The following is a 70,389-nucleotide window of genomic DNA, read 5'->3' on the forward strand; positions in this document are numbered from 1 at the left end:
ACAGCCGGGCTGGACAGGTGGTTCAGTGGTTAGAGCACTGACAGCTCTTCCAGAGGTCCTGAGTTCAGTTCCCAGCAACCACATGGTGGCTCACAACCATCTGTAATGGGATCTGATGCCCTCTTCTGGTGTGTCTGAAGACAGGTACAGTATACTTATATAAATAAATAAATCTTTAAAAAAAAAAAAAAGAGCAACCACCGTCTCACACCTGAGACCCAACAACCCAGCAGTTGCCCAAGGCTGGTACCTCGGCGATTTCATCTGCTCCAAACATGCTGGGGGCTCCTGGAGAGCTGCTGGTCAGTCCACACTGGAAGCCCAGACCCTGCCTCTGATGTCAGTCAGCACAGCGGTGAGGGAGAGGCCGTGAGAGCTTTGAGAGTTTCACTTAATTCTTAAATTTACTCTCTTGCTCTCCCTCTCCCTCCTTCCCCTTAGCACTACTGTCTGCGTTGGGTACATTCGTGTGCACACACTCTTCCTTGTGGAATCACCCATGCCATACAAACTTTACCCCTCACACTGATCCTCCTGGACTCTGCCTGTGAGCCTCGCCTTTACCGTGGGGATGACGGGAGCCCGGCGGTGCCCGTGGCAGCATCTGCATGTTCTCCAGTGTCACCAGTTACTTGTGAGGGAAGAGAAGAAACCCATTCACTCATGTGAAGTAAGGCACAGACAGCAGCCTGTCTACTTTATTCAAATAATTAATCTCTTTTCTCTGTGAAACTGAGTAGGACTAAAGAGAGGAGAGCCCATATATTAAACTCTTAAATAGATCCTTTGAGTTCAGTGTCCAGTCAAGGAGAGGCACGGGTCACAGGTCTTGTCCCATGAGATGAGGTCACCAAGGAGCCTGTCCATTAGGGACGATAGCAAATTCAATTCTTTTAAAAAGTTCTCAAGGAGAAAAAAAAAATAGAAAATCCCCAAGTTTCTGTAGCCGAAGTAGTCTCTCCCTCCTCCGTGTGGCCCTGGAGCAGAGGTGCCGAGCTTGCTCCTGCCGAGATATCTGAATGCTCCATCCTGGCAGGTCCCGGTGACTGAGAGCCATGTGCTTGGGTGGGTCCAGCTTCCATGTGCAGGTTGAGGACTCAGGTTTCTGAGCCTTGCAAAGACTGAGAAGGGGGAGGTGGTGTCAGCGAGGATGACCCTGGAATAGAACGTTTCTGTTTGTTTTCATTTTTGAGACAGGGTCTCACTGCATAACATCCTAGAACTCCATATATAGACCTGCTGTCCTAGAACTCGGAGATCCAGCCCACCCTGCCTCCTGAGTGATGGGAATTGAGGTTGGCGTGACCACGTGGGACCTGGTTTATTTGTAGTGTCTGTGCACATGTGGGTGCCGTGGCTACTGAGTGAGTTGAAGGCCCCACCTTCCCATCTCACAGTCAAAGAGGGCAAGGGACAGCTCCTTGGTACATCTCTTGCCTGTATGTGCCAGACCTAAGGGTCACTAACATAAAGCCTTGGCTTCAACAGCCCCCACCCTCCAAATGACGTGTCCGATACGATGAGTTTCAGAGAAAGGAGGGAATGATACAACCACCCCAGGCTAGTGCACTCCAGGCTGGATGGAGAACCACGTATGCGGCATTTTATCTAGACGGCCAATCAGGTTGGCACTGGCTGTAGACTGATCTGGGATCCTAACAGACACAGGAGGTGGGAGAAGCAGCAGTCAGGGGGTGGGATTCTCTTCTGCAGTCTTTTCTCTTGAGTGAAGTCATCAGCACAGCCACTGAGGGAGTCCTGACAGTCACAGAGAATGCACATCCCAGCTTAAAATCCCTCCCCCTACTCTCAGTGAGATAGGCACTTAAAGTCATTCTGACAGAGCCAAGCCTGCAAACAGGACTGGAGGAGGCCAGCCTCCCGCTCTGGGGCACAGAAGACCTCGGGCTCTCTGTAGGGGTGGAGCTGTGTCTGTCTGCCTCCTGTGTGCAAGGCAGCATCTAGCCCTGACACCTCATGCATGCGTGGAGGAACACAGCGATGACTGCTGTGAGAGCAACTGGTTGCCGTGAACAAGGCTGAGGCTGTGTGAGGTATCGGTGTGGCTTGGGGTCTCTTTCCATAGTCCTCCATCTCCTTCCCAGCTCGAGAAGTTGCCTTTTGCTTTGGACTAGCACTGATCCCTACTAACCCCCTCCCCTAGCCCCAATCCAGAGCCCAGAGTAAGTCTCTATTCTATAAATAGCTCCCTAGCCAGTCACCATGGAAACAGGACGGGGCTGGGGCTGTCCACCTTAGTGGACGTTGGAGAGGTTTAAAGGACGGGCACTTCAGCCAGGGCTGGCAGCCTCAGTGGCGCAGTGGGAGAGCTCACCTGGGGATCACGAACTTCCGAGGTGTGGGGAGGTGCTGTTCTGGTTCACCTGTAGGGGGACAGAAGATGGAAGACTTCAAGTCCAAGTGGTAGGTGAGGGGTTTGCTCTTCCCTTGTAGGAGGCACACAAGGACACACTGTGCTCAGGACAGACTGAGGCTGTGTCCCTTGGATCTCCTAGGTGACTGGCCATATTTGTTTGTATCCACCGGTTCCACACTCCCAGGCCTCCACCAGCGCCAGCCCAGACCTTAAAGCTGTGATCTACGAGAACAGCTCTGGTGTTCACTTTTTGGTTTTGTTTGTTTGTTAGCCCCACACTGGACATCTAGAGCTCATGGAAAGGAAGCACCTGAGGCGGTTTGGCTTGGCACATCAGAAAACACAATGTGGTCATCCACAAGGGTCAGCAGACTCCAGAGCCCAAGGACAAGGGCAGAAAGCTCAAGAAAAGGACTGCTGAGATTGACTGTGGCTGGAAGAGTCACTCAGAGACACCCCGACCAAGTCCTACATAGGCTTATGACAGAGAAGTGTCATCTTCTGCCCCACCCATCATCCATCCATCCACTCACCCATCCATCCATCCACCCACCCATCCACCTATCCATCCATCCACCTATCCATCCATCCACCCACCCATCCACCTATCCATCCATCCACCCACCCATCCACCCATCCATCATTCACCCATCCACCCACCCACCCACCCACCCACCCATCCATCCATCCACCCATCCACCCATCATTCACCCATCCATCCATCCACCCACCCATCCACCCATCCATCCATCATCCACCCATCCATCCATCCATCCATCCATCATTCACCCATCCACCCATCCATCCACCCATTCATCATTCACCCATCCATCCATCCATCCATCCATCCATCCATCCATCCATCTACCATCCACCCATCATTCCATCCACCCATCCACCCATCCATCTATCATCCATCCACCCATCCATCACCCATCCATCCATCCATCTATCTATCCACCCACCCACCCACGCAGGGCAACGTGGAGCAGCTATGGACCGACTCTGAGCTGGGGCCCAGCCAGGGAAACAGGAATCAGAACCCCACTCCGGCTTTCTAACCTGGAAGTATCCTTTCAGATTGGCTGGCGTTTTATAGTCTCCTTTCAAGACCTAGGAAAGAACATAAGTGTTACTGTGGGAGAAATGGCAGAGAGTGAGATCCACGTCATCACTGACATATCTGTCCTCTACCCACCTGTCAGGTACACACTTCTCAACCACACCCCTCCTTTCAACTGTGCATCCTATCAACCCACCTGTCTACCTCATTCCATCTATCCATCACAAATCCATGTTTGTCCTCTATCATCCGTCTATCCATCCATCCATCCATCCATCTTCCTTCAGCCACACTCACCAAGTGCCTCTTATTCTCTGCCCACGGACAGTGTTAATCAGGTGACTGGAGTTCTGTCCCGACAGGGGCACAGCTGACTTGCAGGTAACAGTGCACATAAACCACCACAGGCATGTGAAGCTATGGGAGGTGCCAGGAAGGCAGTGAGGCAGAGGGATGTGGTTGGGAGTGACCCTGGGTTGCTGCACCCACACCCAAAGGACAAGTCAAACCAGCCGGCTTAAACAGAGAAGAGAAAGCACTCAGGAAGACGGTAGAATTGAAGCCTCAAGTGTGTGGACAGCTCCTCGACTGTGGCCGAGGTCTCACAGTCACAGTAACCAACCACAACCGTTCCCTCGGATGTGTCCCTTTGCAACAGGCACTGAACACCACAGAGATCAAGACAGGGCCCTTGCCAAGGTCAGAAACCCAAGGAAACATTTCTGGCTCTCTGGGGGAATATTAGGCAATGTTCAAACTGATCTGACTGATCAGGCAGCAGCATCCACTAGAATGGATCTATACAATAGAACCCGAGTTTCCTAGGGTCTTTAGATCTGCCCCATGGCATGCACACACAACTGCACACACACATACACTCAGAAAAAGGAGAGAACCTCGGTGTGCCCTCCTGCTGTTGTGGCTCCTTCTGGATGCCCAGCGCTGGATTTCTGTTACTCTAAGGGCTCTGCTTTTAAGTCTACACTATTGTTACTTGGGATGGAACCCAGAGCCTCATGCATGCTGGGTAAGGACTCCACCGCCACACCACACCCAGCTCTTTTTATTTTTAATTGACATAAGCCAACTACTCAAACCACTCAAGATGCTGGGTGACACCAAGCAGACTTGAGCATAGCTAATGAGCTGTTCTTACAAAATGCCTGTGTCAAAGCTACCGACTTTCCTGAACCACTGTCACCAGAGAGAACAGTGATTTCGACAGCTCCCAGTCCAAGAAATCAACGTGATAACTTAGGGGACAACAGTGTGGTCCATTCTTTCTTTATGTATGTTTGCTCTTAAGACTCAAAAGGGGACACACACACACATCCATAGGTCAGAAAGGAAAGGATAAACAGGACTACACGTGAACACAGTAGCCAGGAAAACAGGAAATGCAGTAAGACCTGAGACACAAACAGATGTGCTCCGAGAAGGACAGGGTGAGAGGGCACCTGTGGGCCTTGCTTCTGTTTGGCCCAAGCCAAAGTAGAAAACCTGCATCTGTCCAGTATTTCCATCAGGAGCCTGGAGGCCCCACTGGGCCGAGGTCTATGCTCACTCCCATGTACATACACTCACCCGATGAGTGTTGTTGATGACAATGGGGTCAGGGTTCCCATAGTTGGGCGGATTTGCATACGGGTCGTAGCCAAGCCGGGCCAGCATGGGGGCAATCTGGGCCATATCCCTCACCACGTCTTTAGGGATGTGGCCAGTCCACTTGGAGAGAGCTTCCAAGTTCACGGGTTTGATGACCTGGTCTGTGGACCGCTCGATCCTGGGGAGAGAGGGCAGTCTTGTCAGGTTGGGGGATGCTCCCTGCTCAGAGGCCATGGGGCAGCAGGAGGGCTGGGCATCCCCGGTCCCTGGGCAGCCCTTCCCCATTAGCTGTGAGCGCGCAGTCAGGGCGCGGTGCCTCATGAAAGCTGCACATATGAAGAAGCAGAGCTGTGGTCAGGAGCCATGTGCTCTAGTGATGCAGTCCAGCTCCCTTCACATGTGCATGCATGTGCATGCATGCGTGTGCACATGCTTGTGTGCATTCCTGTGCGAGTGTATGAGTGCCCATGTGTGTATGTGCACACATGTCTGTTTGTATTTGTAAGGCCTCCAGGTGTATGTGGTTGCCAGAGATGCTGAACACGTTACAGCCACTGAGCCACCCCATCAGCTCCTCTTTTATTCATGGTTTCTTTTTCGGTGTGTTTACTTATTTATCATGGGTGTGTGCATATGATGTGTAAGGGTGTGTGGAGGTGAGAGGCCAACCTTGTGGAGTCTCTTCTCTCCTTCCACTTTTATGTAGGTTCTGGGTATCAAATGAAGTTTCTGGGCTCGCATGGCAAGTCCCTTTTCTTGCTGAGCCATATTGCCAGCCTTGCCTGTGCTTCCTTAAAATTAGCTTGTCCTATCTACAACTAACATGAGCAGTTGGCCTTAAAGAAAGAAAGAAAAAAAAAAAAAACCAATGCTAGTGTTGAGGCCGAGGGTCCCAGGACACCAGCTTCCTGTGGGTGCCTGGCCTTCTGTGTGCAGCCCACAATCCCCATGTACTGTCTGCGCATTCCAATAGCACAAGACAATTACAGGGGAGCAGAGACCCAATTCCCAACTCTTTCCCCATCACACAGAAGGATGCTGACGCTCAGAGAGGCACAGACACTTGCCTAAGGTAGCACAGCTCAGGAAGGGCAGACTCGACCTGCCGCCTGGGGCCTGGGAGGAGCTGTGGGGCCCCACTCACTTGGACAAGGAGACGCCCCCAGGCTTGCCAATGAGGTCCTCGTGGTGCAGGACTGTGTCACTCCAGGCGATGCCCAGGAAGTCCAGGATGCGTTTGAGTGAGCGCCGGGGGTGCAGCACCAACTGCTCATAGTACACGGGCAGGCACTTGTCCCTGCCCACCTCCATGCACTGTGCGTACATCACCTCGATGGCCTTATTCCACTTGGTGAGGCAGTCTCGGTAGCTGCTGAGGTCAAAGCCCGCGATGGTGACCTTGCGCGTGATCATGGAGTGCACAGACGCCCGGCCGTCACGCACCATTAGCAGGAATTTGGAGTTGGGGAACAGGCGTGCCAGGTAGACAGACGACTTGAGTGTGAAGGGGTCCTTGTTACACAGCACGCGTGCCGGCTCGCCATGCTTGGCGATGACCTCCAGGATAAAGGCCTGCATGGCCGCGTCCAGCACCTCATCTGTCACACCTGCCTCGTCCAGCCGCAGCTTCTCGCGGCCAGACTTGGTCCAGGCCTGCCGCATGGCCAGCACTCGAGGGATGATGCGCGTCTCCTCCCCACAGCGCACCTCCGGGTGCGCATCCAACATGGCGCGCATGAGGGTGGTGCCGCTGCGCGGGACACCGCCCACGAAGATGAGCGGCATGGCCTTGCCGTAGCGGTACTCCACGTGGTCGGCGCCGAGCATCACCAGTTCCTCCTGCTCCGGCCGCATCCTGCGTGGGCTCCGCACGTCCTCGAGCACCGCCCGGCACTCCAGTACTTGCTGCCCAAGCTGCACAGCGAGCACCAGGGCCAGAGCACAGCCCGCGGCCAGCAGCACCTTTCGCACCGACAGGCGCATGCCCAGCCAGGGTCGCAGGCCCAGCCAGGGGGCCCGCCTCATGGACGGGTCAGCAGGCCCACTTGGTTTGCATCTGTGAAGAGAGGGACGGCATTAGCAGGCCCATCGGGACTCAAACAGGATGCTGGGACTGGGTGCAAGCTCAGTGTCAAGTAGGTCAAAGTACAGGGGAACATGGTGGCCTCAGAGCTTCAGGTGGACAGCAAGACTCAACCCTCTCACCACCATGGCTGTGGGGCCTTGGTCAGCTGGAGTTCCATGTCAGTGGTTGAGCTGGCTATCAGGTAACAGGGGACAGCGATGGTGGTTGTTATTAAAATGTGAGAAATGCCAGCAGAGGCCTGTAAAGAAGCGACTTGGGAAGCCAAGGCAGGAGTACAAGTTCAAGTCTGCATGTATTTTTAAAAAAAAATGTAGGGCTGGGTGTAGAGAACCGTGGACTGTGCCTGGCCCCGCTGTCTTGAGAGGCATGTGTCACAGGTTTTTCAGGTTCAAAGAACAATGTGCTTTCTGGGTCCTGAGAGACCCACACACGCCCACAGGCTGTGCAGCATTCAGGCCATCCTGGTGTCTGTGACAGCACTTCTGCTCCCAGACATTACAGACATTAATCTATGTGCCCTGCACAGCTTACAGCATTGTATCCCAGCAACTACAACTGTATTGGTTCTGGCAATTTCCAATATATTGTTTCTGACAGGGGCATACAAAGCCGAATGGCTCTCAGTAAAATTGTCACTGCGTTAGTCTGCCTTAGATGGTCCCTCCAACCCAAGCTAAGTTTAATTTCTCACCAGCCCTATCAGGTAACATGGTCTGGTATGGAAGTACAGGCATTCACAGCTGGGGATGTAGCTCACTGGGTAGAGGGCCTGCCCAGCACGAGCAAAGCCCTGGGTTTGACCCCCAGGACCACACAAACCAGGCATGGTGGCTAATGGCGTTGAGACATCTGGCATGTGGGAGAAAAGGCAAGAAAGATCAGGAGGAGTTTGAGACCAACCTGAAATACAGGAGGTCCTGTCTTGGAAAGAGTGACCGAGCAAGCAAGCAAGAGAGAGAGCAGCATAGGAACAGCCCACAGGCCTGACTGGTCCCTGCAGCATAGACAGGGGCTGTGTTCTCAGCTCCCTGCATGAGCTTTGCTCATTATCGTCCAGTTAGAAATGATGGAATGAGTGTCCGTACGACCAGCACCAGGTAAGAGGGAGTGAGGCTAGGAGAGATGCCCAGTTACCCAACAAGAAAGGCTGCCTGCCCCCGCACCCCACAGCGGGGGCTCTGTCCTCCCCTCCACCTGCACTTGGGACTTGCTCATCAAGTTGGCACTGAAGTCCACGCATCAAGCCCTGGAGACAGGCAGCAGGCCAGCAGCCTCCACAGCACAGGTTCTTGTGAAGAAGTGGGGAACTCACGGGGACAGGCTCAGTGTGAAGTGGGGAACTCACGGGGACACGGTCAGTGTGAAGTGGGGAACTCACGGGGACAGGCTCAGTGTGAAGTGGGGAACTCACAGGGACACGGTCAGTGTGAAGTGGGGAACTCACGGGGACAGGCTCAGTGTGAAGTGTGGAACTCACGGGGACAGGCTCAGTGTGAAGTGGGGAACTCACGGGGACACGGTCAGTGTGAAGTGGGGAACTCACAGGGACACGGTCAGTGTGAAGTGTGGAACTCACAGGGACAGGCTCAGTGTGAAGTGGGGACAGGCTCAGTGTGGTAACTAGCTGGCTGCTGCTGGAAGGACCCAGAGGGGAGGAAATGTCCCAGCTGGGAATTAGTGCAGCAGGACTGGACCACAGCTGGGTGCTGGGAAGGATGCTCCCAGCCAGGAGTTGAGTAGAGAGAGGTCTCCTGTCCTGCAGGGATGGGAATAGGCTCCATTACTGAAGGCTGGGGACCAGGCGACTGGGGACTGCTTGGACCAGGAGAGGTAACACACCTCCCCTCCCAAGGCCTTGCTGACCAGAGGGTAGAAACTCAGTGCTTTTTCCGACAGGGAACTCCTGTGAAAAGAGGAACCCGCTATCTCAGCCCTGCCCAGGTCGCTAGAGGACAATGCAGACAATGGGGGATGTTGTGTGTTCTCTGCCTTGAACCCAGGGTCTCTGAGCCCCCAGTCCCCTGCCTTCCCCTTGGCCTCTTGCTGGAATCAGCTGGGTGGGTCCAGATTTACCCACGGCTATCACTTCCAACTCTGCCAGCACTGTGGGCTCACACTGGGGGGTGACAGGTCCTGAGAGGAGCAGTAAAAGCTGCAATGGAGCCCCAAGCTGAGGTCTGAACTGTGGAGAGCTCACAGGCAGCAGGCAGGGAAGGGAGTTCCCGAAGGACCAGGACAACCCTAGGGGAAAGAACCCAGTATGACCAGGGGCTGTGAGTGTCTCAGAACACGCGAGGGTCTGGCGAGGTGAGAAGAGACATGACATCCATTTTACTGTGAGGCTTGACAGGTTCAGAGCTTGCCACCCATGGGACACAGCAAGTGAGAAATGGACGCCCCTGGAGGAAGCAGTCTGGAGCCTGGAGGCCACCGTCAGGGCCTGGTGGACAGCAACTCTGGGCACATCAAGCTTCCATCCCTGCCAGTCAATCTGGGACAGTGCACTGGGCTTACTGGGCTGCATGGCTGGGAAGTGCCTGCTAAGGAGGATAACTCTTCCCCAGGGCCAGCTGAGCGTCACAGTGGGGCCTCTCCCAGAAAAGAAACTGCTCGCCCACTTCCGCTAATGCTGGGGCTGCTCTCTGCTTCATTTTGGGTCCGTGATGGGCAAAACCAACTTCAAGGGATGTTTAGGGGACCAAGCAGGCTGCCCGGGACACAGCCGCTCAGATATCGAAAGACGCCTTCAAGTGCTTCATGAAGTTCGCCCCCTGGACCTGAGATCCGAACTCCACCAGTCCTCATGACTGCTGTGCCAGCCCTGGAAGCCACCACAGCTGGAATTAGAGCCACTGCCCTTCGGGGTGGAAAGGTGCTGTGTGGCAGGGGTGCTTTAACTGTAGACTGATTGCAGTGCACGTGTGCATGCACACGAATGTGCACACACGTGTGAGTACACATGCATGTGTACGTTCACACGTGTGCGCACCTAAGGTTGGTGACAAACAGTGACCCTTGAAGGGAGAGGTGACCGAATGGCCAGCTTGTCCACCACTAAGTCACTCATGTGTTTCAGGATCTAAAATCTGGCAAACATCCTGCCTGCGTTTTGTGATTTTATAGTTCTGTGTTCAGAGTTGCACAGACAGGGTCAAAGCCACGCTTTTCCAGAAGAAAACAACCTTTCTTGGGCAGGGGGGAGGAGCCAGAGGGCAGCTTGAGGAGCCACTGCTGTCCTGGCAGTGAAGTCAGCAGGAACACACTCCGCAGAACTGGGTTCAAATCTCACCTCTGCAACTTGCTGGCTCACAATGTAGACAGACATTTTCCTCCAGCCAAGGGGAGCAGGGATAATGGTCATCATTTCCAACAACGTGAAGACTGGACAGTGCCCACAGGAGGCACTCAGCAAGCTCTGCCCAGGCTGCCCCAGAACCCATAGCCTACCTGCAGTGTCCTGTGTTTCCGGTGTTTATCAGGCTTTGAGGCTCCTGAATTTCAACTAGACAGCTGTGCAGAAAGTTCACCCGCCCACCTGCCCACCCGCCTGCCTAATGCTGGAGACAGGGAACAAGAAGGCATTAAGGGGCTGTGTCAGGACAACAGGGTCTCCGTGTAGACTCACCTCCCCTGGGCACCCTCATGGCCAAGCACCGGTCCTCGACCCTGGTCTCCACGGCTTCCTGCCCTTACGGTCCTGCAGAACAATGGAGATGCTGTGTCAGGGCAGGCTGAGGCAGAGGCGCTTTCAGGGGAGAGATTTTTGCTACCATGGGGAGTCTCTGTCAGCCTCTCCTCTCTTCTCAGCCCTGGGCATCAGGGAAAGAAAACAATATACCAGCATACCTGTCACTGCCCAGGATATGCCAGGCATTGTCACCCAGGCAGGGCACTGTGCAGCTCCAAGAGTTCATGCACCAGGTATGGCACTCCCTGGAGTCCGATAATACCTGGCTTCCACTGCTGACCACCCACCCAGTGCTGTCCTAAGTGCACACACCAAGCAGAGAGACCTTTTCTAAGCAGCTAACCCAAGAACCAACTGAATCTGTTTCCCATTTTGGCCTGTGAACATTTAGAACTCAGCTCCAAACACCATGCTTCGGGTACGGGCTATGTCCCCACAGCCCGGGAGGGGCCTGGGGAGGCAGGCTTCACAGACAAACATGCATCATCTAACACTGTACGTCCCTCCTTGGTCCTGTCTCAGATGCTGCACAGTACAGAACGTGGCTCTAGAGATGGAAGAGTCCCTGACCTTCAAGACCAGAGTCTCAGCTACCCAGTCTGAAAACAGGGGTGGCTGGGAGGCTTTGGTCAGACAGGAGGACCTGGAGCGTGACTGGCATTTGTGTCACAGCAGGAAGGAGTAAGGTGTGGCTGCCTGTATCTCAGTCCTCCCTCTCCAGAGAACCCACGCTCCCCTCACCTTCATCATTTAGCTTGTCTGTTGGAGTCTTTTCTTGAAACCCAGCCCTAATACAGTAACGCTCAGCTGGAGAAGGGGTCTCACCTCACTCCCACCCCACAAGACACCGGGGCTCAGGACTCCTGGGCAGTTGCTGACTTCCTCTGGATAGAAACTAAGCAATCCAGAGAGGGCACTGGAAGCTTCCAGAGAAGATGGAGGCAACCTGGCTGCCCCCAGGAGGCCCCTGAAGTGCTAAGTGTTCCCAGGTCTGCCACCCCCACAGCAGGCACTAATCACTCTCCACTGAGACATGCGGACCAACCGGTGGCCCTTCCACTCCAGAGCAGGCACCTGGTGCACTGCCACAGGGGAGAAGAGGTTTTAATTCAGCCAAACTGAGTAGAGTGAAAATTCACTTTGATTTGCTCATGTGTCAAAGACTCAGAAACCACTAGAGACAATGGGGATCCACACTGGAGAGCGCTGACCCAGACAGTACCCTGTGCCCCTGAAGTGAGTACTGTGTGCACACCCTGACCCAGACAGTACCCTGTGCCCCTGAAGTGAGTACTGTGTGCACACCCTGACCCAGACAGTACCCTGTGCCCCTGGAGTGAGGGCTGTGTGCACACCCTGACCCAGACAGTACCCTGTGCCCCTGGAGTGAGGGCTGTGTGCACACCCTGACCCAGACAGTACCCTGTGCCCCTGGAGTGAGGGCTGTGTGCACTGAGCTCCTGTGTGCACACCCTGACCCAGACAGTACCCTGTGCCCCTGGAGTGAGGGCTGTGTGCACTGAGCTCCTGTGTGCACACCCTGACCCAGACAGTACCCTGTGCCCCTGGAGTGAGGGCTGTGTGCACACCCTGACTCAGACAGTACCCTGTGCCCCTGGAGTGAGGGCTGTGTGCACTGAGCTCCTGTGGATGCTGTGTATGGAGGGAACACTGCCTCTATGTTGACTTGTGTAGACTTCATGTTTGCTTTACATGTACAGAAACATGGAAGAGCTAACTGTTCCCATTGTGTTTACACGGCACTAGGTGCAAATCAATCCGAGGTGATTTTCAGTACACAGAGGTGGGCCAGCAAGGAGGCTCAGCAGGTAAAGGTGCTTGCTACACAAGCCTGACTTGATTCCCCGGACCCACAGAGATGTGGAGAGAACTGACCCCGCAGACTGGTTCTCTGACCTCCACACTCACACCACGGCCCTGTCTGCCTCATCACCGTGATAAAATGACAGAGTGTGTGTACAGGTATGAAACCTTTCATGTCAGCGGAGGAGGAGCACATGTGTGCTCTGCTTCCCTCCCAGGGAGAGAGAGAACTCTGCAGGAGTAGCAGCCAACACACCACAAACCCCAAAGCAGCAGCCACAAGAGCAGTCACAGACTGTCAGTCTCTGCTCACACAGGGCAGTGAGATGCAGGGGTGGGGTCCACAGGTCAGCACTAAGCCGGCCTATCCACATCCCCTTTGCCCATCCTCCCATCAGACCCTGTGCTTGCACAGTCTGGGCTGGCTAGGTCTGTGAGGAGGCAGGGCCAGCGTAAGGCCAAGGGCAGAATCACTAAGGCAAACCACTGGTACCCACAACAGGAGGAAAAGGTTAAGAAACATTCGGATGCTCCCCAGAGTCCTGGCAGTCTGGGGCATTTTCTCCTCAAACAGCTTCTGACCCCGTAGCTCACACTATTTCCCTGGGATGAGGCATCGAGTGATTGTCAGGTTTTCCACGTGTGTGCCAGGCACAGAAATGGTGCACACTGTCTGCATCCAGACCCAGCTTTGGCCTACCACTGCCTAACCTCCCCGAACTCCTCCGAGAAACAGGGCTGCAGAGCCTCTGGGTGTCATCACACTCAACTTAAAAGGCAGTGGGGACTCCTGGAGCCTGGGAAGGGACTGTGAGGGGATCTGTGCAGGGTTATCTGCCCAAAGCAAGGGCTTCCTCCAGGTGCCATAAGGTAGGTTTGTCCCACTTAGTGGAAGAGGCTGTGGCTCTGCAAGTGACGTGAGGGGCCGAGACCACACACACAGCTAAGGAGATGGAAAAGTCGGTTTCCAAACTCAGCTTTGTCCCCATGTCATGCAGCAAAGGCAGAGGGATCTGAGGGAACCGGTCACATCAGAGCTTCTGCCCCAAACAGACCTTGTTTACTCGCACCTACTGTGCGCCTGCACCACTCACACTAGTAGGATTCAGTGGGAGCAGAAGACAAAGGAGGAGCATCGGGTCATCCTCAGCTACACAATGAGCTCAAGGCCAGCCTGGGCTACACAAGAGACACAGTGCTAGTGCCAAGTACAGAGAGAAACAGCCAGTTTGAGGAACAGACGCCCACAGTGGACAGAAGGAAGTGACATTTTGGCTCAAACCCGTCTATCTGTACTTTCTAAACCCTAACCCTACGGTCAAGAGATCAAGAGGCTCCAAAGAAAAAGGAGGCAGGGGCAGAGGGGGCTGGGCAGAGGAGGCTGGCAGTATGCAAGGCTGCACGTATGAGGTGGGCCAGGGCCCCTGTGCACAAACCCAGACTCGCTGTGCAGCCCTGCCCCCAGGGAAGCAGCTCTCAAAGTACCCTCTGCCAGACCACAATGCCGTCTCATCCTGCACCATCCTACTCTCCATGAGGCTAGGAGGGGGGACCCTAGGTATCAGAGACCCCCGACTCTGTGCACTGGGGAGCCAGCATTGAGGGGATACAAAACGGCTTAGCTCACAGCTGCTGGGGAACCTGGGGACCATGCATGGGGAGGGCAGAGCCACTGTCCCCTCCATCGTCACTTTTCTGTGTGTGACTCTCCTTCTATGAATCAACTGCCTACAGGGGTGAGGCGCGTGATGTCACACAGTGGAAGCCAGGAGGAAACCCCCTACCCGTCTCTTCAGAGCCCAGAGTCTTGTCCCGACCTGATCTGCAATTTTTACCTAGAGTGATGGAGGTGGGACCCCAATGGCACCCTTTCCTCCGCTTCAGAGGCCCACACTGGGAAGTGGGGAGCAGTGAGTCTTTTACTCTCAGGGCTTCCCCAATCCAAGGCTTGGTCCTGGGCTGGTCTGGACCAGTTCTGTGACGAACACTGACACCTGAGACAAGGCGTCACATGGACCAGGAGGCTTCTGACTAGGCTGCCATGCAGTCTTCACTCAACACATGTCAGCGTTTAGTCTGGGACAGACCACTGCCACGGCACCCCATGTAGGGTCAACAGTGACTTCCCGTCCCTCACGCCCCGCCCCCAACTTCTGTGTGTAGCCTTAAGTTTACAAGCTGCTTCACTAAAGGCCTCTTAAGGTCAGACGCATTCTGAGAACCCAGCATCTGTCTGAGCACAGAACTTAATGTCGGTGCCACGTGTGACCATAGGTAGCTGTGTGCCCACCCCGTGGGTAGTACACATCACCACGTGGCCAGGCCTCATGGCTTGGTGTGCAGGCACCCAGGACTAAATGCCAACAGGACAGTGCAATGTAGGGCAAATCCACAAGGCAAGACTTCAGGACCCTATGGCAAGACCAGGGTGTCTGGTTCTCAGAAAGCCCAGTGGGAGGACTCAGGTGACCAGCTTTAGACAGGAGGAGAAAACTGCAGAATTCTAGGACATGATATTAGGTCTTGCATAACACTCAGACACACATGAGCACTGTCTGCTGTCAACAGCCCAGCAAGAGACCCAAAGCACTTGGAGGTTAGTTTGCTGGGTTTACTCTGTTGTCTTTGACACGGGGACTTGTGGTTCCCTTGAGTTCCAGATTTCCCCTCACCAGGATCTAGGTCAGAACTGTTTTGTCCAGTGGGTCTATCATTTTTACATACATTCTGGCTCTAACTTGGGCCTCACAGACAGAACTAGTATCACTTTTCACTAAGGCACCGGCAGGTCGCAGGTGTGTCTGAAGCTGGAGGTTCTCAAAGCCTTTGCACTGCTCAATGCAGGACTTAAGGGACAGTCTGCCCAGGGCCGGGCTCAGCTCCTATCAGCTCAGCCTGGGCCTGTGGCAATGCCTCCTCACTCTGGGCTTCTGTGCTGAGAGGCCCCATGGCCTCCGTCCAGGACAGCACAAACAGGAAAGGGCCAGGACGACCTTGCAGGAGCCCAGCTTCCTGCAACCACATGACCTCCTACACAGGATCCCGGACCACTGCAGGAAGCTGGGGGTGGAGGCTGGGCACTGGTGTGGAGTCCTGTACACCTGGCCATGACCCATCCCTGCTGACTGCAAGCAACGTGGGACATACACACACATACACATGTGCACATGCACACACACACACACACACACACACACACTTCCTCTCTGGGACACACGGCTCAGAACAGCTTCCTCGAGGTCACCCTTGTGCTAACTCCATCCACTTTTAGAACATGCTGACAAAGAAGGCACTCACAAGGTTCCTCTCTGCAACCCAGCCTGGCCCCTAATTTTAGCAATCCTCCTGCCTCAGCTTCCCAAGTGCTGACATTGTAACGTGTGCTTATGTGTGAGTCCTTACATATCCTATTTCTTCCCTGGAAAGTGAACTCAAACAGCAATATGCATCCCCAAGGGCCCGCCCTCAAACAGCGGAACAAACACAGTGGTGGTCACAGGGGTCAGCAGGCATGGTGACAGCTCCTCACATCCCTCCTGTGCCTATGGTAAGTGAGCATGTATATACTCGTGTGCACACACACTGTGCAGGGCACTGCAGAAATCATCACAAGGCATTTTATTGCCTTCAGGGAGAGGGAGTTGAGACGGTGTCTCATTCTAACCCAGGCTGACCCAGAACTCATGATGATGCCCCCTGCCTCAGTTTCCCAAGTATGGGATGACAGGTATGTAACACAGGACCTGGGTCATTTAGCCATGCCTCACTGAAGTCAACAATAAAGTGTGCAGAATCATGACAAGCTGCCTCTGCCTGAGTCCATCAAGGGGTGTCAGGTAGGTGGTGCAAGCCTGTGATCCCAGCACTCCCAGGGTCGAGGCAGGAGGATCAAAAATTGGAGGTCAGCCTGTGCTACACCGTAGTTTCTAAGTCCAGCGTGGATGACATAAAAAACCCTGCCTAAAACATGAGAGAAAAAGCTACATGACTGTCAGATGCCACGTGGTCAACATGAGGCTCTTCTGTGTCTGCCACAACACATCCTGTGTGAAGCCATGCGTGTGTGGCTGACTCAGAAGACGCCGTGTGACCCAGGGTTTGCCTTTTAGCAGGTGCTGCCTCCCAGCCCACCCTCTGAAATGCCACTTCAGTCACACACCCAGCACTCAGTGTGTGCTTCCTGTGGGCTGGCCATGGGGAATGTGACATCGGGTCTTAGGATGGTGGCAGCTTGTGTCCCAAGTTGGGCAGGCAGTTTTCTGTGACTGGCTAGTTCCTAGTGGTGGGACTCTGAGCCAGAGGGTCACATCTGGGGAGTGTTATCTGAAGGTGGCAGCTGCCTTGAGGGTGGTGCAGAGGGCAGGCTGTGGCAAGGAGGCCACCGTGAGCATCACACTGGAACATGAACTGCCCACAGGTGTCCAGACAGCGGAGCAGCAGCCCAGGCAGACGGGAGAAGACACCACACACAGGGCAGCCTAGAAGCTACACCTGATACAAGGACAGATGCACCACACAGCAAAGCAGCGGCCAGCAGCACAGGAGCCTCCTGGACAGCCCTGTGCACAGGCAGCCTCTGTAAGAGGACAGGAGAGCTGGCCCCCAGGCAGGAGCGGAGCCTGGCACTAAAACTGTGCAATCCCCACAGCTAAGGTCATGGTAGGCACCAGGAAGATGCACACACACTGACACATGGACTTCTTTTCTGTCGGAATGCACTTGCGGCTCCTGACTGAGAAGCCTGTGCTGGAGCTGGGCATGGGTAGGTATCCTTGATCTCAGCACGCTGGAGGCTGAGGCAGGAGGATCCTGCATTGGAAGCCAGCCCTCTCTGCATCTCCTCTACTCACCCTTCAAGAGTGAAATGACCTCAGAGTTGAGTCTGACCACAGGCTCTGCACCAGCATCAATGGAGTAGGAAGACAGGCAGAGGATAGAACAGTCTCGGGCAGGGATGGGGAGGAGTCGCAATGGGAGGGGGCTGCTCTGTTGCAGATCCCAGGAGCATCACTTGGCCTCTGTGAGCCTCAGTTTCTACCCCCTGCAAAATGGGTGCAGCAGTTCTCACCCATAGGGCTGAGTGGAGAATACTGGAGCAAGGCATCTGAGTCACCGCCACCGCCACACACAGGGCATGTGGCTCGCCATGGTGTTCGTAGGACACACACATGCAATACGGTTTCAGGGCACGGCATCACGGTGTTAGTAAGACCCAGTTTGATATGCTCATGGGCTGCTACTGAAGCTTCAAGAAGCCATAGCTTCAGCGTCAGCACCTGGGAGACAGAGGCAGGCAGTTCTGAGCTCCAGGCAGCCTGGTTCACACGGGGAGCTCCCCCGAGCTCTGTGAGGATGACATTTCATAGCCAATCACAGATGAGGGCCAGGAGGCTCAGAGAGGCTGAATTCCTCCACCAGAGTCAGCACTAAAGCAAGGCCCAGCCTGGGCCAGGCTCAGAGACTGCTCACTCCACTGGACCTGGGGGCACAGGTATGAACACCACCCTCAGGAACAGACAGGCTTGCCCTGAGGTGACTGCAGTCCAGCCACCGGCAAAAGTTCTGAATCTGTGGCCTTCAGTCTAGCGATGGGCAGAACAACATCCCGCAGCCCACAGTGAGGAAGAGTGGGCGCAAACCCCAGTGTACTGCTCACAGACCAGGCCACTCTCTCCTCCGCACTTCCCCCATGAGACATCCGAAGGGAGGGTGAGTTCTCCACAGCCGGCACCTGCTGAAACCTGGGGCCTAAACTGGAACCTCAGCTAACATCTACCTATTTCTACAGAGGTGGGGCTGAACCAGAGGCCTGCTGAGTGGGGTTCGTCACTGAGCCCACCCCAGTCTATGAGCCACATCTGAAAGGCACAGAGGGGCTGGCCCTGTGTCTGCAGAGTTGAGAACTCAGGCCAGAGGCTAGGAAGTGAAGATAGCACACCTCTGCTTGCTGGAGCCTTAGTCACTCAGTACCCCAGGGAGGGCTAGGCAGGTCCCTGTCTCCTTCCTCTCTGTGACTCAGAGTTGAGTGGGTGAGATTGCGTGAAACTTATTGTCCCCTTCAGATAACAGAACCACTTCATTGGAGGGAGTGCAGTGGCTGTTGGCTGCACCCTAAACACCCCAAGGAATAGCGCCCTTCATGCTACAAGCGTCCCCCAGCACACCAGGAGCAGATTCAGGTCACCCTCTGACTTGGGAGCACCCAGGTCGGGGATCTGCATCTGCCAGGAAACTGGACTGGGCTTCTCCTAGAGGCTGCACTCCTGGGAGGCGCTGCTCCCACCAGCATGCCCACCCTTGCTTGCCCATGGGGCTTGTCTGTTTTGGCCACTCTTCAGACTGCACTCTCAGCTTGCTCCTTTCCCACAAGGCCCCGGGGGCTGTGGTTCAAGAGGCCTGGGGGTTCGGGGCACAGGGAAAGCCTCTCGACAGGCTGGTATCACATGTAACTCTGCTGCAGTCCCACCGGGGGAGGGGAGGGCAGTTAGTAGAAGCAGCCTCAGTTTCCCCATCTGTACCCTGAGGCTGCCTGCCTCGGAGGCTTATCTGATGACTAACGTGTGGCAGGACCTGGTAGCCACCAACCTGCCATCACATTCAACTAGGGATGAGTTAAGTACCATACATGGACGGTACGTGTGCTGCTGCAGCTCAAGAGCTTGGCGTTCTCTGCAGGAGGCCTGCTCTCCACAGGCTTGTGTCTGCTCTCCTAACCCTCCCACTATCCTACAGAGCAGCAGCTCGTGGATGTGCTGGGGATGGTAGTGTTCACCAAGCAGGCACCAGGACCTGGGTTCGATCCCCAACACTGCATAAGGCAGGTCAAAGGTGCACACGTATGAACTGCAGCTCGTCTCAGGAGACACAAGCGAGAGGAGCCAAAGCCTGGCGTTACCCTCGGCTACACAGCGAGCTGGAGTCCAGGCTGTGTCACCAGAGATCCTGCATTATTTACATAAACAGATAGACTCCTGGGAAAGTCAAACCCATGACTTCTAGATTTGCTTCCTAGCTTTTGGATCCTGAAATACACAAGCAATGGGTAGAAAGGGTGCTCAGGGCATGCTCAAGAGAGCAGCCAAGTGCATCCCCACCATCTACACTGGGCACACAGTAGGTACTCTGGATGCTATCACTGTCCTCCCACCATCCGTGATGGGCACGCAGTAGGTACTCTGGATGCTATCACTGTCCTCCCACCATCCACACTGGGCACGCAGTAGGTACTCTGGTTGCTATCACTGTCCTCCCACCATCCGAGATGGGCACGCAGTAGGTACTCTGGATGCTATCACTGTCCTCCCACCATCCACACTGGGCACGCAGTAGGTACTCTGGATGCTATCACTGTCCTCCCACCATCTGTGATGGGCACGCAGTAGGTACTCTGGATGCTATCACTGTCCTCCCACCATCCGTGATGGGCACGCAGTAGGTACTCTGGATGCTATCACTGTCCTCCCACCATCCACACTGGGCACACAGTAGGTACTCTGGATGCTATCACTGTCCTCCCATCATCCGTGATGGGCACGCAGTAGGTACTCTGGATGCTATCACTGTCCTCCCACCATCCGTGATGGGCACGCAGTAGGTACTCTGGATGCTATCACTGTCCTCCCACCATCCACACTGGGCACACAGTAGGTACTCTGGATGCTATCACTGTCCTCTCACCATCCGTGATGGGCATGCAGTAGGTACTCTGGATGCTATCACTGTCCTCCCACCATCCACACTGGGCACACAGTAGGTACTCTGGATGCTATCACTGTCCTCCCACCATCCACACTGGGCACGCAGTAGGTACTCTGGATGCTATCACTGTCCTCCCACCATCCGTGATGGGCACGCAGTAGGTACTCTGGATGCTATCAATCACTGCTCTCCTCACTAATGTTATCACTATTATTATTCATGTGGGTCAAACATTCCTAATGTCAAAATCCAGAACTTTGAAACCTTCTGGGTTTTCATTATGGGACAAGGTCCTCTAAGTAGCCCATGATGGCCTTGTTAGACTCAGCCCTGTATACACAAAGGGGCCCAAGTATCTTGGATGCTTCTACTCTCTGCAGAAGGCCCAATGCCAACCTAGCAGACATATGAGGGCAAATTTAGGCTCGAGTACTGGGGAGACACAGTGAGTCAGGTGGGGTGAAGCAACATGGGGCACCTGCCTGCCAAGGTCCTTCTTGGACCCCCAGGACTGCTGGGTAGGAAGTATAGCACAGCTCCCACAGGCAACACCCCAGCACCTGCTGCATGCCCCGTTCCTGGGTGCCAAGCAGTGAGGCTGGACACCCATGAGAGAATTGTTCTCCCTCTCTGAGCGCCGTCTACACAAAAGGATCTTCAATGCTTCAAACCATGGAGGCTGACGGAACACTCTCAGCACTAAAACAGTGGCTCCCCTGACTGGCGCTCCCGCCATCGACCTGAACCCTGGGTCTAGCAGCACCCACAGGGTGTGTACCTTCGCAGAGTGTTGGTCTGGAGGCCTGTCCTGCAATACTCTTTATTGTAAAGCAAACTCAGCAGCAAGGTCACAAGAATCCCTATGCATGCTGAGAGTAGGACCCAGGTGTGGTAGCACGTGTCTGAAATCTCCCCTCTTTTCAAAGACATACGGGGAGCTGTGAGGCACCCCACGCTGGCTCTTCCCATCTGGAACTAGTGACCGGGCTGCTCTCCTGCCAGCCACCACACGTTTGTACCTCTGGATGCTGTCATCACACCCTAAGGGGTGATTTTCCCTCTTCAGACAGATGACAGTGTCTGAGGACAGCTCTTGTCACAACCGGGGTTCAGGAGGAGGAGGAAGTCATGGAGCTCTCAAACGTCCTCTACCAATGAGCCCCAACCCCAAGAAATCACTTGGAGCCAAACAGTGACCGAAGAGGTTCAGGCTTCAAACTGTTTACAGGCAACAGAAAAGCAAGGTCTTGCTGTACTGCTTGTCAACCCCACGGTCTGGTGCACACCACTAGGACACCTGCTGCAGGCCAGGTCCTGCTCCGAGAGCAAGCTGCCTGTGAGAAGTAGCACACGTGGAGGGGACAGGACACGGACCCACAGTGCTTCTCAACTGTTCCCACGTCCTTGCAGGGACACACCATTCACTGGGTCAAGGCCATCCTGGAGGACACTGAAGCGCCCTCTGTCTTTGTTGCACAACCCACCCATTACAAGGACGTTTTCCTGTGCCTGTGTGGCAGGTGCCCCAGGGAGTTGCTGGACAGAAGCAAAGGCTGGGGTACCGGGGGCCTCACTGAGAGGACCTGGAGCTATGCCCCACATATCTGCACAACAGAAGCCCTGCTGGCTCCACACAGAGGATCACCTGCTACTGCACAGATGCTGAAGGCACCTGGCTGTCCCACCATAGCCCGTCTGTTAGCACCAACCTTGGACTGCCTGGCTCTGACATCTTCACCAAGCTGGCAAGTCCCCCCATTTGCCAGATGTGGCAATTTAGGGTGAAAGAAGCTGTCTGAACAAGCCGCTGGGGGCCAGTTACCTCCAAGTCCCCTGTTATCTACGGCTTCTGATCTAGCCCCAGAAGGTCCCCTAGGCAGCCTGCTGGCCTGAGGTTACTCTGGCTTTTAGAGTTTCTAAGAACATGAAATCATGGAAACTCAGCAAATGACAGGGTGTTCCTGAGGGAGGGGACAGCCTCTGGGCCGGGCATCTGGGTGGCAGTGGCCAGAATGCCCTGTGTCCGTCTGATCATACCCGGTCATGCAGGACGGGGAACCAGCTGGGCACAGAGCAAGTCTGCCTCCCCTGCTCCATAACTGACACAGGATGGTGTGTGGGTGACACAGGATGGTTGGGGGGCAGGGGAGGAAAGACACAGGTGGCACCGCCTGGGATCCCAGCTAGGCTTTACTGCACGGTACAGCCTCAGTTTCCTCTAGTGGAGGATGGACACTCAGGGCCAGTGTGGCAATACCTCACTACTTAAAACAGCTGGACAACATCGAGTGAGCTCTGCTACACCTCAGCTCAACAGACGGGGAAACTGAGGCTCTCAGAGGCGAATGCAGAGAATACAGGGGTGAGGTAGGGCTTCAGCCCATAAAGCCAGCATTCCAGCTCAGCTTTCTGCCCATGTAGCTGTGAGACCCTGGGCAAGCTGCAGCACCTCTCTGTGCTGCAATAACCCTAGAAGCAACATGGGATAGAACCCAGAGGTCAGAGCAGAGGACAGAGAACACCTTCACCGAAGCGCAAAGGATCTCAATGTTCCTGAGGAGTACGCACAATGGGGTGAAGTCAGGATAAGCTTGCCACCTGTGTGAGGTCACACAACAGACGAATCCTGGAAAATGCGGCTAGGCTGGGAGGGAGGGAGGTGGAGAGGGTGAGTATGGGGTTGGGGGTATCAGACCCCACACAGCCATGCTGTCTGCACCTTTCCAGAGCATTCCACCGTCTTTCTGTGATTCAACAGTGCCATGCAGAAACATGTAAGGCACACACTAAACTCCCAGCTTTCTGGGACACTAAAGACATAAGTTTTACCTAAGATATACAAAACACATCATTAACAACCAACAGTCTCTATTGAACTGGTTCTCTCTCTCTCTCCTCTCTCTCTCTCTCTCTCTCTCTCTCTCTCTCTCTCTCTCTCTCTCTCTCCCTCCCCTCCCTCTCTCCCCCCCCTTCCTTCCATTAAGATGAGGTAACCATAGCCCTGGTAGGTCTGTGACTCAGCCTCCTCCTCGGCCTCCTGAATGCTGGCATTATAGGTGCCTGGCACCATACTTGGCTGGGGTCGACTTTTCCAATTTAAGTACAAAAGTCTTTGCATCTGGGGCCCACCTTGCACCGCCAGCCTTAACAATGAGACTGACTTCAGGCAAAACGCCTGAGTTTGTGCTCGGAGGTCGGAAGACTTACAGTTGAGGACCACCTGATGCCTCAAAGGTTCCACAAACACCAAGCTCTCTGAGAGGGACATAGTGGGCTCACTCATAGCCTTGTGATCCTCCTGCCTCAGTCTCTGGAGCATCCGGAAATACTGCCTTGCCCCTCTAGGCTTGGCACATCAATGACTCGAAAGCTCGAAACTCCCATTTCCTCCTCTTACTGATCAGGTGATGCCCAGTACGAAGGGAATCGTGACACATCATACAAGTGATATATGTCCAGGACATACAGTCAGTGAAATCGGCCAGGCAGAGGAGACCTGACAGACAGGCTGAGGCGGCAAAGGTTGTCAAAACTGGCAGCTGATCAAGACACCCAGGACTTAGTATTTCCCATCAGGGAAATGGGCTAAGGGTACCGCGGGATCTCTGTGTCTGAGGACAATGACAACACCAGCAACAGCAAGTGTAGACAAACACGAACGAAGCTCTCTGGCTCCATGGTGTGCGGGTGACTGACGCCTGCTCATCTGGCTGTGCTACCCATGGGACTGGCACTGACTCACACTCCATAAACCAGCTGCAGGCCACCGGCCTGTGGGAAATCTGCAGTATTACAGACCCACACACTGGTGTGACCCCCCACGCCACCCAGAGCTGTCCCTGGTAAAGGATGCGGCCACCAGAACTGGATCAAGCCAGTCCCCAAAAGGTGCACTACAGAGTGCTCCCAGCAGGCTCTGCTGGGAACCTGGGTGCCTGTCTCCTGGGTGCCTGTCTCCTGGGTGCCTGTCTCCTATGGGAGGAACAAACACAGATCAATAAACACGGCTCAATCGGCCACAAGGAATACACCAGATGGTCACATGATTAGACCAGACCATGGCAGTGGGCTTTACACAACAGAAAACCAACACAAGCAAGTCAGAAATTCAAGGTGCCCTAAGTGCCCAGGGGTCACAGGCAGCCTTCTAGCCACCACGGAGGGACACAAGGCTCTGGTTCTCTCTCAGTATTCAAGCCCCTTTGCCCACTGAGCCATCTCACTGCCTTCCTAGGAGTTTCCTGATCATTCTTCTGTATCTGCGTCCTGTGGGGAACATGGAGGTCCTTAAGCCAGCTCTGTGAGGGGAGGAGAGACCCCCCAACACATCTCTGCGTCCTCCCCTCACAGAGCTGGTTTAAGAACTCCATGTTGCCTGTCTGGGCCTCTGAACCTTTCTAGATGGTCTCACCCCACACCCTGTCAGAGCCCACAATCCTCCAAACCCAGAAAAAGTGCCTCCATTACAGCCAATCCATAATCCTTTACCCACCAACAGGGCCTGGGCTCCGAGCTCCTCCATTCCTATCCCAGTTGCTATGTGGGAGCAAACTGGAATCCAGGCACAACACCCCACCCAAGTACCTACTTCCTGTGTTCCCGCCTGTTCCTTAGATCCCACCCTCTTCCCTCCACTAGCCCTTCACTGACTCTGAAGTTCCCGCCGCAGATCCACTCACTACCAAAGACCTGACCTCCAGCCCGACTGAGCAATCAACCCTCTGCCAGGCAGAGGGCACCATGCACTCTCTCCTGAGCACAGTCCTCAGAGGTTCTCAGGCTGGTAAGGGCAAGACCTCCTAGAGGCAGCAGCCACAGAGGCAGGGGGAAGCCAACCCAGGAGACAGGGCAACAAGGTAACAACAGGGAGCCTGGAGGTCAGGCTCCTGGATCCAACAGTGCCTGAAGCCATGCAATTTCCGGGGTTATCTGGAGCTAACGCTGTCTCTGCTGAGTCCCAGTTGTCTACGTGCAACCCAGTTATCTCCCCCGAAGTTTCATGAAGCTTCACCTTCAAGGAGCCCACGTTAAGCTGATCCCCAACACCAGCTCTTACTTTCCTGACAAATGCCCTGGCCCTGTCTTCCTGAGTCTCCTGGGCTAAGGGCTGGATAAGGCCTCTGGCCCCTCCCTCTCCATTTCTGCACTTGATACAGATCGAAGCATGCCCCCAGAGGCTCATCCATGTGTTTGAGGTCACGTCACTGACTCGCAGGCCCTTACACACCAGGGAATTAGGGAAAGGAGATTTGTGAGGAAACTTCCTGTTTGCTTTCATGTCCCTGGGCCTCTGTCTTCCCATCTGTGAAACGGGAGATCTTCACCTTACCACAGGGCAAAAGCCTCGCACACAGCAGTTGTCCCAGCATATCCTCAGTATGGACATCCACCTTCCCCAAGCCCAGAGCGGCAGAAAAGGCCTGGCCAGTGGTACCCCCGAGGGGCTTCACTGTGGGTGGACACAATTCCTTGGGGCATTCGGGAACTTCTGGGGACGTGGCTGTGTCCTGGCTGAGACAGGCAAGCCAGCAGCAAAGCTGCAGAGCTGTGACTGGGGAAAGCATTACCCAAGAGGGGATTCCATGAAGGGAGAGGGGGGAGAGGGAGGGAGGGGGAGAGGGAGGGAGGGGGGAGAGGGAGGGAGGGAGAGAGGGGGGGAGGGGGGAGAGGAGGGAGGGAGGGAGGGGGGAGAGGGAGGGAGGGGGGAGAGAGAGAGAGCTCTCGCAGAGCACCCAGATACAGCTATGCCTGAAAATGGGTTGTACTTTCCTTTTCCCACCGTGCACTATGCCCCCCCTTTCACCTCATGATTCTGCATCAGGATCCCTCTAATCACAGCATGATTCCGGCAACAGACACATAACAGACCTCCTGACCTCAGCATTCACACCCATACGTACCGAAGCCAGACGTGATCTTTAGACAAGGAGGCTTGCACATGACTAAGCCACCTCTATTTCCCGTCTTCTGTGGAGGCTGCAGGTGAGGGCTGGGGTCGGCTCATCTCTCTTAGGAGGTGCCCCTGCACTCTACACAGGAAGCGAACTCTGGAGTGTATTTACAGGAAGCTCCCGGGTTACTTGCTACATTTTACCTTGACCATCCCCAACTAACTTCTCCTTACCCGCTTCCCACGGGGTGTGGCTTCAAGTTCACACTTCACTGTTGTAAGGGTCTCCAGTGACCCTGGATAAGAAGTGGACAGGCTGGACAAGAACCAGCGCAGGGCGACACTTCTGCTGTATGAAATGGTTCCAACCTCTGAGCACAGTGATGTATACCTAAAATTCCCTGTATGCAAAGGCTGAGGCAAGAGGTTCAGGAGTTCAAGACCAGCCTGGGCTACGTAGCAAAAATGAGGCTGACCTGGGCCACGACACACACACACCAGACTCAGTTCTGAGACGGCACCTAGTGGGTGGGGCCATTTCCTCCCTCTTTAGCTCCCTCTCAGGAAGACAGTCGGGCCCTCCTCCCCTGTTCCTAGACAACACAACAGAGATAAGTTTAGAAGGCCTTACGTGCCTAAACCGGTCAGAGCAAGAGCACTTAACTAAGCCCCAGGAGGTGTAGGGTATATCTGGAGTGGGTGAGGGGTCTCCTAAGGGCTGAGGCTCTGAGGAGTCTATGGGAAAGCACTGACCATTTCCAGGCGGTCAAATGCCACCAGGCAGGGTCCCTTAGCATTGCTAAGCCTCAGCCTCCTGGCCTATAGAATGGGAGAAGAATCCAATCCTTGGGAACCATGAGACCATGATCCATAATCGTCACATAAGCAGCCCCACTCAGAGCCCCCTCTTCCCAGCTGCCTGTGGGTTGAGAGGTTCCAATGCCGCTAAGCATCCAGAAAAGGCAAAATGACTGTTCAGGGTACCCCCGGTGAGAGCCCGGCAGGCCAGAGGACTCAAGAGTTAGAGACAGACCCAGCCACTGTGTGCTCCACAGCCTTTCTCCTGGATGCTCCTGTCCTCACAGAAAGGTACAGACTCAGATCCCAGAGAAAAATGAGAAGACAGTAGGTGAGGACGGCTGTCCCTTGCTCTGGAATGTGCAGCATCACCACACCCACCCTGCAGGTGGGACAGTGTTGCCAAAGCTTCCCTTAGACAAGCAGCTGTGCATCCTTTGAGTCCTGGACAGGGGCAGGGGATCCTTCTTGGACAGCACACCAAGGAACAACCTAAGGGTGACGTCCCCAGCAACCTTCACTGTGTTGGTGAGGGCTGGAAAAGTCAGATAAGAAGGCAGCGGGCAAAATGGAGAGGAAGAACAGGAATCATCTGGTAAGTCAGGGCAGGTGCCAAGACAGCAGAGGCCTCTGTAGAGGACACAGTGGGGGCAGCAAGGCACAGCTGGGCCCCATAGGAGCCTTCAGGACCAGAGTGCATCTCACAGAGGAACAACCCATGAGAAAAGGTTTAGCAGGAAGAGGTTGAGGGGCTGGGGTCTTCCATGGGTGTTCCAGTGCCTGCAGTGGCCCCGTCCCCAGCAGTACCAGTGCAGCTCTTGGACACTTGCTGGGAGTGAAGCCGGGGGTTAACTCCCTGCTGAGCCAAGGTCTGGCTGCAGAGAGCAAGCTCAGACAGAGGGAGCATGTGCTCTCCCAGCAGCTGTACCAGGGTTCCAGCAGGGAATGTGTGGCCCGGATCCCTAGGTGTGTGTATTGGTGGGGTTTGTGGGTCTCTGCCTCCCAGGAGCGCTTTCCACTGGACAGCCTGGCAGGTCTCCCTCCCACCCATCAGATGACCTTTGATACCCTACCCTCACCAAAAAGGAGGGAGAGGAAGAGGAGCTGCTGCTGCCACCACCACCATAGGCCTACTGTGTGCCTGAGAGAAGAGGCGACACTGTGGCATCATAGAATGGGGTAAAAGAAGCACCTACTGTGTGTGGGTGTCAGGGATCCCGGGGATTAGAAATCCACCTTCTGAGTACTGGAGCCTATCAGGCCAGTGTAGCCTTCCCCTCCCTCACCGTCCCTATCAAGGCCAACTGGGGTTTCCTCTTCCTCCCACAACCCTGGGGCAGGAAAGGAAGGGACCTGGAGAGCAGCCACATCAACATCCCCCCATAGCTCCAAGAGAAGGGTCTGAACGGAACTGACGGTAGATTTCACCCAGTGTCAAAGGAAGTGGGAAAGGGTAAGGCCTGTGTGTGGGGGAGGGGGAGGGGGAGAAGCAGCCAGGGACCAGCCACAGTCAGGCAGGGCAGGAGACAGAGTGATGAGAGCTGGGGAGACAGATGAAGAAGACACACAATAGTGGGGGGCAGACACTGAGATGAAGGGGCAGAGGCAGATGGGCAAGATGGAGACCAAGAGAGACTGGTAAACGGCGGGCACAGGTAGAGATGGGGGAGGGCCGGGGAGACGGCTCAGCGGACAAGGTGCTTGTTGTGCAAGCCTATGGACCTGGGTTTAAATCCCCAAGTCCCACATCAAAGCCGAGGCAGAAGCATGACACCTAAAATGCAGCATTGCAGTGGGGGGGTGACAGAAATGTCCCCTGGCAGTTGCTACTGGGAGTGGTGAGAGACTTTCTCCTAAACTAAGATGCAGAACACAGGACCCGAGGTCCCACTGAGGCGTCCTGAGTGTGCACGCACACACATGCACACACATGGAGGACACAGAATGGGTAAAGACACTCGTTCTGAAAAGGAAGGCTCTGGGTAGGCAGCAGCGGGTTCCTCAGCCTGGTGCCCACAGGGGAGCGGAGGGGACTGGAGAAAGGGAGTTGTCACAGACAGAACTTCACAGGGCACAGAGCCCCAGCACCAGTGGTGGTCCTCAAGGCCCGTGCTACAGAGGGCTATCTCATCACTGGCTACATTCAGAACCTACTACTCTTGGTTCCTTATTTATGAAGCAATTCAAGTCTTTTAAAAACGGGTTCCTTCCTCCTCTGCTCACTTCCTGATACCCTGAGACCTGGCACAATCCAGCCTGGTACTTGAGGCTTTCCTGTGACTTAACTCAAAATGCCTCTGATTTTAAAGCACATGTCTGACCCTTGACCCCACCACCTGATGCTCCCACAAACAAAGCGGGTTCTGCACACACACCAGGCCACAGGTCTCGCCTGCCAGCTCTTACAGGTGTGGCTCTCTCCCGCTGGAAAACCTGCCCTTCTTCCACCAGGCCAACTCCTTCTCCAGGATGCCTCCTTGACCACTCCAACTCTGTTCCACACCTCCTAAGAGCCTGGCTCCCTGGTGGCTTTGGGGTGGCCTTGCCACTTCCCCACTGCACCCCCATCTCAGCCCCGCATCCTTTCATCACAGCCCCAAACTCCCACTGTGGCCTGCACACATCTGTAATCTGTTAAGGAGAAGGGACAAAGGTCCCCTACTTGCCTCAGACAGAGGGTGACTGTAGCAACCCTGGGCTCTGCGACAGCATGCCAGCCTGACCAACCAAGCCACCTCAAACCACACAACCTGCTTCAACCTGGCTCCTCCCAGGGACTCCAGCCTGTACCCAGTATAAAGAAGGAGCCCACAGCACTACCCGAGATGGAGCTGACCCAAGGGGAATCAGCATTAAGAGCTAAGGGCAGAAGGCACACCCACAAGATCGTCATCTCTAGGATTTACAGAACAAGGGCTGGCCAACTTTCCAAAGACTGCTGCAAGAGGCTGAGGTCCCACGCCACTCCTGACTACTCCAGGGCCCCTGACATTCCCTCAGACACACCGCGCTTTCCCTGTACACACATCTGTGATAGGGTCTGGTGAATAAAAAGGGTCCAGCAGGAGAATACCAAGTCTGTGCTTCGGGGAAATGACTGAGTAAAGTCAGGTTACTTAAGCCTTATGAAATACTGACCACGTCCGTCCCAGCAGAAAGGGAGTAACCTATGGGCAGGCAGCACACACACTGTGGATCTGCCCTGTGGAAACCAGCCAAGCCCGTCTGCAGGGCAAGTTTCTGTCATACGACATCCTGTTTCTAGAAATTCCAACTTAATATTCCCAGCCCACTGATGACAGCGTAATTGGAAATCGGGAAGAAAACACAGGAGAACTCCTGTACACAGCTGTGATGAAGTGAGCCTGGTGTGGCCTAGTATGACTCCACTCCCAGAACACGGTGTGGAGCAGGACCCACTGACTGTTTCAAACATGCTCTTTAGAAAGCAGCGTGACACGGTGAAACCTAGGGCACAGTGACGTTAAGCACCCAACTTCCCAGGTCCCTAGAACAAGGGGCCCTCGCTGCTTTTGGATTTGGTAGCAGCCTCTTCTAGGGAGCCTGCAATGTGCCCTCACGGCAGACACAGTCACAGACACGCTGCCAGCCTCAGAGTTTGGGAAATACGAGGTATGTCCTACTGAGGACAGAGCCAGGGTAGAGGATGCTGTCCCCATAGCCAGTGGCTCAGACTCACGCATCTCAGAACCTGCTGTTCACCTGCTGAGACGTAACTGGGCCGTCACTGGCCTCTGCTGTTTCATACCAGCTTAGGCCAGATTTGAACCTGTTGAGAAGGTTCTCTGTGACTTTGGGATTGTGAGATGGGGCAGACATGTGGGGAGTATGTGAGAGCAGCAGGGCCCAGATGAGTCTGAAGAACATCAAGGAAGATAAAACAGATGCTGAGCAATTGGGGTGGGCCTCCCTCAAAACCCTGCTGACTTTCTACACCAGGCCAGACTCCTGGGGCCCAGGTGGGGACCACAGGGACCAGAACAGCCCAAAACAGAGCCTCGAACTCAGACTGGAACGGTCAGTTCAATTAAAACCAGAAAAGCAGCCAGGCCAGTGACACAGACCTGTTGTCCTACCACCGAGGGGCCTTAAGCAAGGGGATTGAAAGTTCAAAGCCAGCCTAGGCTAGAGAGAGAGTTCTAGCCCAGCCAAGGCAACTTAGTAAGACCTCATCTCGAAACAAACCATAACAAGTAGACTTCTGCTGTAGTTCAAAGGGAGACATCCTGCCTGGTAGGATCCTAGGTTCAATTCCCCAGACTGCAAACAAAGCCAACTGGCCAACCTAGAAAAGCCACATTGCCAGGGAGCTAAACAAAACCCTCAGGCAGTAAACCCCTCCTTTAGCAGGGAGAACAGGCCCAGAGGGGGAAGCGCCTTGCCCAATGTCACAGCCTTACTAGCCTCCAGGACTTCACAAGGCGAGAGCCCTGTGTCCATCCACCCCGCCACTCAGGAGGAAGTGAGACAGGCAGATACATCTGTGCACATGAGTGGCTGATACTTGTAACCGCTGAGCCCAGGGGCTCACATGCCAGGCCTTACCAAAGGGAAATGAGACAGGAAGGTTGGTAAACTATGAGGTCAGCCTTGGCCTCAAATCTGCCTCCAACCTGGCAGCTGGATGACCCTGCAGACCCTACAGCAGCAGCCACTGGGGCCTCTGTGATCTGTGGCTCCGCTGCCGGGAGAACCCAGTTAAGGGCTGTAAGCATCTAGGCCAATGGCGGGCACTCAGCGGGCCCTGTAGGTTCAGCAAGGTTTGTAATCACTGAGGTTTGCAAAGGGCAGACTCTGGACTCTTGATGATGTCATTCCTTCCTATCCCCAGGAGGTAGCAGCCACTTGTACAGACTCAGCAAGGGGGTGTGAGCAGCAATAGCCCCGGGCCTGCCTTCCAAGTACAGGGATAATACTAATGCAGGTGGTGCCAGCTCTCTGACCTTGCCATCTTTCTGCCACAAACCAGCCTGGCAACTGTGAGCACCCACTTGGCAGCCGGGCCGCCAGCTGCCATCTCCCCTTGTCCTCCACTGTGATTTCTGGGGTTTGGCCCAGCCCTCCAGCTATTTCAAATGACTCATGCCCACAATTCCTCCTCAGCCCGCAGCTCGGGATGGGGGAGAGGGGTATGTCTGTGGTATGTCTGCCGCTGGGCCAGCGCCTCAAGGCAGCAATACATGGTGGTACCAGGCAAGTACAGACTTCTGCTCAGGGGAACTTCTGCGAGGTCACTTAGCAAGCCAAAGCCACCCACACCATACCTGAGCGCTCAAAAAGATACACTACGAAGCCACACGACCCACAGTCTAGCTACAAATGCACCCACAATGCCCCCGGTGGCTTTCAGGAGCTCAAGACACCACCATATTGAGCTCTGAGAATGTCCTTTCCCCAGCAGGGACACAAGGCCCAGAAAGCTCCCTTTCTTTCTAGACTGCTTTCTTCATCAAGGAACTTGTGATGGTAGAGCTATACCCAGTGTCCAGGTCTCTGCTTGTCCCCCCCCCCCCACTTTTGTCACCAGCCTTAGCCAGGTGACACCATGCTGGAGCTGGGGACCAGGCCCTGCAGGGCAATGCTATTTTAAACCCTGTAACAGGTAGCTACCAGAAGCCTGAACTGATGTTCAGATATCAGATTCCCTTCAAGAATGTAGCTCAAGGCTAAGGAAATAGTTCACTGGGTAAGAGTTCACAATAGTCTCGCCTCTGGAACAGAGACTGGGTCTCCAGCATACCTGGAAAAGGCTGGGTGTGGTGATACACAGCTTTGGCTCCAACAGTAAGGAGGAAGGTTGGATATCTGTCGGATCCAGGCCAGCCAAGTCTACATAGTATGTATGACCTTGTTTCAAATAAATGAATGAAGGAAGGAAGAAAGGAAGGGAGGAAGGAAGGGAGGAAGGAAGGAAGGGAGGAAGGAAGGGAGGGAGGAAGGAAGGAAGGAAGGAAAGCAGGCAGACAGGCAGGCAGACAGGCAGGCAGGCAGACAGGCAGGCAGCAGGCAGACAGGCAGGCAGGCAGCAGGCAGGCAGCAGGCAGACAGGCAGGCAGGCAGGCAGCAGGCAGGCTGGCAGGCTGGCTGGGCTCAACAGCATGCGCCTGCAATCCCAGAGTTGGAGTTATATATAAATTGGGAGAGTCCCAGTGGCAAGTTCTGGGTAAAGTGAGAGACTGGGCTTCAAAAAACAAGATGGAGATCGACAGAGAAAAACATCCTACATCAACCACCAGCCTCCCCAGACCCTACATGTGCATGGACACACACCACCCACAATAATTACAGAAGGAGTTCTATGGCAGTGGGCTCTCCCAGCATGCTGGAAGCCCTGGGTTCCATCCCAGCCCCGAATACAGACGGTGTCATGATGCACACCTGTACAGCACCCAGGAAGTGGAGGCAGGAGGGTCAGAAGGGTCATCTTAAGTTCCACAGTGAAGTGAAGGTAGCCCAGACCCTGTCTCAATACACACATGCTTGAGTGTGCCCACACACATGCCCCTCTGCCTCCTGTTCTGTGGGAAGCACCCTGAATGTCTCTTCTGTAACCTCACCTCACCCAGCACAGGAAGAGGGTGGGCAGGTCCAGGCCCCAACACCAGTAGATACAGAGGCTGTCAACCACAAATCTGCTCACCCACAGCTCCTTCCCTACTCAAGGTCCCAGGAACCGCCCAGATGACACGCAGGGAACTCCTCCATGCATCAACGAACTAGGAAATCATTTAAAACAAACGCATTGAAGCCAGGAGGGCTCTGACTGCTTCAGAAGAGGCTAAACATATTCAGGATAATGGGAACACTCACGCTAGGCAGGCGGCACAAGCCTCTTATTCCAGCACTCCAGAGCTGAAACCAGAGAGTCTGGAGTTCAAGGTCAGCTTGGACGGCACGAGACCTGGTCACCAACATCATCACAACCATCACACACCATAGGCAGTAAAGTAGTAAGGCACTTTGGGAGTTTGGCAGCTCCTCAATAGCTTTAGTGGGATCCTATAGCCCAAGGACCCCAGTCCTAGGTTAAGTACTTAGGCAGAACTGAAAACATACATATGCCAAGAAATGCAGGTGTGTGGTTTTCCCAGCAGCAATACTAATCACAGCTATAGAGGAACCTCGAGCGCGCGCGCACACACACACACACACACACACACACACACACACACGGTATATTCACACTAGGAAATGCTATGCACATGAGAAACCACACACAGAACTATCCAGAGCAGAGAAATTCATAGACAGATAGGAAGTGTATGTAGGTGAGAGTGGTCCGGACCTGGGGAAGAGGTTTGGGAGTTGAGGGTTAGACTGCTGCTTTGGTGGGGCATGTACAAATGTTCTAAAAGTAGACAATGGGGACCAGTGAGCATCCTAAAACCCTAAAGTTTACTTCCTAAGGGTGAGTTGTGTGGTTAGTGGACTAGACCTTCAGAAAAACTGTTACAAAACCCTTAGATACGGTTTTTAAAACAAGATATGGTAAATGGATAAGCCCGAGAAGAGACGAGGCGGGTTCAGCAGTTCAGCAATAACTTAGCAGCTTCTTTAGGGTAACGAAACAAACCCAGTTCTGCACGCCCGGAAGCAGAGGCTGGAGAAAGGGCATGTCCCCAATCCTAAGCCCAAGCCTCCCCACCTCGATCTGCCCCAAAGCAGAAGCTGGGCCTAACTAACCATCGAGCAACCCTGCTAGGATGAAAGAAACAAGGGAGGGCGAGGAACAGTGTGGACACCGGGAGAAGTGGGTACAGGGGCAGCCACCTCTGGGGTGGGGGTGAGGGTCACACCCGCGCCACGGAGCCCCGCGGGAGAGTTTCTGTTCCGTCCTGGCTGCGAGTCCCAGCGGCCGGGCACGTGACCGCCCAGGCCTCAGTTTCCCCACGTGTGAAGCAGGAAGCGGGCAAGCGGGGCAGAGCGAGAGGGTCTACGCGTTCTAAGAACCACCGTGGGCCGCGACCTCCGCAAGTTAACTTCCCCGCGGCGCCGCGCGGGTGGGGCTCCAGGCCACGCGCGTCCTCCCGCGGCGTCCAGGCCTATCCACGCCGCCCACCGTCCCGACCGCGCCACGCAGCCCTGACCCCGTACTGGCCGAGGCCGCCGCCACCTACCGTGCCCAAATCGGCGCCCGCGCAGACTCAGGCTCCCTGCCGGCCGCCAGGGAGGCGCCGCGAGGGGCGGGGCCGCGTGTCGTGACGCAAGGGGAGGAGCCACTTGTGATTACGCCCCTGTCGCCTATTGCTTGACCACGCCCCCGACCGCCCATCGCTTGAGTCGCGCGGGAGAACTCCAGACTTGCCCGGCGGCCTGGGGGCGGGATCTAGATTGGCCCTGCCCCCAAGCACAGTCTCGGTTACGCCCCCTCCAGTAGCTTCCCCTCTAGCTTGGGAGGGCGGCGCACCGTGACGCAGGGGGTGTGGCCGAGAGAGCCCGCCCCTTCCCGAGTTGCCCCGCCCTTTTCTCCTCCCCGGGGGCGGAGCTCCTGCCGCTAAGGGCTTGCTGCTTTGGCTCCTTTAACTACTCAAGGCGTTCCTCCTCTGTACAGCGCCCACGAGGGTGCAGCCACCAGGCCGGCGTTCAGGCGCGGGCGGGCTGGCTGTTCCTCAGCCAGGGGTGTGCACTGTAGGTACGGGACTGCGCGTCAGAAAGGAGCCAGCCTATAGTGTGCAGAACAGAGTGCAGGCTAGCCTCTCACTATGTCCTCTACGTTTACACCGCGTGTGTGTATGTGTGTGTGTGTGTGTGTGTGTGTGTGTTAGTTACCAGTTTAAAATACATTCCTGGGGCAGGAGAGATGGCTCCTTTGGTAAAGACGCTTGCAATCCCCGAAACCCACGCAGAGATAGAAGAGAACAGACTCCACAAAGTTGTCCCCTACCTCCACACGTGTGCCTTGGCACACACAGTAATAAAAATAAATATTTAAAATAAAATCCTGGTTTTTGCAGAATGGCTTAGTAACAGCGCCTGCCTCCAAGCCCGACGACAGGGGACCCAGATCATGCAAGGACACCGTATCCCCCACACCTGTGCAAAAATAAATGTAATGCATTTTTATACTAGTTACCACTAACACAAATGTATATGCAGGACGGACAAGGCAAGGCACGCAGATACGTGTTTGTCGTTCATTTATGTAATTCCATAAAACAGTGCCTGCCGTGTGAGAGAAGCTGGGCTGACCAAGTCCCAGCCTCGGTGAAGCCAGTTTACCAAGAACGAAACCACTCGGCATAGCGTTTACTGAGTTGCATATCTGAGACTCTGTGTGGCCAACAACACAGCACTGGGAGTTTTCTGCTATTTGTGGATGAAGAAAGATCAAAGAAAGAGATCTGCAAGAAGGGGACTTCTGCTCCCCTGAGAGCTCTCTCTGGGTTTTGTGATTCCAGGTGTAGCTGGATTCTCCCAACAAGGCTTCACAGAAGTGTCTGGAATTGGCCAGGTAGGAGCAGGAGCCAAAGCTGGTCCAGGGAGAAAAGACTGAGTGCGTGTCTCATGACCCGAAGCACAGGCAGGGTGGCGTGTGCGACCAGTCATGAAAAGTACATTAGTCACAGTAGAGTCTGGGGAGGCTGGAACAGGAGCCAGTAAGGAGGAGGTCCGCCTGGGGCCTTGTTTGAAGACAGGTGGGCAGGACTTGGTAGACGGAGAGGATACAGCCTGGCTCCTGTGCTCTGAGAAAAGGCATCTCCACAATGCCCTGCTGAAATGGAGACAGGAAACGTGCTCATCAGGGAAGGACGTGGCTACATGGGTTTCTACAGAGACCTCTCTGGGTGCCCTTAGGGAGAAAAGCAAGCAGGGCAAGGGCTTCGGCTCATTCCGGGGATCCTGCTTTCACAGACGCTAGGAAGACAGAAGAGACAGATCTGAGTGGCTGGCTAGAATGGGCAATATCTCAGTCACCCGGTTTAGCAACACTTGCAGATCTTAATTTGACTGTCACCTCTTGGAGCGGTAGGACCCCTGATTCGAATTGAATGTGACTTTGAAGGCAGGTGGGTGGACGAGCCAACCCTGTCCCTGGGCGGGGCCTTCCGGAATGGGCATCTCCTTCATCTGCTCTTCGGCCTGCTTCCTTGAGCAGGTTCACAAAGCGTGGGACCTGGGGAGTCTCCAGAGGATGCTCGTCAACAGCATGGATAGAGGTGAGCGGCAAGCACTTTTCTAAACTCTTTCTAGCACTGACTCTCCAACCCCCAGGCTGTGGTGATGCTAAGTATCAACAGCTCTGCCTCCTTCCAGCTCTCGCTGTACCTGGAGCTGTTCAGAAGAGCATTCAGGGGCTGGGGATGTGTCTGGATAGTAGAGCCAGAAAGACACTCTCAGGACCCTAGAATCTATCCCAGCGGCACCCGGTTTGCTCTGTTTTTTTTTTTTTTTTTTTTTTTTTTTTAATTGCCACTGCTTGCTCATTCTTTCCAATAGCCTTCTGAGGTTTCTTATCATCACACCCATTCTACAGATGAGGAAACAGAGGCTTGATCAGGAAATGTGGTTTGAGGGCTACAGCTGCCTGTCAACTCTAATGTAAACTCAGGTCTCTCTCACCCTCTCAGCAGGCAGTGGGCTTCTTCTCTGTCAAGAAGCTTGTGGGGTTGTCAAGAACCATTTTGTTCTGGTTGGTCAGGCTTCACCCTTTGATCTGTGACTCAGATGACTGGTTGCCATGGCAGCATGGCTCCAAACAAGGTGGTCATCTCTGTTTTGGTCGTGTGTGTGTGTGTGTGTGTGTGTGTGTGTGTGTGTGTCCCAGAGCAACCTGAAGTATTATGTTCTGGAATCCTAGTGACCTCTTTTGAGACAAGATGTCTTACTGGCAAGAAGCTCACCAACTAGACTGAACCGGCTGGCTCAGGAGCCCCAGGGATCTTCCCATCTCTGCCTCCCAGGGCTGGGGTTACCAGCACAGCTTCCCACACCCCATGTTTCCACATGGGTTCCGGGCCCTGAACTGCTTCAATGCAAGTGCTTTGGTGCTAACTGGTCTACCTCCCCAACCCTTTTATTTTATTTTTTTTTAAACAGTCTATGTTGCATAGGTTGGTCTTGAACTCATGGCCCTTCTGACTTCACTTTCCAAGAGCTGGGATTAGACATGCACTATTATCACAGGCCTTAGATGCTCTTGTCTTTGGAGCCTCCCTGAAGACCCTGAAACCATGTCTTCTCCCTTGAACTCAGCTGCCACATGCCCTTCGGTGTCTGATGTTGTCTGGGTTGGGGTCGGAGACTCCGAGCACTTCCAGAGCTAGTCCTTTCGATGCTACACACACAGGTGAGCAGCCTATGTGCTCAAGCCTGGAAGATGTGGGTTACCCCGTCACCATGAAAATAGTGCTCCATCAGAGAGAGACTTTGTCTTCCCAAATACTTGGATCAAAGATTGATGATCTTGGATCTAGTAGGGTGTGAGGGCTCAGCTGAACTGCAGTTGTGAGGCCAGTGTGAGGTGCGGGACTCCAGGCTCCTGGAGAAGCTTCCAGAAAGGTAGGCCTTGTGACTAGCCCTTGCTTTCCTTCAGTGTCACCCCAAATCATGTTTTGAGTTGTGGTTGAAACTAGGTTTCAGTTTCAAAACACATGGTGGTTTCTCACGCTTACTCTCTGAAGTTCTCCCCCAGGTGGTCAGTGCCTTACATTTCCAGGGCAGGCTGGAGTCAGGGCCCAGGGCAGGGCTGACAAGTTCAGCCTGTCTCTCAGCCTGAGGCTCAGCCTGTTGGCTCACCCTGGTCCCAAGTGAGTTTTCTTTCTCTCTGCAGTGTTTATTTTGCTTAGAGTCTTTTGTATGCTTTGTTTTTCTTACAGATTGTCTTACTCGCTCGTAAATTTGCTAGCCAAACAATAAATTAAAAAAAAAAAAAAAAATCCTGGCTGTTAATCCCTCCTGGGTTTTTGTGTTTGTTTGGGCAAGTATAAGTATCTAATCTCAAGGATGCTAATTTGCCCAAGTTTTCACCTGTCAGGATCCTGGAGAAAATATGGATATCACTGAGCTGAGAGCAAATAGGAAGGTGTTTGAAAAAAAATCAATCAAGCTGCTGAATACCAATTCTTCCTCTGTCTTTCTCACCCTCTCCCCCCTTCCGTCCCCCTCCTCCCCTTCCTCTCTTTCTCTCTCCAGGGTCTCAAGTGGCCCAGGCTGACTCCAACTCCCTATATAACAGAAGATGACCTTGAATATATATGAATATATATGATCCTCCTGCTTCCACCTCCCACCTGCTGTGATTATAAGCATGTGGTACCACACCCAGTATTTTCTGTGAGGGGATCAAACCCGGGGATCTGAGCATCAACCAACCAAGCTGCACCTCTGGTGTCTGTCCTTTTCTAGGGCTCATCAGAGGGACACAAGTAAAGACATCCACCGTAGAGATGATATCAAAACCATCCTTTTTAACAAGCGAGGAATAAAAAACGGAGAGACCGGCAAGCCACTGAGTCAATTCGATGGACATCGCTTTTCTCTTCTGGCAGGACCTTGGAGTGTACCAGTTAAGTTCTTAGGGCGCCTGACTGTAGGGTTCTGCTCGAGAGAGCGCATCTTCAATCCCTCTACTCAGGAGGTGGAGGCAGGAGGATCAAAAGTTTAAAATTACTCTTGGTTACACAATAAAATTCGAGGCCAGCCTGGACTATAATATCAGAGAGGAAACAGACAGAAAGAACTGCACTCATACACCATAGGAGCTCAGGGTAGAGAAAAGGGGAGAGGAAGATGGAAATGGTGATCGGAATTCACCAGCTTGGGTGGGGAATCTCTCAGAAGCTTGCCTTTAGAATCAGTCTGGAAGATTGGTGATGGCGCTACCAAGAATAGCTTGAGAATCTTGGGTTTGGAGGGACAGTCAGGCTACTGATTGACCGAGGGGGGGAGTAAGACCTGGAAGGAAGCCACTTACAGGACAACTCTCAGGACCCAACAGAAGCACGGACCAACCCTGCAATCTCAACCACAAATGAGCCTGCCTTCTTGCCCAAGACAGTAGCCACTTTGCCCACTTCGTCGGGTAGAAGTGGGGAATCACAGTAGATAAAGGGGCAGGATTCAGGTGCCATAGTGCTAGACCTAAGGAAGACTAGGCAACATGGCACCTCTGCTTCGGAGCCCCAGAAAGCCCAGAAGAGGTGTTAGGAGACCCCACCTTCCTTATCACTCACATCTGCCGGCTCAGCTGCTAACCTGTCCCCACTTCTGCCCACACAACCACCAAGCTGCCAATCCCATGATGCTTTGCTGCATCGACCACAATCCCTTCACCCCCGCCCCTACTCCAGGCACAGCTGGAGGAGCAGGCCACTGCACAGGGTGTTGCTTCCACAAGCAAACACCACAGCTCTCCACCAGCAGTTTCAAGCAGGTGGCGGGAAGAGACACCTGCTTCCTTTTAATCTTCGATATCTTGGTGCCATCTGGGCCGGCAGGGCTCTACTGTTTGCTCTGCCTGGAATATAGCCTCCCCGTGCTTCATGCTTCACGAAGCAGGCTCTGGCTCCAGCACTCCAGCCTCTTCTCCTGGAAGATATCCATAGCAACACCCTTCTCATCGCGAGCGTCCGGCAAACGTCAATGCTACATGAGTCAATAATGCCTGGTAGAGATTTCCGGAACATGGGGTTCTTGGGTGGACTCATGGGCTGAATCAATTACTCAAATGCAACATTACTTTCGATCTTCATTGCTTAAAGCAGGGACATGAAAATAAAAAACCCAGCTTGTTTGTGCTTTAGTACAACACTCACTAATGACCCACTGAGGCATGTCAGGAGCAAGTCAGCTGGAATCAGGGGGAACTGACCTGTCTCTGAGGCTTAACACCCTGTCTTCTCTAAATTGTATTTGATCTCTTGGTGGAACTACTTCCTGTCTACCATCCCTGAGTTTCTGCTTTCCTGCAGTGCTATAATAAAGTTTTATTTACAAATCAATGAGTCTATTTAAAGTGCGGAATTCGAATGCAGAGCACGTGCAAGCCCAGCATGGGAGGGTGAGAATCTGAGAATAAAGCTAGAATGCTTGGATTTGGGTGCAGATGCTCAATGCCTGGTGTTAGGCAAGTCTGTTCCCTTTCTCTGGTATTCTTCACATGTTCAAATAGAAGGGTTGTAATGCTAAATAGCCTGAAAGCTATAGTAAAATGTGTGTAAAGATTCCTGCCGCTAAGCATAGCACTTAACAGGCCGAGGTGGAAGAATCCTGAGTTCAAGGCCAACATTGAGGCTGGAGAGATGGTTCAGTGGTTAGAGCACCGACTGCTCTTCCAGAGGTCCTGAGATCAAATCCCAGCAACCACATGGTGGCTCACAACCATCTGTAATGGGATCCCTCTTCTGGTGTGTCTGAAGACAGCGACAGTGTGCTCATATAAATAAAATAAAAATCAAAAAATATATACATATATATGCATCATTTACACATATATGGTATACTCAACACATATATCATACACATATACATCATATAAAACTTATACATGTACATAAACATCATCATATACACATACATATACATACATCACATACAATTTTATGTTCTTGAGTGTTCTATTTGCATGAAGGCATACGTGAATGCATCTCTGGAAGCCAGAAGGGGATGTTGGATCCCCTAGAACTGAAGCAACAGCTGCTCTGTGAGAAGCCACGTGGCAGCTGGGCACTGAACCCAGGTCCTCTGGCAGGGCAGCCAGTGCAGTCCTTGTCTTAATAAATGAGTGATCAAACAATCAAATAGGCTGAGGGGGTGTAGCTTGGTTGGTGGAACTCTTTTCTAGCTTGTGCATAGCCCTGGGTTCAATCTCTAGCACCGAATAAACTCAGGGGTTCACACCTCGAAGAAGAATTTGGCTCAGAATTTTGGCTCATCCTTCACTACACAGGAAATGTGGAGCTCCAACAGCCATCCTTGACCAAAGCTAGAGGCCAGCTTAGGACATAGGACCTGATCCCCTACCCCACGGAAGAAAACGATCTTGGTAGTGACTGCCGAGTTTATGATTGGTCGTTCTGTTTGTGACTACTACGGAGCCGCAGGTTGGCGCACACGGTTCATGGACCCAAGTGCATGTCGGCTGTAGGAACTTTATTAGGAGGGAGGGACGGGACTTGAGGCAGGGCGGGCTGTAGAAGGGAGGCCGGGAGCTCGGCTCACTTGGGGGGCTCGGCGGTCAGCACCGGGAAGCAGCCCTCTTGGTGCCACTGGCGGTCCCGCAGGCGCCGCACAGCCTGCATCTGCGGCTGGAAGGCGCCCCACTCGTTCCAATGCCGGAAGTTGCCAGGCTCCAGCAGATACTGGTAGCCACGGTAACCTGGGTACTGGTAGCCGACCCATCTGGAAAGAGAGCAGGGAAGATGCAAAGGCGGCCAGCGTTCCCTCTCCGACCTCTTTGTCACCATCCACCCAGCAGCGAGTGTCCCACACGCCTGCCCCAGCTTGTCCCTTCTGGCCCCGTTAGTGAAGCGTGGCCTTCCTCTTTCTGATAGGCCTCAGTATTCTCTTCTGTAAAGTGGGCAGTCAGGTGGCTGTTGTTTTGAGCATGCTTGGGGGAGCAGATGGGGTGAATGCCCACACTGTAGGCAGTCAGTCCATGCCCACAGAAGATGGTGACCCTGCACTCCTTCCCTCCCCCCAGAATAGAATCCAATACATAAGGCTCCAGCTCCTGGATGTCCTTCCTATACAGTGAGTCTCTGTGGTTACTGTAAGCACTGCCCAGTGTCAGATAACCCAGAAACTGAGCCACATGGGCCTCAGTTTACCCTCTGCAGGGTGTGGACGGTGGTGACCCCTACTTCTTCCATTTCTGATGAGGGTTCACTTCCTTCGACGGGTGAGCAGAGCACAAAGGTTTCCTCACCAAACTGAGGCACAGTAGGTGATTCTCTAAGTCCCATCCTTACCTGAACCTAAGCCGCAGGCTTTCCAAGCCCTTCTCTGACCCCCCTGTTTGCCATTAGCTGATTTCTCTGCAGGAAGAGCTGGGTCCCACCCAGTTCCATCCACCTTAATAGAGGAGGGGAGCCCAGGCTGGACCATGTCCACACTGTACGGGGCATACTGGTATCAGAGTGGCTTCAATCCAAGCCTCCCCGCTGTGCCCAGCATGGGTCAGGCTCTCAGATAAGACTCAGAAGGACACAGGTTTGGGGCGGGGAGGCTACCACCTAGAAGTACCACAGGAAGGCAGAAAGTGACCTACAGGGGACAATACTGGGAGGTAAGGCACCTGACCCTCCCTGGGTTCTCGTGGGGGCAGAACAGAGGCTTCTGCTTGGGAATCTCAGATTCCAGGGATCAAAATGGATGCTCCACCCACCCATTATGCAGCCAGGAACACTGAGGTGCAGACATGGTGCCCTCTCACCAGGACCTTTGCTGGACCTGTCCATGCTTGTTCTGGCCAGGGCCTCATTACTCCTGAGTAGCTAAGATTCTCTCTATCTGTGGGCTAGTATTTAGAATGAGGTGGGACTTGTCATAAGCCTAGTCCTGGGAGACTGTGGTGTGTGTGTGTGTGTGTGTGTGTGTGTGTGTGTGTGTGTGTGATATGTATGATGTATGTGTGAGAGAGAGAGATCAATCTATGTTTGTGTGTGATCTCTCTGTGTGTGTTTGTGTGTCTGTGTATGAGAGATCTGTCTGTGTGTCTGTGTGAGGTCTGTATGTGTCTCTGTGTGAGATTTCTCTCTCTCTCTCTCTCTCTCTCTCTCTCTGTGTGTGTGTGTGTGTGTGTGTGTGTGTGTGACAGATCGTGTCGTGTCTGTCTTTGTGTGAGAACTCTGTGGAAGAAGGGGGTTATAAGGTCTTCCCTTTCCCAGGGGCCTGATGTGACATTCCATCTCCGATATCTTTAGCTTCTGACTCCACCGTTGCTGCTGTCCCCAGAACCTGGATGCTTACGTTCCACCGGAGACGGTTATGCTGCCCACACGGTCACAGAAGCCATAAACCCAGAGGCTGGGCACGTCATCCTCTTGGATCTCCATGGTGTTGCCCTTGAAGTTGGCCCCTTCAAACAGGCAGATCTTATGCTCCTGGGAATCCTGGGGAGGTGGGGACAGTCAGAAATGGAAGCAGAAGGCAGGGGGTGGGGGGAACCCCTGGGCCTTGTCCAGCGAGGACCCTCCTCATCTTAGACAAATGTCCCTGAAAGGGGGTGTGGTCTGAGGTAGGGATGGGGACACAGGAGTTGTGATTAAGGAGCACTTAGAGGTGACTTAATGCTGGTAACTGTTAACCTATAGCTGTTGCCACCTTGAAGACCTTGGGTAGGATCAGTCAATCTGTGGCTCTCCACTGCAATAGAGTTGAGGCCTCACCATGGCCCATAAGGTCCTCTGGGACCCCACCTCTCGGACACCTCCTCCCACCCCGACCTTCCCCATCCACTCCTGTGGCCGCGCAGTGTCTGTCCTGGGGCTAGTATTTAATTGCTGGAGCTAGTCTGAGCTGCTGCAGGACTCTCTTGCCCTCGCTGGCCCCTGTATAGCTTTTCCTCATGCCCTCCTTGGGCTGACTCTGCTCCCACCCCTCAGGTGCTGGATGCCACGCCCACTGACAACTGCCAACCAATCCCAGCTCCCCTCGCCCGTCCTAAGCAGCACAGGCCAAGGCTTGTGGTTACAGATGGGCTTCTGGGGCCTGGGGCTGAGTCCCCAGAATCAGGCCTAAGGCAACCACTCTGATGATCAGTTTTTGTTCTGTTTTTTTTTTTTTTTTTTTTTTTTTTCTTTTTCACTTTTTCCTTTTCGAGACAGAGTCTCAACTGTGTAGCCCTGACCGGCCTAGGATTCACTACTTAGGTATGTATGTAAACTCTCAGAGATCTGCTTTTCTCTGCCTCCGTGAGTCCTGGGCTAAGGATGCCACCATTTCCGGGTCCCTGTGATGAGGTTTGATTTTGGAAATAACTCTCGAATTTTCATGAAAGCAGGGATGAAAGAGAGACAGGGAACCCAGGAGCGGTGGAGAAGGTGCTCAGGAGAAGGACGATGATGGCCCAGAATCAGAACAGTCACATAAGACACAGGATGAGTCAGACCACTGGAGTGTGGACCCAGCTGTAAGAGATGACCAAGGGAGAGGGGCAGTGAAGGAAAGGGGCTTCCCCAGAATCAAAACAAATTAATCTGGACGAGGTGGAGGTGTGTAGTCTTTAAATTTTTCTAATATAATTTATTTAAACAACTATGACTAAACTATAATCATAATTTTAATCTGGCCAACCCAACCATGTGAAAACGATTTTACACTTGTGAAACCAGGACCCAGTTTCATGCCTATGGAATATCTCCATCTAGACCCGCCAAATTTCACGTGTTCAGTAACCATTTAGTATCTGATTGCGTGGTGCACACCTGTAACCCTGGGGGAAACATGAAGCTAGGGCTTCAGTATGGTATGCTATCTCAAAACACAACACACATGCCACCCCACCACCACCAACTACAAATGGATAACCCTTACTGTATTGGATAGCAACGGCTAGAGTGGGCGCTAACCTCACTGGCTCTGCCTGATTGAACAAGGTTTCCAGTTGCACCTGGTATATAGATTATTGGTTCTCAACCTGTGGATCGTGACCCCTTGGGGGCAGTTAAAAGACCCTTTCACAGGGGCCACATATCAGATATCCTGTATGATCAGACAGTGCAATTCTTGACAGTAGCGCACTTACAGTTATGAAGTAGCAGTGAAATAGCTTTGTGGTTGGGGGTCACCACAGCATGAGGAACTGTATTAAAGGGTCGCAGCTGTAGTGAAGTTGGGAACCATTGACACAGATGGGCCTGCAAGGGTTCGTAGCTAAGTTCTGAGCTCTGAAGTGTACCTCGTGTGAAGGCTGAAATCCAGCCTGGGATTCTCACTGTGCTGCGAGGACCCAGACTGCCTGACCCACGGCAGTGCGTTAGTAACCCCACAGTCCCCCGTGAGCCTTCATTAACGGACTTTCTTCACAGGTGTTCCCACCTCAGGAGGCAAGAGTCACTCCCATCGGAGCCAGGCGTGCATGAGTAAGAAGAGCAACTCATGATTCATAATCAATTCACAATTCTGGAAAGATTACACACTTTGTGGGGCTGTTGCCCCATGTTAGATTCATCCCCTTTACACCGATCTAGTTAAACACCACAGAGCTAATTCAGCATAGGTTGTCATATGGTCAAGACATCACAACGACCTTCCCCAAAGTCCCTTTTTTTAACCATTTCACATTGAACTGACCTTTCTTTTTCTTTTTCTTTTTCCAACAAGGTCTCACTTGTAGCCAAGGCTAGATTTAAACTCATAATCTTCAAGCCTCCACCTCCCCTGTACTCCGATCATGGGCCTTTGTCACCCACCATGCCTAACTATAGTGCAAACTTCTGCGAGATGTGTGCCCTGGATGGATGCTGGGCTTCAAAAGGCTCCCTGGGGTGTATGATGTGCAATCAGGAACCTGACCTTCTATTGGGGGAGGGAATCAAGGAGCACATTAAGATGTCCTGTTTGCTCTCTGGAAGCTTCACCCCAAGCCCACAGAGCAGAGAAGTGCCCGTATGCCCCACAGCCCGGGGGGGGGGGCGGTGCACTAGGAGAATTGCAGAGAGCAAGGGAGCCTGTTTCTGAACCACCAGAGGTTGCTAGGTTACTGTGCCCACTGCAGACCTCTGCCCCAGGCCCAGCCACTCACCATCCTGATGGGCCGGAAGGACATGAGCCGGTCACTGCGGTAACTGCTGGTCCAGGTGTCCCAGCGAGGGTACTCACCCTTCTCCAGGACAAACATCTCCCCACGGAAGGCAGATTGCTCAAAGGCCACCCAGCTGAAAACAAGAAGGACGGAGAGGGATGGAGACAGACAAGAAAGCCTCAGCAAGTGCCTTCCCGGCTTTTCTTCCTGCTTCTTTTCATACAGAGGCCCAGGAGCCAAAATGAAGACCCAGAGTGGGCCCAGTGGGGCTGGGTGTCGTTCTGTGCCCCTCTCCTTTGTAACCCTGACAAGCGGCTTCCCCTCCCCCAGGCTTCATCACTTCATCTACACTAAGGGCTGTGGAAGGGTTAAGTGAGACACTGTGTGTAATTATCTGAGCCAATTGTTTTAGCAAATAAGGTGTCCACAAGGTTTTAAATACTATAAGGACCTGGGGCTAACTTTTTGAGAGGGATTTTCTTTTAAGCTCACTAACAGCTGGGACAAAGTCTCTGTTTGCTGTTAGTGTGATTCTATTACCTACTGGTCACTCCTTTCCAACCATGGGAGGACCAGGCACTGCCTCAGCTCTGCAGGCCGGGCTGTGAGTGAAGTGCTGCTTTGTGTTCAACGCAAGGTACCTGTGTCTTACAACAAAGGTGGGTTTTCAACCATCAGAGTGGTACAAGCTTGTGTTCCAAGGATCATTTAGAATAAAACACAGGAGCCGAGAATGATCACGCATCCTGTAATCCCAGCACATGGGGAAAGCAGCAAGATCATGGTATCTGTGGTCAACCGGGGCCACGGTGAGACCTTGTCTCCAAACATGGAAACAAAATCAAAGGAAGGAAATGTGAGAACTAACCCGGCATCCAGGAGCCCCACAGCCGGGGTGTGTGGTGCAGAGATGGGGCATAATCAGGCGCCCGCTGAATTCTCGTGCTGTGATGACACACGTGAAGGGCTCTGTTTTCCACAAAGAGTAAGTAAACTGGAAGTTTAAAATCTAGTGGGGGCTTTTCCTGGGTAGTCTGACTAGGAAGATTAAAGCAGGGATCCTGGGAGGGCGGTGGTCCTTACTCGGTATGTTTGGAATTCTGAAGAACCAAGAGACTCAACAGAACATGTTCATGACTGTTATCTCCCTGAAGGATGCTGGGGCTTTCTCACCAGAAGAATGACAATGTGGAGACACCATCATGGGCTGAGAATCACAGGAACCTAAGGACCTTGTCTGGGGGGTGAGTCATCTACACTGGAGTGACAGAATGAAAATGGGACTTGTTCTCAAAGGAGAAGCTGAGGTTCTTATTAGACTGGGGAAGGAGATCAAAGGATGGATGGATGGATGGATGGATGGATGGATGGATGGACAGGTGGATGGATGGATGGATGGATGGATGGATGGATGGATGGATGGACAGGTGGATAGATGGATGGATGGACGGGTGGATGGATGGATGGATGGATGGATGGATGGATGGATGGATGGATGGGTGAATGGATGGGTGGGTGGATGGATGGGTGGGTGGATGGATGGGTGGATGGATGGGTGGATGGATGGGTGGATGGATGGGTGGATGGGTGGGTGGATGGATGGATGGATGGATGGATGGATGAATGGATGGATGGGTGGGTGGATGGATGGGTGGATGGATGGGTGGATGGATGGATGGATGGGTGGATGGATGGGTGGATGGATGGGTGGATGGGTGGGTGGATGGATGGATGGATGGATGGATGGATGGACAGGTGGATGGATGGATGGATGGATGGATGGACGGGTGGATGGATGGATGGATGGATGGATGGATGGATGAATGGGTGAATGGATGGGTGGGTGGATGGATGGGTGGGTGGATGGATGGGTGGGTGGATGGATGGGTAGGTGGATGGATGGGTGGGTGGGTGAATGGGGGTGGGTGGATGGATGGATGGGTGGATGGGTGGGTGGATGGATGGGTGGGTGGGTGAATGGGGGTGGGTGGATGGATGGATGGGTGGATGGGTGGGTGGATGGATGGATGGACAGGTGGATGGATGGGTGGGTGGATGGATGGCTGGGTGGATGGATGGATGGATGGGTGGTGGATGGATGGATGGATGGATGGATGGGTGAATGGATGGGTGGGTGAACAAGTGGGTGAATGGGTGGATGGATGGTGGATTAATGAATAAGGGTTTGGGTAGACCAATGAACAGATAGCTGGATAGTGGATGGATGATGGATAATGGATGTTTAAGTGGATGGATGGACAGATGGACAGATGGATATGGGGTTAGATAGGCTAATGAATAGATGGATGGATATGTCAGTACACAGAATGGATGGATAAGTGAACGTGTAAGCAGATACCTAGGTGAACAGATGGCTTATGGGTAGAGAGGTGGGTGGGTGGGTGATGACAAGGGAGTGGATGTGTAGATGGCGGAGTGGCTGGCAGAGTGAACAAATAAATGGATGTGGGGATGGAAAGATGGATAAAAGAGAGTGATGGGTACCAGATGGACGACTCAGTGGGTTGGCCTATAGACTAACACACATGTGGATTCTGATCCATGTTATGGGTGGGACGGCTACATGGGGAGAGAACCTCGGGAAGTGGCACCACACAGGTATGAAGACCCGAGGCGCTGGGAAATGAGGCCTGAGTTCTAATCCTAGACGTTGTTGACTATCCACCACATGTCTGCAGTCACTGAAGCTAGTGAAACTTCAGTGAAGGGGAAGAAATGGCTGCACCTGCATCACTGAACGATGAGGGTCAGCACACGGTTCACAGGACAGTCACCTCGGGGGCTAGAGTGGGGGAAGCCGTCGCTTACAAAACGACAAGGCAGAGGTGATCTTGTCACCTGCTGCTCTCCCTCTGGTATGTGTCCTGGCGTCCACTCTTCTTGCCTGTGGCTCGTTTGAGCTACAATCCAGAAGAGGAAGGCAGGAGTCAAATGAGAACATGGAGCCTCATCCCTGAAAGGTGGTACCCAACCCAAGTCATGCACGGTGTCTGGTTTCAGGCTGTGGTCTCTCATAGTACATGAGAACTCCTAGGTACATGTCTCTCCCTTTCTTCCCCTGCTCACCTCCTCTTCATCATTTCTTCTCACATGCCTGCTGCTTCTGACTCAGCCCTTGCCTCTGGATCTCAGGCCCATGGCTGTTCCTTTGGGCACAACCCAGAACACCAAAAAAAGAAAAAAGGACACGGGGCATAGCCATCTTTTTTTGTGGAGAAATACTCTGGCTTTGAGTCATCAGCATCTCAAACACCCTGAAACCTCAAGATGGCCACAACCGGCAGTTCCTGTCCCAGATGGGCTTGGGACATAGGTGGGGCTGAGCTGAGGTTGACCGCATCGGGGACGGAGTGGGCACAAGAGGCATGAATGGCCCGTGAATCAGAACATGGACTGAGGTGTGCTCCGAAATGCGCAGAATAGACGGCCATTGCTGTCACATGCCGTGTCTACACTGCCTACCCCACTCTGCCCTAGAATCATTCTGACTCTCTTTGTTTCAGAGTCAGGAGCACGGAGGCCTGGAGACTGAGCCAGACACAGGAAGGCATGACCATTTGAACGCAAGTAGGTCTGATCTCAATCTGACTTTGAGGCATCCCAGCTTTTTGCTTTGTGCTATAGACAGCCTGGGATGACTTAAATGCTAACCGGCCACACCCTTTGGTGAGTTTTAGAGCAGGGAAACAATAGTTGGTTCTCGGTGGCCTCAGCTCCTGGAAAGAGCCCTGAAGAGCTAGCCTGGGGCTTCTGTGAACAAGGGTGGGCGTGGGAGGGTGGTGAAATCTCATAGCCTGTGACATAGCTCTGCCACTTAGCATGGGTCACATCACTCATTAACTCAGCCTTTCAGAGCCTCAGTTGACTGGGGAGAATGATAGCTCTCTGTCTCAGATAACTCGGTGCTGTTTCAGGAGGTAGCCATCCTGTGGCTGAGAGTCCCCAACCGCCCACTCCAGCACTCACGGTCCTGAGACAACGATCAGGCTGCGCACTCTGTCGAAGCCACGGTCCCCCAGATTCAGGCACTCCCCCGAGAATTCCACCCGGCGGCCCTGGAAGTTTTCCTGCTCGAAGACGATCAGCTGCAGAGAGAAGCCCGCCATGCCCGGGAGACAGATTGAGGGGCGGTCTGGCTCCATGACAGACTCCAAAACAAAGCAAGCCAGATAGATGAAGGACATGTCAATCAAATGTGTCAGCCTGGGCCTGCCTCAACGTGGTGCCATAAACCTCAGTTTGTGAGTGCACCTTCTTCTGGTCTCCCCACTGTTGAACTCAAGATCAGTCCTATCATTGGGAGCAGGAATAGGGGCTGGGTCCCCCATCCAAGGCCTTTCTGTGTAGCCTAGACTGACCTGAGATTCATTCTGTTACCTGGCTACCCTTCATCTTGTGATCTTCTGGCCTCTGCCACCAAGCGGTGAGGCTAAGCGTGTGTAGGACAGGCCCATTCCCTTGCAGATTCTCCTCCATGTTATTCCTCAGCCTGGAATGACCTCTTCACTGGGAATCTCCAGCTTGGGCCTTCCACTTCCTAACTCATTCCATGCTGCGTATGTGGTCCTGACCCTGTTCTGGGTGCAGAAGCCACATTCACCAAGAAGCCTTCAGAGATTGCTTCTCCTGGGTAGGGGCTCAGTGCCCCCCACTGTGATACCCCTTATAGCCAGGTACAACTCTGGGAAGTCACTGTTTTGTCTGAGTCTCCCTCTTCCTCCTGTTCTTCCTCCTCTCTTCTTCCTCTTCTTCCCCTTCCTCTTTCCCCCTTCCTCCTCTTCTTCCTCCCTTTTTTCTTCATCTTCTTCCCCCTTCTTCCTCTTCTTCCTCCCTCTCTTTCCTTCTCTTCTTCTCTTCCTACTTCCCTCTTCTCCCTCTCTTCTTCCTTTTCTTCCCCCTTCCTCTTTCCCTCCTCTTCCTCCTCCTATTTCTCCTTTTCTTCTTCCTCTCCTCCTCTTCTTCCTACTTCCCTCCTCTTCCTCCTCCTCTCCCCCCTCTCTTCTTCCTCTTTTCCTCCTCTTCCTCCTCCTATTCCCCCTCTTCTTCCTCTTTCCCTCCTCTTTCTACTTCCCTCCCCCTCTTCCTACTCTTACTTCCTCTCGTTTGCTTTTTCCACCCCACACCAAAAGGGCTCCTTCAGGGTAGGGACTAAGATGCTTCTTTATCTGTTGATCCACATATAGAAAAGACTCAGTACCTACAACCCTGTGCACAACCAACCCCTCCCTCACCTCTGTGCCTCTTATTTGGGTTTTTACCCATTTTCTGTCCCACACATCAACTCGGCCATTCAGTGCTGGTAAGGCACTGTCCAGCCAGCACCAGGTGCATGTGGCAGATGTGTAATGTTGGGGACATCATAGAGGGTAGAGTCCCGAGGGACCCTTAGGGCCAGGTAGAATTCATCAAATCTTAGCTTATATCTGGGTTGTGGGTTTGCAGGTAGATGCTTGCAACCTGGTTAAAAAGTAAATTTAAACCAACTATTAAACTTAGTGACAAATCAAACCCAGCCACATCCAGACCAGCTGTGAGCCATAATGTCCAGGGCTCTGCCCGAGGGTGAAGATAGCAAGTCAAACTCCAAGAGCAGGAATTCTGCTTCTCCAGGAGCCCTGCAACCTGGAGCCTGGGGGAGAATTTTCAGGAAGGTCAGAGGTCAGCCTGGTGGCCTGGTGGCTCTCCTGGCATGAGTGGCCCCTGTCACCAATACACTCCTCTCATGTTTCTGCCTTTGCCATCCTCTAAGCTCCTTCATGTGGAATGCAAGGCAGCAAGGAGGACTGCTTCACACTCTGGAGTGAAGACCCCTTTCTCTCAGGTGTGTGGAACACATGGGGTTTCCAGACTGGGAAGGAAGAGGCCAGGGAGGATGGAGAGCAGGCTGAGGAGGAGGGAGAGCAGGCCAGGGAGGATGGAGAGCAGGCCAGGGAGGATGGAGAGCAGATCAGGGAGGATGGAGAACAGGCTGAGGAGGAGGGAGAGCAGGCCAGGGAGGATGGAGAGCAGATCAGGGAGGATGGAGAGCAGGCCGGAGAGAATGAAGAGCAGGCTATGGAGGATAAAGAACAGGCTGAGGAGGAGGGAGAGCATGCCAGGGAGGATGGAGAGCAGGCCAGGGAGGATGGAGACTGGAAGGCCAGGGAAGACTGAGAGCAGAAAGAGTCAGATGGAAGGCAGAGATTCGAAACATAGAAAGGAAGAGAAGACGTGCAAAGGGGAGAGGATGAGGAGGAAGGGGAAGAGGAGTGTAGGAGAGAGGAGCAGGGTGAGGAGTGGGCCAGTACAGCCCAGCCCCTTGTCCTTACCCTGTAGCTCCCAGGAGGCAGGTCCCCTACTTTGGCAGTGGGCCTTGGCACAGAAGCTGGGACAGGAGTGGGGCCAGGGGCTGGGGCTGGCCCTGTGGATGGGGTCCCCTTCCCCTTGCCATCGGGTCCTGGGTTCACCGCTGTGGTGGCTGCAGCCTTGGCAGTCTGGGACATGGTTTCTGAAGCTGCGAAGGAAAAGAAGTCCTTGGGCTGCGTGATTTGGGGGGTGGTGCTTCCAATCTGCCCCCTACTCTTGTGCTTCTCACCCATGACTGTGGGCTCCTCCATGGCCACCGGCTCTCCCTGGGACACAGCACTGGAGCTTTGGGTTCCACCCTGCTCTGGGACAGCCAACCTGTTCCTGGATGCTGTGTCTTCCCTGCGCTGCATTTGTCCCTCTAGCCCCACACTCTGTCCCCCCCCTCTTGTGTTCCTGGTTAACTCACTACCGCGTGTGCTTGTAGAAAGGCTTTGCTCACTGTGGGAGGCAGTCACGCTCAGCACCCTCAGGTATAACACTGAGCACCTCACATCTTGACCTTCGCTGTGGACTAGCTGGGATCAGGGTACCCCTTTAGCGTCTAGGTGGAGTGAAGGTGCCCTGAGGCCCACCCGGCAGTCCTTTCCCATCTGAGGCAGCAGGTGGACAGGCACCCGGGTTACTAGACAGTCTTGTAAAGCTCTCCTGTCTGCCATAGCTCCTTAGCACTTGTGTCTGCGCCAGGCGCATGGGAGCTTCTCAAGGCAGCATCTGTTCAGAGAGCAAGTGCAAATGTGTGTGTGTCCTGAACCTCTCCCAGCCCTCTGCCCCTGGCATCCTCTGAGGGCAGATGTGGGTGTGCAAATAGCAGACTGCCACAAGGGAAGGGAGTAGTGTGTTTCTATTGCTCCGTGCCAGAGCCATGCTTGTGGGCGTTGGGTGGAGGACAGGACTCTGGTCAGCTCCACTGGTCCCTCAAGGGTCATGCCTGTCTGCACTGTCCCCTGGAGGAAATCCACCAAAGATTGTGCTGAGAATTTACAAGCCACTGTAGCGCTTGGGACCCAGAGCGAGTTCCCTGGGTACAGGGGGTTTCCCAACACCCTTTCTCTAGCTGGGGCAAGCTCACTCCTCCCAGACTTCCTTGGGAAGACTGGCTGCTCTGTTACCCACACATCTGGATCACATCTGGGGGTTTCAGCCACCCTCGACCTGTCTCTGCTCTGGGAAATCCGTCCCCACAGGCCGGGCTCCTTTCCCAGCCACGTGTTTCTTCTCCCTCCCTCTTGCCCTCTCTCCGCCCCTCTGAGTGAGTAGCCTTGCTCTCTTCTCTACCTCTCTGCCTCTCTTCCGCAGCCCAGGTTAGCCTCCACCTCTCAGCAGTCCTCCTGCCCAGCCTCCAGAGTGCGAGGTAGACAAGTGCACCAGCAACAGTTCTGGGTTTGGCTTTTCTCCCAGTGTCTTCCCAGCTTGTCTTCATCAGACCCCCACCTCTATTCCCACCCTCCCCCCATATTCCCACCCTCCTTCGGTTCTCTTGCAGTGTGGCAGTCCCCTCTTACCTGTGTTGGTGGACAGGCGGGTGCTGTGGGTGCCTCAGGGCCAACCCCCCATTTTATAACCTGGCAGACACCAGGGTCTGTGGTGTAGCACAAAGAGGCAGCTGGCTCAGCAAACCTGCCCCTTACTGCCCAGGCTAGCACTTCCTATTGTTGGCCTGGAACACAGAGAAACCCTGGCCCCAACCCTGCTCGGACTGTTCTCTCTATTACCCTGGCTGGAGACAGGCCCAGGGCCCTGCTGGCTGCCAGCCTAGGCTAGGGAAGGGGCACTGGGGAGGAGACGACCTGGATCAGAATCCCCGCCTCAGTCTACCGGTACAGTTGTCAAGTCTCTCTGTGGATGCCACCCGGAACCGGAGACAACACTGCATATGAACGTGTTTTGTAAAAACAAGAAGCACGTTTTCAGCCCACAGTCCCAGTCTTGAGCGCTTCTGCGTGTTTGCAGCCTCTGGGCTTTGCCGTTGTAGCCTCTGGGGCTCTGCAGCACACCTGCCCTATCCAAGTCATCGAGGCACCCATTTCCTGGATGAGGAAGGCTGGGTACACAGACCAGTATTGGCCATGGAAAGCAGGAAGGCTCTGGCTAACCAGCCTTGGCCCTGACTGAGGCTTGCCTAAATTCCCTGTTCTAGGGTGCTGGGGTGGGGCTGGGACTCAAGCTCAAGGGCTTAGCACTCAAGGCCTGGTTCCTAATTCACTACCTATCAGCCCCCACTGTCTGACACCAGGGGTGCTGCCCAGGGTCAGGAACAGGGAGACTCTGAGCAGCCTCACATCCCACTGGACCTGACGAAGCAAAGGGCCAGCATTTCATGCAGGGCCTGGGCCCTAACAGGTTCCTGTTACAGCCAGGGCTCCAGGGTCCACTGGAGGGGGTGGGGAGACAGACGTAATGGGCGTCTGAGGCGAGGACAGAGATCGAAGGATGGGGGTGACAGAAAGGGATGGGGAGAAGGGCTTCTCAGAAGGTGAGTGAGGAATCAGTAAACAGACAGAAGGGAGCCCAGGGCAAGGGAGAACGCAGGACAACCATGAGCCCTACAGACCAGTGAATGCCAAATGACCCACCATTTCCCCAGAGAAACTGAGACCCACATAGAGCAGGAAGCTTCAACCTTGTCCACAGTGTGAACTCAAAATGGAGTGGGCTTGGAATCTGGCCAGGCCAGGCCACCTGCGTTGTGTCCCTAACTCCAGTAGGGGTACAGCCATCTTCTGAGAAACTCTTCTTCTCTGGGGAACCCAGCACCCACCCCCACCCCCCATGGGGCCTATCTCCATCTTGTGGTCACCCTGGCCTAGGACCAGTGCTGGCCCTGTCCCTCTACCCATGAGTCCTTTTCCCCCACTAGACTCCTCTCTGCCTTTCATCCTGGGCCAAGGCTTTGAAGGGCAGGCTGGGAACCACAGGACAGGACAGCCCCTGGGACTCAGGCCAAGATGCCTGTGGTGGGGGCCACCCACAGATCTTGCCTCAAGGGCAGGCATCTGGGGCAGTGTAGTCCCCCAATCCTCCTAGCAATGGGCAGCTTGCCAAAGGTTGGGGGGAGATGGGAGCAGCCTCCCTTGCCTGGCAGCTCTTCAGATACCTATTTATAGATGAGAAAGTGGGGTGGCTCCTTCGTCGCCTTCCAGCCCCATTTTCCATCTGTCACGTGGGGTTGGCGTTTATGTTTTCCTTTATCTCTTTTTATTAGATTGAGACAGGGTCTCACGTAGCCCAGGCTGGCCTCAAGCTCTCCATGTATCTGAGGCTAGGCTTCCTGCCTCCACATGCCAGGTGCTGGAACTACAAATATGGATTCGGTTCCTTCCAACCTCTGGGAGATTCTAGGCTCTGTGAGCTCCCGTTCTTGGGGGGAACTGTCATTTATAATAATAAGTGTTTCTATGGTTACCCAGGAAGGCAAAAGTGGCCAAGACCCAGAAAGTTCTTAGAACAGGCACAGACATTATTCACCAGGAGCATATTTATCATATCTCTGCTTGTGCCTTCAGGCTAACCATTAACATCTACGTGTGTGCGTGCGTGTGCGTGCTTGTGCGCACGCGCTCACGTGGAGGTCAGAGGACAACTTGCAGGAGTCACACCTCTCCTCCTTAAAGTCAGGCTGTCAGGCTTGGAGGTACCCCGCTGAGCCTTCTCATCAGCCCCGACATTTTCTTTTTATTTCTATTTGACATGCAACATAACCGAGGCTTTAGGGGCACCGGGGACCTGCTTAAAGGTACTTAGCCCCAGGCGCAGGATGCAGACCCAGACTGCTGCCGGTGGAGACGGCACCCATCCACCCTTCGCCACGTCCTGCATGTGTGACAACTATTCTGACATGGCAGGAAGGAAAAGATGTTGCTATTTCCCTGGCCATCAAAGGACTCGCTCTTTATCTGGGTCACCAGGTAGCAAGGCTGAGTTTTACCACACGTGGTTCCAGCCGTGCTTCCCTCTCCTGTGACAGGGCCCTCTCAGAGGCAGGGTTCAGGGGACTATCAGACATGTGCTGTTTTGTGAGGCATGCTTATAAGTTGCAGCCCCTCCTGTCTTTTGCTTCTGCATGCATAGCCACGGGTGCTTCCTCCGGCCTTGCAGAGTGCACAGGCTCTGGCCCTGAGCACTCTTACTTCCTCAGAGAGTTGTCCTGAGGAGCAACTTTGTCATCCAGAGCCTCAGGCCCCGGGGCTTTGCTCAGAATGTCCCCCCTCCAAGCCACTGGATACACTGTTTCCACCCTTTAAATGAGAGTGAGAGTATGACGTCATGCTGGAGGAGGCAGGGGCATGTGAGGTGGAGGAGGAGGGCAGGCATGGAGCCCTGTGATCTGTCTTCTGTCTGTCCTATCATGCAGACAGACAGAAGTGCACCCACCATCAAGATAATGTTAGGCCCCAAGTCTAGTTTTCCCTGGTCCTGGTCAGGAATCCTGTGGAGTGAATGGAGATATCTATCTACCCCTCATAGTCTCTGGTGCTGACCCTGGGCCAAGCTGCCGAGCCCTCCCCACTAAAGCCAGAGCTGCTGACTTGTCCACCCTGGGCCTTGGCCAGGACTGGCTTTTGTTTCTACCACTGGCTTGCTGAGTCTGTGTTTGTCCCTTGGGGCCCCTGCCCCTTTCCTGCCTATAAGAGCCTGACCTTGTCTGGTTCTGCTTCTGACGTGTGCTCTGGGCCCTCTTGGTAAGTGTGAGTAGGAGACAGGACTGGAGCTGAGCTCTCTGGTGGCATCTTATGATGCCCATCTTGAAGATGTCCCTGGTTCACCCTTAATGCCATCATATCCCAGGAAATCTACAACTGTCCAGACCGCTGCCTGTGACTCTTAGTTAAATGCCAGGTCTCCCCTCCCCCATCATTTTCTGTATGTCTACTATGAGAGCACGCACCAGGCTAGCACTGTACTTTGTTTTGGTGTATGTGTGTGTGCATGTGTGTGCCTCTGTGTCTGTGTGTGTGTGTGTGTGTGTGTGTGTGTGTGTGTGCATGCCTCTGTGTGCATATGTGCAAGTATGTGCATGTGTGCGCCCTCTCTCTCTCTCTCTCTGTGTGTATGTGTGTGTGTGCACGCCTCTGTGTGCATATGTGCATGTGTGTGCATGTGCATGTGTGCATGTGTGCCTCTGTGTGTATGCGTGTGTGACACATCTGCCTCTCTCCACTCATATGACACAGCAGCCTACTGTGAGCCATGGCTGGAGGTGACACCCAGATGTAGCTGAGATGGTGCTGTTTGCATGTGGGTGGGATGGGAGAAGGCTCACCCCAGACCCGGAACACGCAGGCCCATCTCAGTTCTGATACTGCCCAAGCCAGCGTTCAGTCAGAGATGCTGCTGCGAACCAGATGGAGGGTGACTGTGTTCTTCTCTCTGTAGGACCGGACCAACATGACCCTGCAGTGCACCAAGTCAGCTGGACACTGGAGGGTAGGGAGTGCTCTGGGAGGGGAGGGAGGGAAGAAGACATCCGAGAACCTCTCGAAACTTCACTGGACCCTCCTCATGGCCGCCATGTGCCCAAGGCACACCCCTGAGCTGCACACGCCATCTTTGGGCTGTGCTTCTCTGGCTGTGCTTGGCTTTGGGAAGAGAAACTAAAATGTAGATATGACGGCTTATGCCTTCCCTAGCACTGGGGAAGTAGAGGCAGAAGGAAGCCTGCAAGCTCAGGGCCAGCCTGGGTCTCGAGAGATCTTGTCTCACAATAAGTGATATAGCAGAGCCACGTAAGAGTCTTGGGAAATGGAGGCTCTGCTCGGGTCCTTACCTGACAGTGGTCAAGGGTAGAGAGGACAGAGCTCTCCATCCTCTCAGCCTGTGCTGTCTGGCTCCCCACGGTCCTCCTTGTTCACCACCTCACCCTGGAGGCATGTGACCTCTGCTTGACTCCACCCCGTCCAGGGTAAGATCCTTGCTGCTCACAGAACCGTGATGTCCACAGATCTCCCTTCTTTCCCGCACAGATGGTGGTGTGGGATGAAGAAGGCTTCCAGGGCCGTCGGCATGAATTCACGGCTGACTGCCCCAGTGTGCTCGAGCTTGGCTTTGAGACCGTGAGATCTCTGAAAGTCCTGAGCGGGGCGTGAGTTCGGAGGATACTGGGTCAGGGTGGTGGCGGGGAGGGCAAGAGGGGATCTAGAGGAGCCTAAACATGTCCCCAGACACATCGCTCCAGGATTTCACTGTACCTATGTGTCCCTCCCAAGTGCTGAAGAGTGCATGGCTGTTGATTCGGGTAACTCAGGTTGTAAGGGACACCACCACACAGTCCCATTTGGTCTGAAAATGTCCCTCTTAGACATGAACTGAAAGCTAACATCAAACCCACACTAACCCCGAGGCTAGCAGCATCCTGCAACAGCCCTTCCTACAAGGATGGGAAGTTTTGCAAGTCTACTTAAACTGAGTGTCACTGGCCACACATGACCATCGAGGAAAGATGTCAAAGGCATAGTCTGTGACTTACCAGCTGCGATTTTATTTCTCCTTAATCTTAAGATCAAATGCAATCAGTCATACGCAGCTGATGCTGTCCCCTTGGGTAGAAGATCTCAGCAAGTTAGAAAGAACACCAAGAGGGAGTCTAGTACCGTCTCTGCCATAACTCAGAGGCAAAACTTTGTGGGTGCCTCCTGAGGTCACCTTGGTGATCTGTGTGCCTCTCACACCAAAGTGGTTGTTCTTTGAGCTTCTGGTCTATTCAGGTTGGGAAACAGGGATAGGAGGGACAGCTGCCGGTCTAGGGACAGTGTCCTGTAGGGTGCCAGGCGAGACTGCATAGAAGAGCCTGCATGGATTTAGAGTGCTTGTTCCTCACACAGATAGCAACGCACAGCTCTCCTCGGTTCTTTGTCCCTGAGGGCGACAGAAAGCAACAGGGGCTGAGAAGGGTTTACCCCTGTGCTTCTGCTCAAGGTGGGAAAGTGGAAGGCTCTTCCACCATGGGACATGAGGAGGGTAGGAGAAACTGTCCCCAGAGGCCTTTCTGGGGAGGGAGAACGACAGACAGTTCAGGACAGACAGCATCTCACTCCTCAGACTGCCAACCTCTGGGTCTGACAGGATAACAAGAAGGTAATGAAACCTAAGTCAGCCTTAGGCAGGGTTTCCCATGCTTGACATTAGTGAGGTCTAGGCATGGCTGGGGGTGACCGACCCGGGTGCTGGGCCAGTGATGGTCCCCAAAGACCAAATGACCATGGCTAGCCCTTCCCGAGTGGTAAAAGTCATAAACACCCAAGTATTGTGATGTGGCCTTAGAATGAGTCACCCCACAAGTCACCATGACCCATTCTCAGTTTGGCAACTCTTCTTTCTTGACATTTCCACCCTGTCTATCTGCAGGTGGGTGGGCTTTGAGCATGCCGGCTTCCAGGGGCAGCAGTATGTGCTGGAGAGGGGCGATTACCCAGGCTGGGATGCCTGGGGTGGTAATACAGCCTACCCTGCCGAGAGGCTCACCTCCTTCCGGCCTGTGGCCTGCGCTGTGAGTCCTACTGCCCGAACCCCTGGGTGGCTGCTAATGGACCCTTGGGAATCAGATTTCTAAGCCCGGGTTCTCATCCATCAAGGGAGTGACACAAGCGCTCTCTCTCTCTCTCTCTCTCTCTCTCTCTCTCTCTCTCTCTATATATATATATATATATATATATATATATATATATATATATATATATATATATATCTTCTGTGACATTCAGTCTCTGGAATTTGAAATGAGGTGACAGCACCCATGTTGTGACTACACCCCGACATGAAATCTCAGCCTGTAGCGATTTTGGTTATGGTCAGTGACACTTCCCTCTTTAATGGTTCAAGAACCCCAGATGCCAGGGAAGGCAGGGCTGACCGGGAAGACAGGTCCTATGGTTTGTCCCTAGCTCATCATCTCATCTCTGATTTGCATTACTGCCATTGATGATGCATGGGTGGAGACAGGCTTTATTCGCCCACCCCAGGGAGAGACAGACGGCTCCATGTTACGGCTGCAGAGAAACCCGAGCTGCAGGAGCACCATGTGGCAAACTTGAGCTCGGCAGCTGGCAAAGCACAGAAGCGGGAGTTTAACCCATACAGCCACACCTGTTCGGATAGCACGACACCCTACCTTCCTGCCTGGTCTCTGCCACTGGACATTTAGATCAGTCCCTTTATTTTTTACGGTTATGGTGGACATCCTTGTAATTATTATCCTGCCCTTGCTCCTTGGAAGGACGAGGGCTGAAGTGTCTGGTAACACCTCCTGCTGCCCGCTACCCTTCTCGGAGCTCCGGACAGAAGGCTGACGTGGGAGGCAAAGGCTGAGTGAGGGAGAGAGTGGCTCCCATGTGCCCAGTCTGGCACCTGGCAGTCTGACTCAGCTCCCTGTTGTCCGTAGAACCACCGCGACTCAAGGCTGACCATCTTCGAGCAGGAGAACTTCTTGGGCAGGAAAGGCGAGCTGAGCGATGACTATCCCTCTCTGCAGGCCATGGGCTGGGACGGCACCGAAGTGGGCTCCTTCCATGTTCAATCTGGGGCGTAAGTGGATCCTGGCCAGACACGGAGATGTGGGAAGGGCTGGGACACATTCCGTAGAGACGTGTGCCCAATATGATGGAGAACGGAGGCTCGAAGGGCACCAGACAGAATTTAGGGGATTGACACCTGCAGTAAGCTGGCTCAGGAATGACAGACACATGTGGGTCCTGTGATCAGCTTCGTGAGCACAGCTGGATCCAGAAACTGTTGAGATCAGCCTTTCTCTTCCTCCTACTCTATCTGACTATATTTTTCTTTCTTTGTTTGTTTGGGTTTGTTCGTTTCTTTGTTTGATTTGCTTTAGCTTTTTTCAAGACATGGTTTCTCTGCGTAGCCCTGGCTGTCGTAGAACTCACTTGGTAGACCAGGCTGGCTTCGAATTCCCAAAGATCAGCCTGCCTCTGCCCCCCGAGTGTTGGACTAAGGGTGTGCGTCACCACTACCCAGCTCTGACTCTATTAAATCATCAAACTATCTTCCCCAATGCAAATATGGAGACGTTCGCTCTACACTCCATCTCTAAGAAGATCCTTTACTCCATCTAAGCTTCCTGGAAAAGAGCCTCTAGGGCCAGCTCGGGTCACGTGCTCCCCTCTGAACCAATCACTATGTCCAAAGGAACGGGACGCTCTGATTGGTTAGATAGGATTACATGGTTCCCCGCCCCTGCCCAATTCCAGTTTTTCTGCCTTCCTTGTCTGTGTGCCTGGTCTGCAGGGCGTTTGGCTCCTGCAGGCAAGGATGGAGGTGGGAAGTGGAGCTTTTGTTTAAAGGATGAGTAACCAGGTTCCGGATCTGTCTCAGAATGTCTGGTACTGGTCTCTAATCACTTGTCCCAGAGTGGGCAAGGTGGAGGACAGTAGTCAGGAATGCCTGTCGTGAAAAGTGCAGGGTCAGTGTCTTGGAACAGCTGTGGGGGAGAGCAGGGGCCGGACAAAGAGGATCTCCTGTCCACTCCCTCATTCTTTCCTCACGAGCTGTTCACTGGTTCGTACTGCGTTAGCTAGGTGCCCCCGGAGACTGAGGGACCTAGCTGCAGGCATTCTAGAACCAGACTTACTCCAGGGAGGGCAGACAGCTCATAAAGCAATCCTAAAGTTATCCAGTTTTGCCAGTGTTACAAAGGGACAGCCAGAGCCTGTCCGAGTCGGGTGGGTAGTCTTGCGAATGTAAGCTGTGGCGCGGGGGAGGGCTCCCGCACATGCGTGTGTAGCACCAGGGTCATGAAGCCCGCGCCGGCCGGTTGGGCTATTTTGCTGTATCTTTACCTGTCTTAGTTCCTGGCCTCTGAGCCTCTGTGTGGTGACTGTCTCTTCTGTGTTCCAGGTGGGTTTGTTCCCAGTTTCCTGGCTACCGAGGCTTTCAGTACGTACTGGAGAGCGATCACCACTCGGGGGATTACAAGCATTTCAGAGAGTGGGGCTCCCACGCTCACACCTTCCAGGTGCAGAGTGTGCGCAGGATCCAGCAGTGAGCACGCACAGGCGACCTGGGGTGCCTGCGTAACGACCGAGTGATAGGCCGGAGGGTGTGGCTGCTCTTGGTTCTGGCTACCCCAGTCTCCTTTGGGAACCCCATACCCCTGTCAGCCAGCCCATGCCTGCCAGGTCCGGAAGTTCAAAGAAATAAAATTAAAAACAAAAGACTCAGTATTGATTGTGCTTGTCAATTTCACCTGCCTTCCTGACGAAGTAATTTGTAGCTCTGTAACATTTCTCTGTCATTTGTCTGTTTTTCCTTTTTTTTTTTTTTAAAAAAAAAAAGGGTTATATTTTTTAAACCTATCTCTGCTCTCTGTGCGCACACCTGTGTTTGTGAGCTCCGTGGGTGCAGGAGAGGGCCTGCAATCCTTTGGAGCTGGGTTACATGAAGTTATGAGGGGGTAGATGTGAGAAATTTGCTCCATATGCTAAAACAGCAAGCTCTCTGTCTATCCCTATTGTTTAGTTCACTGATTTCTGCTTTAAAGATTTTTCTTTTCTTTTATGTGTACCGGTGGTTTGTCTGCAGGTAGGTCTATGCACCACCCGTGTGCAATGCCCACAGAGGGGCAGAAGAGGGCGCCCTATCCCTGGGACTGGAATTATAGACAGTTGTGAGCCATTAAGTCAATGCCAGGACTAGAACCTGGGTCTTTGGGAGGAGTCTAATTCATGGTCATTCGCACACACTGTCAGCATCACACTCTGACCAGATGGCTCTTTGCCATGGTTCTGGACTTGAGCTTTCATGGATTTGTAGCATTTATTCCTTACATACTGGCGGCGATGTCAACAAAACACTCGCCCAGGGCTTCCACGCCAACTCTGTAAGGGAGGGTCTTTCAAACTCAGTGCTCCCAGATAAAACTAATTCTTGACTCGGATTTCCCTTTTCACTCGGCATTTACACAGGTTCTGGGGATCTAAACTCAGCCCTCTGTGGGGCAAATGGAACCGTTGTCACCAGACAAACACCGGAAAGACGAAGCGGATTCGGAAACCCTGGTAATTCTCATATCTGAGAATGGTAGGCGTTTCATCTACTCCCGACCAGGTTCCTGTCCTGGAGCAAGCGATCACGACACCCCACATGAGGATCGTGGCAACTAGTCACGCAGCACAGAGTTCTAGACGTATCTAGATGGGCTGGCCCTGAGGGTCTAGCCAATAAGCTTCCCTTCCCAGGCATTCCTTTCTGGAAAAGATATTCAGTTTCTTGTTCACCCTGAGTGAGTGGTATTTAGCCATTTTTCCACTATGAATAAAGTTTGTACAAGCAAGGAGAATCTCTCTCAACAGAACTGCTGTGGGGGGAAAGCCTTTGTCATACAGAATCATGCTGCCTAAGTCTCCCACAGAGGCTCTTCTGTGCTCTGAACACTGACCCCTGAGCTAAGCCAGATTCTCCCTCCTCCTCACCCCCAGGGGGCGCTCTTCAGCGGCCCGCAAGCCTCCATTCGACTCCAGGGGGTTCCCAGTGGCCTCTGGGTGTCCGGGAGCATGGGAACCACAGTCTTAGCCCCAGTCCGCGCCGTTTCTCACCCGGGCTGGAGCCTGGTGATGAAAGATGAGGATCTCAGGCTGTGTTCTGCCACCCCCGAGCGGGAGTCTGTCAGCGTCCCTAAAGCCCAGCTTCACCATGGTGGAGAGGATGGAATGTAATCTAGTGCCTGCCTCTCCTTTCCTCCGTCCGAGTGGTGCTCATACACCCCAACAGCGAGGCCGAAGGCAGACCCACAGGTCTCAATCTTGTTACAAGCTCGTAGCCACTGAGTGGCCTATTTTGAGATCATCACTACATAGCCAGGGCTGGCCTAGAGCGGTGGTCCTCAACCTTCCTAACGCCGTGACATCTTAATACAGGTCCTCATGCTGTGGTGACCTCCGACCGTGACATTATTTCTGTTGCTACTTCATAACTGTAATTTTGCCATGGTTATACATCGTAATGTGGATATCTGTACTTTCTGGTGGTCTTAGGCGACCTCTGTGAAACGGCTGCTCAGATTTCCCAAGGGGTCACGACCCACAGGTTAAAAACTGCTGGCTTAGCACCACCATCCTCTTGGGCTTTACTAGGATTTAGCTGTAAAGCATTCTGCTTGTTTTGTGTGTGTGTCTTATAGAGGTTGTCTCTGTGCATGCTAGGCAGGTGGCTTACACTGAGCTAGAAACCAGCCCTTTTCGTTTTGTCTATTTATACTATGTCCTCCTCCCCCCAAGAATTTTGATAAACCAAGCACAGTGGTACGTGCCTGTCATCTCATCGCTCAAAGAGACCAAGACAAAAGGATTGTTTGAGGCTGTCCTGGACTGCACAGCAGATGTGAGGCTTGGAGAGGTCGAGGAATTTGCCGGAGGGTACCCAGCCTGTGGGAGCATTTAGCCTGCTATGGATGATACAAGATTTTGGGGGTATAATCAAAAGATAATAGAGGGGGTTGGCTGGGGCTTATAAACAGTATGTTTGAGGGGTTCACATTAAGAAAGAGGTCCTCACACTGCGTAGCTTCATCTATTACAAAAAAGCCTTAGGTTCGTGGGAGCAAGTCAGGGAATATTGTCAGAGGGAAAGATGGAAGGGTGTTAGATTGGTCACTAGAACCTCTGTTAAGAGCCAGCTCAAGCCAAAGCCAGGAGGGGAGATGGTGAGGCTGTGCTGTCGTGATAAAGAAGAAAATGTTGACCCAGTAGGGCAATTTCAGGAGGGAAGCAGAGAGCATGAAATTATTTTTCAAATCTTCCCAGGAGGTCACTTTCCCAAGGTTATAAAAGAAAGACAGTATTGTTGCTATTTGGGCCAAAGCAACTTGAAGGCAGGAAATGCCGGTTACAGCAAACACAGCTTAGGAGACAGTGATGACCACAAGGTTAAGGGAGGAGGACACGCCCAAACCAGCAAGAGCTTCTGGGCCAGAGAGGGCCAATGACTGGCCCAAGGCCACACAGCAAAACACGTCTGTGTCTCTGCTCTTCGCAGCCTCCTTCCTGTTACTCAGGAAGGGATTCACACCTGGGGCTCAATCCTAGGCTGATACTAATTAGATGGGGTGATCTCTGGTGGCCATTCTGCCTCTCTAACCTTTGGGTTCCCTTACCCCTAAAGGCACAGAGTTGAGATTCAGGGATGCATAGGTGGAGAAAGAAAATACAAGACAAACAACACGTGCCTTTATGCTCCCCTCCCCCATGGGCCTCCTCCGCGTGGCTCCTCCCACTGCTGCTATGAGCCAGAACCCCCCCCCGCACCCCCCAGTAAAAACTAGAGACTAGGTTTTGATAGCACCAGAGTGCAGAGAAGGAACCTCCACAACTTGAGTGTGAGAGGAAGACTGTTTTGACGATGTTCCCAGGAACAGTGAACAAAGCCCACACACCCCAGATAGGGAATCTGACAAAGTTCAGAAACCATTAAAGTCAGACTTGGCAAACTGTGGGGTAGTTTTACTGCGGTTACTTAAAGGAGCAGAACTGACTCCAAGATAGCTGTGTCATCAAAGCCCACCCCAGCACACGTGACACCTCACAAAGCCGGTTACCCGGAGCGTGCTGCCCAGCCTGCAGGCAGCTCAATAGGTTGGAGAGTATCCTTTCCTAGTGCTTCAGTTGATAAGAGCCTCGTCCAGGCAACTGGGCTCCTATGAGATCGATTCACATTTATACTAGGGAGGGGCCTAGTGAATCTGCTTGGTTTCAGGGACTTCCTGAAGCTGTTTTCAGTTGATGTCTTCCTGAGCCTAAGGAGCTCCTCTTGAGGATGCAGTTTCACCCCCTTAGCTCATCTGCTGATTTAACCTCCTGTAAATGCCCTGTGTCTTGGAGAGCTGTCCTCCAAGATAGAGAGTTCTAACCTCAGAGGAAACTGCTGCACAGCAGAATTAGGAGGGGGAGGGGGAAGCTTCCTTTTCACCCTGAGTTGTTGTCACCTCTCTTCCTCAAGGAGTCATGTGTTGCTGCTCCTTGCCCTGTGGGTGGGGAATCTGCCCACCCTCCTTCCGGGGCTGTAATTACCAGATTAATGAGCAGGAAACCCAAGGTGGGAGGTGCCTCCCTTCTCTGCTGACTCTTGGCTCTACTCCAAGTCTTCCCTGAGCTTGCCAACAAAAAGGCTGCTTTGGTCCATGCATCAGGCAGGGCATCAGGGGAGGAGCAGAGCATCTGCAGAGTTTGTTCCCCTTGAGGGAGATGCTGTGGTAGTCAGGGTTCTCTAGGGTAACAGAGCTTGTTGAACGAATCTCTCTCTCTCTGTCTATTTCTCTGTCTCTGTGTCTCTCTGTCCCTCTCTGACCCTGTCTCTCTTTTTCTCTATCTTTCTCTGCCTCTCTATCTCTGTCTGTCTCTCTCTTTGTCTCTCTCTGTATTTTTCTGTCTCTATTTCTCGGTGTCTATTTGTATCTCTCTATCTGTCTGTCTGTCTGTCTCTGGTCCAGCTAGTCCAACAGTAGTTGTCTACATATGGAAGGTTCAAGCATCCAGCAGTTGTTCAGTTCATGAGGCTGGATGTCTTAACTGGTCTTCAGTGTACACCAGAATCCTAAAGAAGGAGGCTCTCATGCTAGTGATAGAATGAACTTGCTAGTGAGGGGGCCAGGAGGAGGAAGGCAGAGAGAGAGAGAGAGAGAGAGAGAGAGAGAGAGAGAGAGAGAGAGAGAGAGAGAGAGATTCTATAGACTGTCAGCCGAAGTGTGACCCAGATTAGGGGTGAGCCTTCCTGCCTCAGAGAACTGGATTACAAGTGCATCTTCCTGCTTCAGATGATCCAGCGAGACAAGAAGTCCCTCTCTGGTGTGCCCAGCCAGCCAGTGTTTCCTACATACAGTCAAGCTGACAACCCAAACCAGCCGCCACCCCACCCCCAACGCTTGCTCGACCTGGATTTCTTGTGACATTTAAAGAGGAAATTTCTGTTGACATTTTCCAACCCTGACTTAACTTACCCAGCACCTGCCCCAAACACAGGCCCTGCAGCTTCCGTTGTGGGATGGTGGGTGTTCCTACTTCTGCCCTAGAGTGACGATCTCAGTCACAGTGACTAGGACCCTTCATTATTATGTCTTCTTGTTCCTAGTTCGCATGAAAATACTGAGGCCAACCGCGAAAACTTGTGCAGAGGATTTGGCCGAGATGCCGCACAAATCCTGAGCCCCAGTCTCTCCATGAGTATGGCGGACAGGATTTTTAAAAATTATCACTACACTTCAAAATATATTGTTGTTGGTGTCATTACCAACACCATTATCATTATTATTAGTGTGTGTGTGTGTGTGTGTGTGTGTGTGTATGTGTGTGTGTGCATGCGCGAATGAGAGCTTCACCTGGCAAACAGAGGTCAGAGGACAACTTTGGGGGATTAATTTTCTCCTTCAACCACGTATGTTCTAGGATTCAAACTCAACTCATCAGGCTTGTCAGAAAGTGCCTTTTCTGAAAGCCTACAGGGGAGTCGAGGAAGAAGTGCGAGGAAGTGGGGGAGGAGGGAAATAGAAGAGGGAGGTAGAAAGGGACTGAGTTTATCCTGGGCTGGCCAGCATCTTGGCACTCTCTTGTGCGGTCCGTGGATCAGAACCTGCGCGACACTGGCCCCTGGTGGTTAACTGTGGAAACACACCCATCTGACGCTGCTGCTGATTGCGGCTTTGGGGTGTGGGATGCTGGAGCTCAGTGGGGTGGGCCAACCGGTAGGGAAGAGTTGGTGTCAAGGACAGGGGGCTTCCAGGTGAGGTCGAGGCCTGAGCTCCTTCCTGCTTTTAAAGCAGCCATAGCAGAGTCTTCGCATCTGCGTGTTTTCTGACCCACCGTGGGCATGCGTGAATCTGCATTTCCCTTCTCTCCTTGACTTCCAGGATGCTCAGAAACAGACCATCCCGCTCCCAGCAACTGTTCAGAGAAGAGCGATTGCGTCGAGAACAGTTCAGTCTCTGACTGTGCGTTCTTTTCCATGTCTTATTCTTCTTACTTTGCTTTCGTGTTTTGTCTCTGTAGCCTAGGATGGAGTTGAACTGATTCTCCTGAATCAGCCACCAAAGTGCTGGGATTACAGACATGCGCCACCAACCCCAGGGCTCCTACCTTATTTTATGTAGTATATGTAATATTTTATAACGGGCATGTGTAATTTTGGTGTGGGCGTTGGGTGCATGTATGTTCCTGTGCCTAGGAAGGCTGGGAAGGTGGGGCACACCACAGTGGCATCCTCAGGGAAACATCTTTTGTGACTGATTCGATGAGGCTGGTGGCCACTGGGCCCCAGGGATCACTTTGTCTCTGTTTCTTTGGGGCTGAGATTACAGGCCAGTGTCACAGAGCCAGTATGGATTCCGGGAGACCAGACACAGCCCTAGTGCTTGTGCAGCAAATACTCTGCCAACTGAGCCATCTCCCCAGTCCTGATTTCATGTTCAGTTGCCTGGTTGTACTAAAACTGACCCTCACACTGTGTGTGTGTGTGTGTGTGTGTGTGTGTGTGTGTGTGTCTGTGCACGGTGCTTGTGGGGGTCAAATCCAGAGATTGGTGTCTGTTAGACTAGAAATCTACCACTCCATGCCCAGGTCTGACAACATATTTCTTAACTCTCTTTGTGGACCTGAAACAATGTCATACACTGGTTCAGAAGGGGCACACCCTCACCCTGCACACCCTCACCCTGCACACCCTCACCCTGCACACCCTCACCCTGAACACCCTCACCCTGCACACCCTCACCCTGCACACCCTCACCCTGAACACCCTCACCCTGCACACCTACACCCTTCACACCCTCACCCTGCACACCCTCACCCTGAACACCCACACCCTGCACACCCTCACCCTGCACACCCACACCCTGAACACCCTCACCCTGCACACCCTCACCCTGAACACCCACACCCTGAACACCCTCACCCTGCACACCCACACCCTGAATACCCACACCCTGCACACCCTCACCCTGCACACCCACACCCTTCACACCCTCACCCTGCACACCCACACCCTGAACACCCACACCCTGCACACCCTCACCCTGCAATCTACACCCTATACACCCTCACCCTGAACACCCACACTTTGCACACCCACACCCTGCACACCCACGCCCTGCAAGACTGGCTTTCCTCTTCTGTGCCTGGACCATTGAGTATTTCAAACATTCTGCCCATCCAGCCCCCCCTCTCTCCCTCAGGCTCTCGGCAAAGCCTCGGGTACTTGGGTAAGCCGGAGAACAAAGGTCTCTAGACCCACCCGGGTGTTCCCAGCCTCACTCTGCTTCACAGGCTCCACAGATGCCAGACTAGAGCCTCAACCCAG

The 70,389-nt window shown here is 53.4% G+C and overlaps 3 protein-coding genes across 5 annotated transcripts; 1 reads left to right on the forward strand and 2 right to left on the reverse strand.

Moving 5' to 3' along the window:
* Positions 1-673: 673 nt before the first annotated feature.
* On the reverse strand, positions 674-35,205 carry TPST2 (tyrosylprotein sulfotransferase 2). Of its 3 annotated transcripts, none has more exons than XM_080940868.1 (7): positions 35,168-35,205; positions 10,757-10,828; positions 6,190-7,101; positions 5,025-5,223; positions 3,440-3,490; positions 2,336-2,384; positions 674-1,121 (listed from the first exon to the last, which is right to left on the reverse strand). In XM_080940868.1, the coding sequence occupies exons 3-6, from the start codon at positions 7,068-7,070 to the stop codon at positions 2,343-2,345; spliced, it is 1,173 nt and encodes a 390-aa protein (XP_080796994.1). In that variant the 5' UTR covers positions 7,071-7,101; positions 10,757-10,828; positions 35,168-35,205; the 3' UTR covers positions 674-1,121; positions 2,336-2,342. The 3 variants fall into 3 exon arrangements, with proteins under 3 accessions (XP_080796994.1, XP_080796992.1, XP_080796993.1); XM_080940866.1 differs by having other exon boundaries at positions 674-1,156; XM_080940867.1 differs by lacking the exon at positions 35,168-35,205 and adding an exon at positions 26,242-26,284 and having other exon boundaries at positions 674-1,156.
* A 7,000-nt stretch (positions 35,206-42,205) lies between these two features.
* On the reverse strand, positions 42,206-53,237 carry CRYBB1 (crystallin beta B1; the record flags this gene model as incomplete). The annotated part of the gene is made up of 5 exons (XM_080941239.1): positions 42,206-42,389; positions 43,959-44,101; positions 46,735-46,867; positions 50,722-50,840; positions 53,064-53,237. The coding sequence occupies 5 exons, from the start codon at positions 53,235-53,237 to the stop codon at positions 42,206-42,208; spliced, it is 753 nt and encodes a 250-aa protein (XP_080797365.1).
* Positions 53,238-58,488: 5,251 nt separating this feature from the next.
* On the forward strand, positions 58,489-63,094 carry CRYBA4 (crystallin beta A4; the record flags this gene model as incomplete). The annotated part of the gene is made up of 5 exons (XM_080940751.1): positions 58,489-58,527; positions 59,064-59,182; positions 60,445-60,586; positions 61,478-61,620; positions 62,947-63,094. 5 exons carry the CDS (start codon positions 58,489-58,491, stop codon positions 63,092-63,094), a joined length of 591 nt encoding a protein of 196 aa, XP_080796877.1.
* Positions 63,095-70,389: the final 7,295 nt, after the last annotated feature.

The sequence above is a fragment of the Micromys minutus genome, assembly GCF_963924665.1.
Source record: "Micromys minutus genome assembly, chromosome: 29".
NCBI lineage: Eukaryota > Metazoa > Chordata > Mammalia > Rodentia > Muridae > Micromys > Micromys minutus.

Bases quoted from the DNA above. Each gene is read 5' to 3' on its own strand.
- TPST2 (XM_080940868.1), bottom strand. From the start codon at position 7,070: ATGAGGCGGGCCCCCTGGCTGGGCCTGCGACCCTGGCTGGGCATGCGC. The intron at 5,224-6,189 runs GTGAGTGGGGCC...CTCTCTCCCCAG, and splicing joins GGGGGCGTCTCCTTGTCCAA to GATCGAGCGGTCCACAGACC. The intron at 2,385-3,439 runs GTTAGAAAGCCG...GTCCCCCTACAG, and splicing joins ATCTGAAAGGATACTTCCAG to GTGAACCAGAACAGCACCTC.